We start from the raw sequence: 72089 nt of genomic DNA, 5'->3' as shown, positions 1-72089 counted from the left end.
GAAGGTGTTGCATTCCACTCTTTAGAATGCATTAGCTTTAGATAGCTATAGAATTGTACTTAAAATCGGTATTTTACTCTCTGAGTCGAACCCTCATTCCTGTTCACCTATTTTTTCAGGATACAGGAGGTCCTTTATTGAGTTTAACCTGCTCTTTTCTTCACAGGTCTACTATCGGCATTTAATTATATTTTGTTCTTTTATTCTGTTCTAAAACTCTGCATGTATTATTATTATTAGTGATGTATTCATTTGGATCTGTAATATACGTATCAACTGGAATTGTAAGCATGATATATGAGTATGCATGGATGATTATTGGGTTGAACAAGAGAGCTGAGCTCCCATTTTAAACAGTATTGTAATGAGCATGTGGAGGGTGAGCTGAGCTCCCCAAATTATGATATATATTGTGCTTACAGATTGGGTCTGTAAAAAACTCCCCGTTGGATGGTCCATATTATGGCCGGACTCTGTCCAGTTAATTTCTTGAAATTGGGCTCAATATGGGCCTTAGAATTGGGTTAAGGAATAGTTAGGATAATACAGGCCTCGGGGGCTTTAGGCTTTCACAAGTTCTAGTGCTCGTCTAGCCCATAGGTTGGGTCATAACAGGGCGCTTCTGGTAGGACCAATAAAGGAGGAATAAGGAGTAAACTGCTCAAAGTTGGAAGGCAACTTGACACAAGGGTTCTTCTGAAGATTGCTTAAATCTCTGGCAATTAAGGGGTCTTAAAAGTTAATTGAAAGGAATTCGTGGGATTTTTCCTTTTTGTATGCCTTCTGTGCATTCCCTTTACATCAAAACCATAATACAAATATTCTCATATTTTATGCATAATTCACTTCTAGTCTGTTTACTTTGGTTCATGCACTATTAATTTATCAAAGTTTTATTATAAGGTAAGAATTTAATCACAGGTAACTTTATATATTGCTTTGAGATTGCAGGGGATAAATAACTAGCAGACGATCAGCACGCTAACACAGGATACTTCCAAAGGGCTTGGACTAAAAAAAAAAAAGGGTGTAGGAGTGAAAACCCGAAAGGGAGCTCCTAGCAAAATATGAGAAAGAAGGCGCAAACCCGTAAGAGCACTCTCTACAAAATGAGGAAAGGATGAAAACCCGAAAGGGCATCCTGAAAAAAAGTGAGAAAAAAAAAATCTAGGAGCAAAGACCTGAAAAGGCACTCCTAAGAAAACAGGTTAAAAATGGAAGAAATCACTCCCCATAACCAACATGTCTAAATAACAAAATGTGGATAGCTAACAAGCCACATCTTTGGGTTTGTTCTTGCCTCTCCCGTCAATCATTTAGCTTTAGGATCGCCTTAAGTAAACTTTTGATTGGATGAACATCTTGCATCAGGTCTGCTTTGTATTCTGAGCATCAAGGTATACTTATAAAAAACTTATTCATCAACAAGAAATTAAAATTCAAAGTCAACATATTCATTTATCCTTAGTAACAGTTAATTGTTTTCTTTACACTTACTTTTCAACAATTTAATTTTTCCTGCCATCAAGTTGATTTTTAATTTTCCACAATTTAATTTTCAGTTATCAACATCGGGATTCAAGATCTAATTTAATTTTAATTTTTAGCACTTTACTTTTCTATTATCAACCCCTAGATTCAAGATCCAAGTTGATTTTATTTTCCTGTAATTTACTTTTCTATTATCAACCTCTGGATTCAAGATCCAAGTTGATTTTAATTTTTAGCAATTCTGTTATCAACCTCTGGATTCAAGATCCAAGTTGATTTTAATTTTCAGCAATTCTGTTATCAACCTCTGGATTCAAGATCCAAGTTGATTTTAATTTTCAACAATTTAATTTTCAGTTATCAACCTCTGGATTCAAGATCTAAGTTGATTTTAATTTTCAGCAATTTAATCTTTGTTATCAACCTTTGGATTCAAGATCCAAGTTGATTTAATTTTCAGCAATTTGCTTTTTTGTTATCAACCTCTGGATTCAAGATCCAAGTTGATTTTAATTTTCTGTTATCATCCTCTGGATTCAAGATCCAAGTTGATTTTTTTTTTTTAAATCTTAGTATTTAGTTTTCAACAATTTAATTTTTCTACCATCAAGATTTAAGTTGATTTCAATTTTCAGCATTTTTAATTCCTAGCATTTTTTTCAATTTTTAGCATTGCAATATTTTATTTTTCTTCAGTCCATCCAAAATATGGTTCTATATCTTTATATGTTTCCTACATAAGGGAATTTCATTCTCTCCAATAGAAAACATGTAAAGAGAGGCAGCTGTAGACATCATATTTTGGCCAACCATTAAATTTACAATTCGTATAATCAACATATGATGGTTTTCACTTTGTAGGCTGTAATGTGGTTTTAATTTCATGAAGTGTCATTCTTAAGTCCCGATCCAAACATTACCTGATCCCAATGTGCCGCTTAAATTACAGTCCAATCCCAGGTCACTTTTTCAAACTCAGCGATGTTCTAAGTTGCTTTCCAAATAAATATTCAAGTTTTGAGGTCATCTGATGCAAGGCATATTTATGTTCAATTGTTTTCCGATCTTTTCATCCTGGACCGCCTTTGAGATCTCCCTCCTTAAGAGAATGGCCTTTTTTCTGAGCATGTGTAGGTTCGCAACCGCCTCCAAACCTAAGTTCATCATTTGAGTGAGGAGATCCTTCATGCTCTCTAGGCCCATCCGAGTTCAATCTTCAGGGATGCACATTGAAGTGCCCAAGCGGTTCCTCTCTAGTGATTTAAGTAAGACTTGGGCACCTCAGGAGAGTGGTCGGCCGACCAGGACTGCCTACCCAAAGGATCCAATCTCTACGTCGAAGAGACCGGAGGTTAAGAAGGAGGCTCGGTAGGTTGAGTGGGAGGCTCCGCAGTAAGGATCTGCACTTTTGGGGTCGGTTGCTCTTGAGTTCAAAATGGGGAGCTTAGCACTTCTACCTGAGCTCGTCTCTGGGCCTTAGCAGCGGCAGCAACCTCCTTTATTTCCAACACCTTCTTGGTGAGCTCCCTCTTTCATTTTTGGGTTTCTTTCGCAGCCTCATCTCTCGCCATACCTATATAGAAAAATAGGTTAGTGAGATCGCTAGGACTAAGAGACTACAGATTCGGGTTTTACCCATCCCAGGCCTAGATTAGAGAGTTACAACTGGATGTTCTCATGGGCAATCACGTTCATCATCCACCACTTCAGTTTGGTCATGTTCACGTCCAAGCATGAATATCTATGAGAGATCGCCTAATTTTTGAGCTCATTCACCATGGCATCCTCGACATCATTTAGAACGATCTTTTTTTCGAGCCTTTCATCCAAATAATTCCAACTTCATGGGATCCCCTCGAAGCCATGGGGATCTTTACTCCAGAGGACGAAGAACCGATCTTTTTAGCCTTTTAGTAAGGAAGGGAGATTGGTGAAGAGTCCACAGTTCGACTTCGCTTGGAAGAACCAAAATTCATCATCTTTTCACCGAGCAAGTCTGTGTAGTTTAGCGAAGACCTTCACTATAGGCTCAAGTCCTTTAGCTCAGCATAATCCTCTAAAGGCCACCAGAGTTTGCCAGAAGTTTGGCTGCACTTGGGCAACGCAAACTCAATGGTACCTCAGGACATCCTTGTAAAATTGCTCCAGAGAAAACTATAGGCCGACCTTCAATTGTTCTTCATACACTATAATCAGATCTACTTCATCGAAAAAGTGATCAGCTCAAAGATCCCTGTGGCATCAAATGAGCTCAAATGAGTCAATTGGGAGATTGAACTCTTGGCTTATTAGTTCGAGATCAGACATCCCAAGGATTGAGAAGAGCTCGTCCACGAGCAGAGGCTCTCTTCTCACGACTAGAGCCTACTGCCAACTCAATTCGGCAGGCTGAATAGTGGTCGGAATGATAACTGCAATAGTTTTAGATCGCCCACTTGGTCTAGCCTCATCACCTTCTTCAGAAGTCCACAAAAAGTGAATGAAAGGTGGGCTTGCAACTCTCTGACCAACGATGCCACTCATTTTCAGGCAATGAAGGTAAAAACGATCGAAAAAAGATCAAAACTATTACCTGACCGAAAATCAGTGTCAGAAAAGCTAGGAAATTGAGAGAGAGTTGTTGAAAGGCTTGAGGGGAGAAAACGAGAGCAAAAGTGAAAATGACTTGAGCCCCCTCCCCTATTTATAGAGATCCGGGCATTAAATGCTTGCGAGACCCTAAGCAGTGCATCGATCAGTGAAAAATTTAATTGTATCCCAATTTTTTATGTGCACCAAGAGATAGGATAGTAGAAGGGTCCAGACAGAAAAGATCAGTTGAAAGAATTATGGCCAGAGATCAGATAGTAGAAGGGTCCAGACGAAAGAGATTGGCTGAAGAGTCAATTAGAGAGGAGAGGGATCAGAAGGACAATCAGAAAATGCAAATAATAAAGAACATAATAAAAAAATAAAAACAGAATAAATAAATAAATAAAATAAAATCAAGCTTAAATAAAAATCCATTTCATTTCCACAAGATCATATTACATCGCTAGACAGTCATCCCTAACCCGATCATTAATTACTGAGGTACCTACATTCTACCTATCTTGCTTCCACAATCCGAATATCTCCATAGTTTGGACTCCTCTTGATCTCAAGATGCCGTTAAGAGATATGTGGAGATCAAAAAGGTATGTAACACTCCTCTTCCGTCTGCAGTGTAGCCAAGTAAGGCGTGCTACATTCGATACCGGAACACTCTATCCTGTCTTATCATTTACAATATTAATTTAATATCCATTTAATTTTATTATCACACTTGTAGAAATTTTTTTTTATCCCATTTTATTTTTATGGAGACCCAGACAGAGTCCCCTATGTTCTATTAGTGCATGGTGGGTTTCATGTTACCTGTTAAAACAATATATATCCATTTCATCTATTCATTCATCATATCACTTCTCATGCTCATATCAATTTCAAGAAAATAAATTACATTTCATTCATATAAAGTTTACATATACAATAATTTATAATTTATATACAACCCAAAATTATTTACATCATTTAATTACATACAATACCAAAATGCAAAATCTAATATGTACATGAGCCCTATCAAAAATATCTGATGAGGTGACAACCCACACTATAGCAGATCTGGTCCAAGTCCGGTCTAAGCTCTACTGTTACTGCTGCCCTCCAGTACCTACGCGTGGTAAGAACCAACGCGCTAAGCATATTGCTTAATGGTGCATAAATTGAAATAAAAATATCTAAATAATTGAAATTATTATCCTGCGTATATCATTAGAAAGAAATATATAATTATATGAATTTACAGTCTTTTACATGTTTATAAAACTTTGGAAGCAATTAAGTTAATCAGGATCTTTCTATTCATGTAATTCATATTCGGTCTTATATACTTCATATTAATGGTTTCTCATGTACTTATTTACATTTAAATTTTTATTTCTCATAACTGTGCCCAAGTAACCTATGACAGACTATAAAGTCTGGATACACAGGAGTATACTAGTCAAATATCCGTATGTCTACCCAGTATATAACGGTCATATCAGGCACAAGGCCAGCGGGCAGGCATAAGCCAGTAATAATAAAAATTGGCACTATGGCCATTGGGCAGGCATAAAGCCAGTAAAACAATCATCTTAGACGCATATTGTCTGTCAATGATTATCCCTGTGGGCAGTACTATAATATGTAGTCCCTAATTAGTATACCAATCTATCCAAACTATATAAATGAGTCTAGGTGTACTTTGGAAAAAATAATGTTATTTCATACCTATAGTTTCGTTAATTCATGTCATTTTTATGCTTAACAAAGAATTCTATTTTATTTCATATCATATGCTAAGTTATTTTATGAATCTTTCTCAAGGTCCAGAATTTTGCAATTTCTAGAGTCTGTCTTTGTCTAATTAATTTGTAACACCCTCCCTGTAGCAATTTCGTACATTCTACTGTTCCGGTGACCGGTGTCAGTCCGGATAGCTAGAACGTCTAGAAAAATATTTAAACTAAAGTGAGGAACCATAATTAACTCAAATATTAATAAGAAAAATTTAGGAAAAATTTTAGAAATAAAATAAAACCAAGTTAAATGAACCGGTGCCCTAACGATGGGTAACGCAGTGGGAAGTTGCGGTTCTCGCAACTAGGAGCCCTAGACCCGGGAGAAAATTCATAAAATGATTTTTGAGACTCCAGAGAAGAGTCATTGAGGTTTCTATAGCATTAGAATGCCAAGAAAAGGCTTAGAAAAATTTTTCAATGGGTACAGACAATTTTAGTCTGTTAAGCCAAACGGAGGGCATTTTGGTCATTTCATCTTCAGAAATGATTTTTGGCCAACTTGTCCAGTTAAGTAAATAATTATTATGATCTAAAATATAAATAACTATTAGTAAAAATTTAATTAGAAATGAGTTAAAGAAAGAAGAAAGGAAAAGAAGAAAATTTAATAGAAATAATGACATCATAAAAAGTGAAGACCAATGGGGAATTAACAAATGCTCATTAAGAGATAAAGAAGACCATAAAAATGAGTCAAAATTAATTTAAAAACACCATCTTCTTCCTTAATTTTCATGATGGCTGAACCCTTCTTCCCACTTTTCCTCCATTTTCTTTCAATTCTCAAGCTTTAAATCCTTGATAAATCTTCATAAATTAGCTAGTTTCCAAAACAAAAACTTCATATTTGCTTATGGTAAGAAGATTGAAAGTAAAATATTGAAGAAAAATTGAAGTTGACAAGAAAGAGAAAGAGCCAAGTCAAGGTTAGTGCTACTTTCTTCCATATTCTTTTAGTAAACTTAAATTTGAGCATGAAAATGGAAAGAATTACAAGAAAAATTTGAGAAATTATTCATGTTTGATGGAAGAATGATTTTTGTCAGCATGTGTACCTATGGGAATTGATGAATTTAAATGAAGTAAAATGTGTTTATTGGAGATGCTTAGTAGGTATTTGTGATTGGATGTGTTAGATTGCATGGATAGCATGAAATGGACACTTTGGGAATTAGGGTTTGTGAAAAATTAGAGTTTTGCTTATGTAATAGTATATTAACATTGTAATGGTAAATTAGTGAACATTTGAATGTGTGTGAGGAGGAATTGAAGTGAGTAAGGATGTTAGAGTTGAACTTAGGCATGCTACCCTTGGTAACCTGCAGGACTGATTGTAAGTCCAGTAGGTTTGGACAGCCATAAATGGAGTTGTATAGGTTTAATTGGTGCAAGGCCAATTGAACATGAAACTAGACACATAATAGCACAACTTTGGTGAAGAAACCCTGCCTAGAAAACCAAACCAAGTTGACCTAAAATTACCCTAATCCGGGTGACTTGCATTCTGCCTGGGCAAAATGACCAAATGAATAGTGTTTATTCATTTGGTCATAACTTAGTGTAGAAGGGTCCAATTGATCTCAAATTTTACCAGTAAAAAGCTGAGACATATCCCTACAACTTTCATGAGGAACAAAAATCCAAATTCTAATCATAACCTAGTCAAATTGCCAACCAAACTTAGGTTACCAAATCTGGCAGAACCAAATTGCCCAAAAATTCTAGGTACAGGTCAATCCGGCCAGTTATGGTAAAATGACCATAACTTGAGCTACAAAACTCCAAATAAAGTGATTCAAAAAAAAATATATAACTAGAGACAGTAAGGAACAACTTTCATGAAGATATTTTTGTCAAATTCCTACTATACAAATGACCAATGGAACAGTAAACCTAGGGTATAAAATATGAAAATTTTGAATAACATAAGATAAGCTTTGAAATGGTATTGGAAATCAATACCAATAAAAATAAAATGCAAAATGTGGTATCTTGAAAAACTTAGGTTCAATAAATTTATTATGTATTAAAAAGTCAATAATTTGAGTAAATAGTAATGTGAATAGTAGTACAAAGGCACAAAGTGTAAGAACTATATTGTTAAAGGGAAATTAAGGCCATAAATTTAAAATCCATGAAATGTTCATGGATTGTTTGAAACATGAAAAGTAAGCCACCTAATTGATGTGAATAGTTAGTTAGGGCTTATATGCCCATCACAAATAGAATTCATAAAATGAATAAATGAGAAAGGAAAAATGTTTTGAATACAATGGTACATGTGAATCATTGTTTTGAATTATGATCAATATGAATAACATAATGAATGAATAAATGAACCATATTAATGTATGAATGAGACACTAGTTCTCATTATTGTAAAAAGGAAAAGTACTTTGAGTACAATGGTATAAAAGGATAATTGATGTGAATTGTGATCATATAAATAATCAAATAAATGTATAAATTATAATTGAAATTATCATAAAATAATAAAGTCATAAAACACAATATATTAATATTTAATGATATTATATGCCCTTGTATTGCCTAGACATGTGTGTCAGATTGGATAGTTTGGCATGCCAATAGGGTATTATTATAGCAGTACTGTGAAAGGCTTTATGCCTGTATTCATGGCTTTATGCCCGTATTCATAGCTTTTATGCCCGTATTCATGGCTTTTATGTCAATTATATGTTATCATGGCTTTTAGGCATATTGATGTTATCATGGCTTTTTAGCCATACTGATTGCATACGTGGTTGACATTCTGCGTCCCATGGTATAATGGCCTAAGGCATCGCGGTATCCAGTGCCAAAAACCTGTTATCCAGTTTAGTCAGCCTGTCATAGGTTATCTGGGCAAAAAAATTTATTGAGATAAGTTGAAAATATTAGAAACTAAATAAATCAGTGAGAAAAATCCGAAATGTATTAAACTAGTATTAAGAATTTAATTATTACGAAATGATCCATAACACATAGAAAGAAGAAGAGAGTAAATGAAAGACTAGCAAAATAAGCATAACGTAAGTAATTATTAAGAATGCATCCTCCATAATAAAATAAACATAAACTAAATATTTAGATTTATGTGCACATTATATAAATTATTATTGTAAACTTATGCAAAAGAGATTCTAGAGAGCAATATAAATGATGAAAAATAGACTGTATGGCAAATTTCATATGAACCCAGTAAAATTCTTGAGTATAGAAAATATGCTCCAATTATTTTTATTTGTATACATTATTTGTTGTTATATTATTGCACCACTAAACAGCAATGCTTAGCGCGATGGATTTGTTCCCTCGTGCAGGTACTGAAGTTAAAGCCCAGCAAATACTAAACAGAGATTTTAGAGTTTTGATCTGCAGAAGTGTCTGAAGTATTCAAGATTGTCACCTTCTCAGCAATGCATGTAGATAGGGCCCATATAGATCATATTATGTATTTTATATATTATAATTAGTTATTATGTTGAAATGTAAATTATAGAATTGTAATTAATTTGTATATTATGTAAATTATGAATTTATGTAATCAGTCTGTAAATCATGTAAATTAATGAAACTTAAGAATTTATATATATAAATTGTGTATGAATGGAAATGCATGAAAATGAATATGAAATTGAGATATATGAATGAGACGTGAATTACAAGAATTGAAAGTGAGATGAATATGATGAACATAAATGATATTTTTATTGTGAAAATATTATTGAATTTTCAAACAAGTAAATAGTAAAACACGTTAAATGATAATAAAATAGGGAAAACTTCGTTAGTTTCTCCATCGAAAAATAATCGATATTAAATATAATGAGAACAAAATTTTTAAAGAAATAAAGTAAGATAAGTTAGGGTGCTCCGGCACCGAATGTAGCACGCCTTGCTCGGCTACACTGTAGTCGGGTGAGGTGTGTTACATAATTGGTCATGTTATAGTCATTTTTAGGCCTAAGGTTCTTCATAGAAGTTGTTACCCTATGTCTTATAGTCACTCAAAAATTTTTATTACAATTTTTTAAGTTTTGTAGAATTCATTATAGCTAAATCACTGGCCTAGACTCATGCACCCTGGGGTGGGTTTAGGTTTGTAGGTAAAGCTTTAACTAAAAAAAATGGTCCAAACAATTTTAGTAAATTAATAATAATTTAAGAAACATTCTTATTTAAGTAGCTTAAGGGGTGTCCTCTTTAACTACTAAAGAAAATATTTCAATTAAATAAATTCTAATCATTAACAACAATTTAAGGGGTATCCCCCATTCAAATAGTTTATGGGTATCCCTTTAACTACTAAAAAATTTCTATATAAAAATTATTTAATTTAAATAAATTTTAATAATTAACAACTATTTAAGGGGCATCCCCTACTCAAGTAGTTTAAGGAAAAAAAGTTTATTTGGCCCAAATAATAAATTAGGGGTACCCTCTGTTTAAGTAGCTTAAAAGAAAACAAAAAATTTATTTAGCTCAGATAAATTAATAATAAATTAAAAGTATCCCCCATTTAAATAGTTTAAGGGGTACCCTTTAACTACTAAAAGATTTTATAAAAAGTTTAGTTGATTTAAATAATTTTGATAATTAATAACAAATTAAAGGGGCATTCCCCATTCAAGTAGTTTAAGGATATCCCTTTAACCACCAAAAAAAATTTATAAAAGTTTATTTGATTTAAATAATTTTAATGATTAATAACAAATTAAAGGGGTATCCCCCATTTAAGTAGTGTACAGATATCCCTTTAATATATAAAAAAAAATTATTTGATTTAAATAGATTTTAATAGTTAATAACAAATAAAATGGGTATTCCCCATTAAAGTAGTTTAAGGGTATCCCTTTAACTAACAAAAAAGAAAAAAAAAAAACCTTTTTATAGAAAGAATTATTATTTGAATCAAATAATAATTTTTTTCAAAAAGAAAAAATCCTATTAAAGCTTTTTATTTATGATTCAATGATTCTGTGAACTCCTATGCATGATAAAAGCAGAAATTAAATTTAACCATAGTAGATGATGTTAATGCAGTAAGCTAACTAAACCCACAAGTAATAACTATCAAATCTTTATCAACCAACAAAAAGAATAATAATGATAATAATAATAATAATAATTTAAAACAAAAGGAAACTTTGTGAGGAAACTTTCTCGAAATGGATCCACACCACTTGAAATCTCATCACGAAGCAGAATTGATTATAATGGATGTAACCTTTGAAAACAAAGAATAAATTACACATGAAAGAATTATAGGAAGATAATGGGTCATTCACCAACATCCGCATAAAAATATAAAAAAAATACCTCATATTGAATATTAACCATCTAATCATTGGTGTCAATGATTTATCAACACAACCCCAAACTATCAAACATTTGTAACTACATCACATTTTACATACGATCTTTATAAAAAAAAATCAAAAGCAAAAATAAAAATAAAAATAAAAATGAACAAAAGATAAATGAATGAAAGAAAAACTTCAAAAAGAAACCTAATTTACTACAATCTTTATAAGAGTAGACTTACTATATAACTCTATTTCAAATATTCTTAGTGGTCGACCTATCAAGTATGATGAAACCATTCACCACCTGTCCAAGCAGCAATATGAAAAAGAAAAAAAAATGTAGAACATAGGAAATTAGCATCCATTTCCACAACACAAGAGATTCATTTGCATAAGGTTCATCATGGATCAATCCCAAGAACTGACCAAAATCAACCAAAGTGTTGACCCCATGAGCTCTAAGGAGCATAGATTTTGATGATAATAAAACTTAACTAAAATTGAACTAACCTTGTTTTAAGTATTGTGTTTCTCTAAGGATAAAGAAAAATATTCATGGAGTTGATGATAAACTTGTATTTTAAAGAAAGGATGACATTAAAAGACAATACAAGATGAATCAAAGATAAAGAAGAAAGAAAAGGTTACCTTCCAAGGCTGCATTGAAGATCAAATTTGAAGATACATGTAGTATAGAAGTAAGTTTGAACTTTTAGAATTGCTTGTGAAAAGATTTGAGGAGTAGAAGCCAATGATACTTATTTTTAATCCCTCAAGTTCTTATCATAAGTTTTCAAAACTTGTTTTTTGAATCAATGGCCTAAAAGTATTTTATTATAGTTTGGTGTAAAGTTTTAAAGTTTTCAAAGTTATGCAAAAAAGCTTTCCTGGTATGCTAACTGATTTGCTATTGGTTCTGGTTTGCTATTAGTTCTGGTATGCTAACTGGTTTGCTAATTGACTCAACTTTGCACAACATCACAAAAAATGATAAAATAACGACTATTTTCTTGAAATTTGAAATTGTAATGTTTAAATGAGTTCTCAAATAGTCAGAAATGATCCAAAGCTATAAATACACTTACCCTTGGCCATTTTTCACTTAATGAAAGTCTCTTTACTGTTCCTAACCTTTTAATATCATTAAAGATTTCATTCAAAGTGCTCAAATTGTTTTTATTACTCATCATTAGCTTACTTACTCATCTCTTCTTTATAGATTCTATTATATTGAGTGAGATTGACTTTTAAACACCTTCTTAGTATTTATGAGAGGTCATTCAAGCACCTATTGAAGCTTGATTATGAAAAGTGTTTGGGATAACACTTGGAAGAAGTGTGAAGCTACTTGTAAAAGCTTTGGTATGAAGATTTGTAGAGGGCTTTTGTCTCTTGCCTTTAAAAGAGAAGAATAGTGAAGTGAAGACTTAAAGTGGGATCTTTGAAAGAGTGAATGTAGGCTAGTTAGGCCGAACCACTATAAAAATTCAGTATTCAATTCTCTCAAACCTTACTCTTTAAATTTATGCACTTTAATTTTCTAGTTGAATTATTTTTGCTGAGTTGAGAATTGATACAGTTTAATATTAACTCTACTGTATACTGAGATAATTTGTTTACTAATTGAATCTGCTGAGATCTGATGAAATTTACTTACTGCTATATCTACTGTCAACTGATATATTTTATTTACTGCTCTGTTTGCTGTGCTATATCTACTATCAACTGCTGAGATCTGATGAAATTTTTACTGAGTACCAATATATTCTTTTATATCAGTATACTGAATGTTTATAAGCCAACTTTATATCAATTAATTATTTGAGCAGTATTACACATATTTCACAGTAGAAAAATTAGGTTAAATTAAGCTGTAATTTTTCAAAGGTTTTGAGCAAGAACCAATAAATTGTTTTAAGTCCAATTCACCCCCCTTCTGGACATATTTTGGGACATCACAAAGTATTAATTTTAACATAACAACAAGGAACCACCGTATGTTATTTTCATCAACAGGAATAACAAAAGAATTTGAATAGATTAGGAAATCCATATATCACAATGATCACAATGCAACAATGCAACAATACAAAATACCCATAAACATACGTGAATCCTAAATAAAAAAAAAATCTGAAACGAAATTGGAAATAGATTTGATCTTCACCTAAAACCTGGAGAGAAGAAATAATCTAAGTAGGAAGAAAAAAAGTGGAAATTTAAACAATCCCCAGTGCTTCGTCTGCCTCTAGTAGTGGTTAGCGGAATGACAACTCTGATAGAGATTCAATGTTGCGTCCAGTATAGAGGGATCGATTTATTGATTTGATTCAGGTGATATGGACAGAAGCAAAGTCGTGAATGAGGAAAACAGGGCGATACAAATCCTTTATGTGGTGCAAAGATTCGAAATAGGGGTTATGAGTGAAGAGATTTGTGGGTTTTGGGGGAGCTCCACTACCGTATCTGAGAGAGGGATGATTCAAGTTTGAGAAATCATGGGTCACTAGTTTTGCGTGAAGAGGAAAGCAGGGGGCATGGATGTCATTTTGGGAGTTGAGTGTAGTGGCTTTTGTGGGGAAGGACTATGTCGTTTTGGGAACTTGGCTTTAAAAACCCTTTTTCATTTTCCCTATTTGCTGCTCTTCAAACTATTCACCCCCTCCTTTTCTGAACAATTAAGGATGGTATTTATAGGGAAATAAAACCCTAAAATTAAGGGTGAGGATTTTAGAAACCAAATGAAGGGATGAGATTTAAAGGTATCACAATTAATTTTTATTTTTATTATTATTTCTTTACTCTAAATCTAATGGTCAAAAATTAAAGAGATAAAAGATTAAAGGTTTAGATTAAATTAGAACTATTTTGTTTTATTTATTTTGATCCAAGGGTCAAGAATTCTTCCTTACAAATTGGATCAATTGTTGAAATTAAATTGTACAAAATTTGTCTTTTCTTTTACTTTAACTAATTCTTGATCTAATGGTATAAATTAAATCTCCTAAAAAATTAGGGCTAGGATTTAATGGTACTTGAATTTGTCTTTATTTCTTTAACAAACTCCTAATCTAATGGTCCAAATTTAACTCCTAAGAAGAATGAATGGCTAAGATCACTTTGTACCATTTTGTTATTTTCACTTTTAATCGTAAAGGTCCCAATTAATTCTTACAAAAATTAAGGGTCAAGATTTAAAGGTTTAAAATGCTTTAACTAATTTTTCATCTAAGGATAGAAATTAAATCCTAAGAAAATTATAGGTTATGGTTGAAAATCAAATTTGGAATCAAAGACATGGATTAAAAGCAAGAATTTTATTCCTTTTTCTTCAATCTTCTAAAAATTCTAAATCTGATGTTTGAAATTAAATCTTTATAAAATTGATGGTCAAGATTAAAATTGGCACAAAAGGAATTTTTTTTCTTTTTCTTTTCTTTTTTTTAAATTAAATTAAGATAAAAACACATAAATAAACAAGTTAATTAAAAATTAAAATCCAAATTCAAATCTGATTTGGCCTAAAAGAAAATTAAAGGTGGATTAAATTTTATAATTGGAATTAAAACTGGTTTAAAATTAACAATTGCATTGCCATATCAAGAATCAAAATTTGATATTATTATTTTTATCATTTTTATTAAAATGCCCGGACAAAATATAGTCTCTACATGCACTATTAGTGCTTTATAGCAATTTCATGTCATTTGTAATGGGAAAATAGGTTCCAATCTCACTTTCATATAATTTATGTATTTGGCAAACCATTTAGGTAACTTATGTATCATTATCAAATGATTTTCTTGAACCTTTCTTTAGGTTCAGATTCTATCCCCTATCTTTGCCTAACAATTTAGCTAAGATGTAGGGTTTGTTTGACCACACTTCCTTCATGGAAGTTGTTCCTCTATATTCAAACTTTGATTTCTCTTTTTGAATCACTCAATTTGAAGTTTTAGAATTCAAGTTATGGCCAATTTTCTAAGACTGGTCCATTGACTCATTACAGTTCTAAAACTAGGCAGATTCTGGAGTTAAACTTTGTCTAGTCCTTTAGGCATGCTATAGTCTTTTTTTGGTCTAATGTCCTCATATGAGTTGTTTCCCTATGTCTTAGGGTCACTCAGGCTCAAGAATCATAATTTTTCAGGTTATGTAGGGTAAGTTATGGCCAATTAACTGACCTAGACTCCTAAACCCTGTGCCTTCAGGATTTTAAGTTCAGGTCAGTGTATTTGATTCCTATTTTAAGGTCTTTACACTCCAAATTTAAGGAAAGTTCCTAAATCAAAGTTAGAGTCCTATTTCTTAAGTTTCCAGAACAATGTGGCTCATCCCAATTGGAGTTTTCTAGTGGGAGATATGATATAAAAATTATTTTGGGGTCAAGCGGCTATGTTGTTCAATTTCAGAATTTGGAATACTTACTTGTCCTAGCAAATTGTCCAAGTTCCATTAGGTTCTGGATTTTGGTCAAAACATCAAGATTATATTTCTAGGTCTTATAGAGATTTTGGCTTTGGAATCACTAAATTTGTAGTTTTGTGGACTGAGTTATGACATTTTTTCCAAAACTAGTTGGGTAAGTCAAAGTCTAGAATTTCATATCAGGTTCAGGTTCTAGTCAGAATTGTTGACCTAAGTTGTTCTAGCAAATTGGTTGAGTTAGAGTCAGAACTGGGCTTTATATTCCTCATGAAAAATGTGCTGCTAAATCTAACCTTTCCATTGATTTAAGAATCAAGTCATTCTGATCTTCCTAGAGTGAGTTATATCCATTTGAATATTTACTGTTCATATGGTTATTTTTCCAAGTCCAGCAGGTGGTTACCCAGATTCAAGTCAATTTTAGGTCATATTAAGTTCAGTTTCTGAGTAGAGTCTCTTCACGAAAAATGTGGCATTATGTCTTAAGTTTCATCTCCGATTGGCTTCACACCAATTGGAGCAATGTGGCTCTACTTATGGCCACATATCCACACTGGACTCAAGGTCCAAAATTCCCTGCACAAAAAATGGTACTTCCAATCTTTAATTCCTCCCAACTACCAAACTTCAATCACGTTCATTGCACTTCAATTAGTCAATAAATGGTCTCAACAATGTCAATTAGGCATTAATTCATAAAACCCTAAATTTTGGGTCAAAACCCTAACTACCAAAATTCTCAACTCATGCAACACCATGCAATTCAACTTCTACTACATGCAAATTCATCAAGAAAACTACTAGGCAAGTTAATTCAATAAAAAATCATAAATCCCCAATTTCTCTCATGGCTGCCGAAATTTTGGTCTTTCAAATACTCATCATATTCTTTCAATTTCATATAATTTTAACTCCTTTTAACATGCTTAGCATGATTAAAGAAGAGAGGTGGGGAAAGTCTTGCACTAACCTCACTTGTGACCAAACTTTGACTTGCTAGAACTTCAATTTACCCCTTTTTCTTAGCTGCCAATAGCTTCCCCAAGGTGTAGAATCAAGATTTAATAAAGAAAAGTATAGGTTTTAGGGTGAAAAGCATGGGAAAATCAAGCTTGAAAGCTTGAAAAATGGTGGAGGTGATGGCTATGGTGGTTTGGCCTAGAAGGAACAAGGGAAGAAGATGAGCAAATTTTATGTCTTTTAATTTCTTTTGTCTTCTTTATATATGTTTGTCTAATTTCTATTGGTTAAAAATTTTAATTATGTCATTCATACCTCATGCTTATGTCATAATTAAACTTAAATTCTTATTTCTTTTATTTTTCTTCTTTCCATCACTTATTTCGTTCAAATTTTTCATTAAAAATTCTTTCATAATTTATTTTATTAATTTCACTTAACTTAATTGACATTTTATTCAAAAATCACCTTTTCATGTGAAATTACCAAAATGCCCTTCATCGGGTCATAATTTGCCTTTATCGATTTAAATAAATTTTCTTGCATTTTTTTTACATTTCTATTGTCATTAATCTTCATTAATTCTTCAATTTAGTCCCAAATAATTATCTCACAGGGTTCCTCATGAGCCTGGGGTTAGTAACTGTATCCACAGTCGCTTCCCAATAGAGTTACCCATCGCGGGAACCTCAGCTCCTTTAACCTATTTGCATTTTTTTTCTTTTATTTTTCCTTAATTTTTCTTGATCTTTATTCAATTAATTTATGTCTCCTCACTCTAGTTTAAATATAGTTCCAGACGTTCTGACTGTCCGATTAGACATTAACCATCGAAACAGTAGAATGTACAGACTACCTAAAGTGAGGGCGTTACAATTACAATGAAGTTTTTGGGCCATATTAATGATATCTAGGTTCTTTTGGATGGTTACATCAGTGGGTGGGATATCAGACATATTTTGTTGAAAAGAGGAGGGAAGGAAGTTAAAAGGAGTGAAATAGTGGAAAAGAAAAAGAACAAGGGAAAACAATGAAATAGCATATTGAGAATCGAAGCCCTGGAAAGTACAGAGAAAAGAGGGTTGAACCCAGTTTTCTTCAAATACAGCTGAATCTAAATGTTTTTGAATTACCTTATAATATTTCTTTCTTTCTCTCAGTCTCTCTCCTTTTGGAAGAGACAAATTCTATAATTTAAAACTAATACTTTAAAGATGCTCATTAAAAATTATTAATTTTCTTACGAAATGACAACAATATAAATCGCATAGACATGTGAAGATTTTGTACTTCAGTTTTAAAAGCACAAAACCAAAATTAGGAATAGCAATATAACATGGGAGGGATGGATTTTGTAATTTTGATCATGCGTCACTAGGTATAATAGTAAATATGAATATCTCTATTTTAATTTTACAACTATTAAAAATTGTTATTCTGATCTTGCCCTGTACAGAGTAAGATTTGGTTCCCATGGCTGGTGGCACTGCATCTGGTTTCTCACAATTGGTACCTAGGGTTTCCAGTGCTACGGGCTAGGCTTATAATTTGGATTGATTTTCTAGTTTTACGTATTGTACTCTATTTTGGGTTGGTTTTTTCGGGCCTCTTATTTATTTTTATGAGTTTCATTGTCAGGCCCTGTTTGTATTGATCTTGCTTACATTAATTTCTTTAGGATTTATAGGTGCGAAAAATTATTAGGTGTACTCGGTGTACATGCATCATCTCTCACAATCATGTAGGATCCACTTCTCATATCATAAAGAGGGTTCACTTTTTGTGAAAAAGGAAGCACTATTTTTTAGTACTCCCAATATATCTAATAATTAGCCTATAGGTGCCCTCTTCAAACAATGCTTTCTATCAAGAGTGAAACTATGTTGGAAGGGGGAGTCCCAACTGCTCCCCCATTGATACAAATATAAAATTATTAGTTAAAATATATACTTCATCTCTCAATGCTATTAATATTTAATATGTACTCTCACTAGGACCCACTTATAATAATAACCCCTACTACAAGAAAACACACGCATAGAGTCTTACTTGACAAAGTAAATGCGTGTATCCGGCTCATAATTGCCCCACTTACATTGACAATGACATGCCACACAACTTTACTGGAAGAACAATGGTATATAATCACCACGCCGACCAGGTATGGCTTATTCCTTCTATTCTCTCTACATACTCTCTCTCTATTCTCTTATTACTAGAAATAATCTCTTTCCCTAACTTGATTTTCGTAGGATCTTCATCGAGGCCAATCTTGGTGGACCTTTTATCGAATTTTCTCTGTTTTGCAGATTCCCTAACTAAAACCATATTGAAACCCTATAACAAAAGTTACAGTTTTTGACTTTATCAATTTTTTTTTATATATATAATTTATTGTATCAGAAATGCATATGTTTTGATCCAGTAAATCTCCATTCTATATACTGTATGTGAGTACAAAAGGACTCACAGCCTGATAGTACCAAAGAGTGGGAAGCGACACTGAGCATGAGTATAAATATGCAGTATATGATGTGAGGCTCTCGGACTCGTGAATAAATATTAAAAAATATTTTAATTTATTAAAATTATTATTTTACTATAATATCTTTTTCATTTTTAACTTGTATTAATTTCAGAATTGTTCTTTTCATTATCTTTAATATTTTTTATTTAAAACATATACAATATTTATTAGTTTAGTAGATATTTTATTAATAAGATAATCACTTAATTATATTTATAAGAAAAATAATTAAAATAGACTTTCATTCATTATTTTTATATAATTTATAATATTTATACGTAGTAGAATGTTATGTTATTTTTAATTTTGATTCATTTGTTTAATATAAATGATATATTATACAATTGATGTATTTCACATAAATATGTGCGCTCCCATACATATATGGATATATTATATTTATAATTTTATATTTGGCTCCCTTATAATTTTGTAAATGTTCGCCACTATAATTTTTAAAAATTAAATCTTTTTTTTTTAAAAAGCATAATGTATCTTACTACAACACTGGTATTAATCTTGCTCATCTTCAATGAAATCATCTTTTATCTTCTATTAAAGGAAAAAGAGATGAGATAACGTGACCAAAGAAGCGAAACCCATCATAGTGTGCGCGTTGTACAAATTACAAAACGGTGCGTTGCAAAATGCCGCATAAAGGTAGACCATTGGCTACTCTCACCGGACTCTCGTCTATCTCAACCAACAACACAATTTATCATTTTTCTTCTTCAAGAATGGACCCTAAGGCCCAGCAAATTACCCTGCTACGATCCGTACTCCTCTTTTTTTTAATCAACAAAATGGATGATAGGCCAGTGGTATAATGGCATATAATAGAGGGATATTATAGTATTTTTCAATAATGGGGTTACCAACACTTGGAAAAAAAAAATAGGATTACCAATTTAATGGGATTAATCCAATTATAAAAAAAAAAACACAAATGAAATTAATCCATATCCTGAATGTGCATTTTTTTAAAATTTTATTATCTCTCAATTTAATTAATATTTCAGAGTATCCATAACTCTAATTTGTATTATAAAATTCTTCCACAACAATTTCAGTAACAATAAAACTCTTACTATTTGAAATAACCAATTTATAATTAAGTTACAATATTGGCATATTGGTATAGCAGGCATAAGAGAAAAAAATAAACAAATAATTTCTTCCATCCCTCTCTTTCATTTTACTTCTCTCTGCTTCCCTTTCTCCATTCTGCTCTCTCTCTCTCTCTCTCTCTCTCTCTCTCTCTCTCTCTCTCCATTGTCTAAAAATCTGAATCTATTAAGTCTTACATTCGCTAAGCATCAAAGAAAAATATTTTTTGTGACTTGGGCAATCTTTTGTCCACAAGGTGCCAATAAAGAATTAGTCTATTTTATTAATATAGTATCAAAGACAATTTCAGTTTTGATGTCGACTACCTATTAATGTTCAGTCCTACAAATTTATGTCAAATTTAGTTCTGGACATGGAAGTGGTGTGTGTTAAATCCAATATCAATTGGTTATTAGGGAAAAATGCTTCATGTATAACTTGGGTAATCTTTTTCCGAAAAGATGACTTATAATAGATTTGAGAGGGTAGTAAAAAAAATTTAGGCAAGGAGGAGAGAAAAGGTGAGAAAAATAGAGAGAAAACTAGAAGAGGGAGAGAAATGTCTTACATAAATGAACAGATGCTTTATTTTATTCATTTGGTGTCAAAATGAAAATATCATATCAATTTTGTAACACTATAAACTAACGAGCACTCTATTAATACTCAAATTGATATTAAGAAATTTTTGTACTATAAATTAAAGGTAAAAGATGGCCTAATACACTGTCCAAATTGAAGGAACCTGAATGAAATTTAATCGTACATTTTCTCGAGTTGATTGTCCTGCCTTGTAGACAATATCAGCTCTTTTCTTTAAGAGATTCTTTGCTTCCAATTAAGCAAAGCTCCTCTTTAACCATATCAATTACACCGATTCCTAAGTGCAAATTCAATTTTCAAATCAATCCAAGATATTTTTATTCCCATTAACCAAAACTACTATTGAAGACAATGACCAGGAAAAAACCATGAATGATTGACCTATATTGTTATTCTAGCTATCTGTAAAGAAACGAAGAGCAATGATTCAAGAAGGTACCCATGATTATGAAGGGTCATTTCATGAGCATTTAGAGTAGTGTGGGAGTAGGTGAGAAATCTTAGCATTTGGACAAAAACAAAATAGCATTATTGATCTAAAGTTTACCCCAAGAACTAATTAGATAAAAAAAAATGACAAAGTTCTCTGCATCTATCTATGTCATGCCAAGTACTAAGGTACTTTTATACAGGATCAAATGAACCGTCCATTTTTATACCTAAGAGCTAAAGGTTCACGTACACAGATTCAGGGTTTTGATTTTGTTAGGTAGCAACTTTACAGCACCAAGAATGGACCATCCACATCAAACCCAATGGTGCCCTGTTGCCAGCTTCATCGTTTGTTTTTTAGCAATTTCATATCCATTTTGATATTGTTAGGATTCTCAACTCTCACTTTAAAAAATTGGTGAATTTTGTTCTTGTCTATCTATTTTGGTTTGCTTTAATCACTCTTATTACACCAATAATTTAGCTCTAATTTAATTAAACAAGTCCTTTTCCTTGATATTTGTCTCTGATCAAATCCTCTCCTAGATCTGGTATGTGTACTTAATATTATTATTATTATTATTATTATTATTATTATTATTGGATTATACAAGTTAGGATTGTATTGATGTCATTTGAATTATATATATATATATATATATATATATATATATATATATATTCATTATTCATAGGGTGATAAGCATGGCCTTCCAAACTTCAATTTATATGATTGAAAGTTGATTGACTCTAATGAGTCTGATCAAGGCAGGCAGACATCCACAAAGGATGGGAAATCACTGGCTTTGCCATGTGTTACTTTGAAGTAAAGCCACCAAAAAAAATATAAAGTCACGTACGTTTATGGTGTCTTTAAAAAAAAAAAAGATAAGAATGTATACATCAATCATCTCTAGAATTCACAAGTATAAGATGCTTCTTGAGTATTTTTACTTGATATTAGTGATAAAATTATTCAAAATTTAATATTTATTCAATTTGGAATTTTTATAGAAATAAGAGAATTTCTTTTTTAATTTGATTTTCATTGTGTCTCATTTTTAGTGTTATAATCTATTGATGAATATTGAATTCTATATTTGATCAAAAGACAAAACAAAGAAAATTAAATAAAATTTTGTGATCTCATTAAAATTTTGTGATCGTAATGCAAAATTCAAATTAAAGTAGAAGAGGAGATTTTTTTTCTAATAATATTATCAATTATTAGAGCTAAAATTTACATCATTGGAATATTGAATAGGGAAATGTGATTTGATTCGTTGAGTTGAGGATTTTCATCTAGAATTATGTGCTGAGTCTGACAGACCCTATGATCATTGATACTAAGATCCTGTAGTGATCATTGATTTACTTGAACTAATTGACAAAGCCAGCAAATATCTTAGGCAGTGACAGGTGTCTCCCTTGGAACCTTTCCAGGGTAGCCAACTTCTGTCTTAATTTCAGACTCCCATAGCTCTGGCGCTGCTTCCCTCAGGTTATGGATGCTTTCCAACGCATAATCTGCACCTTTCACCCTCTGAGAAGTACCAACCTGCACCCAGTTTTTTATTAAAATTACATTAATACAATTGGGTTTCTGGATTGTAAAATCTGAATTCTTTGTTTGGTTCTGAGTACTCACCAGCACTGTGTCAAGACCCACACGTTTTCCAGCCTGAATGTTGCGGACACTATCCTCAAAGAACAACTGCAAGAGGCCAGATATTGAACACCAAAATATTAGTATATACGATAGCAGAAACGTGTATGAAAAGACCCGGTTTTTCCATCTTGAATAATCTTTTGAACTTACGGTTCTCTGAGGATTAAGGTTAGCTATCTCAAGAGCCCTTTCTATGGCAATTTCTGATGGTTTGCAGACAATAGGAGTCTTTGGTAAAACAGAGCTTGGGTTTGGTTCAGCAAAATGGCCAATAATGTCAAAAATATCGGGACCATTAAAAGTATTTGTAGTTGCAGCAGCAGCTGATCCCACGAATTCCATGTCATCTTCATCATCAGAAATGTTGCTCATGTGGGTAGGATTTAGAGTCTCAAAGCAAATAATCCCTTCAAAACAATCCTCCAACCCAAGCTTGGCAAGAACTTTCAGGGCATGTACTTTGTCTGCATTTGTAAAGATCTTTTTTTTTTTTCATAGAAAACACAAAAAATAGAAAGAGGTATCATTAGAAAAGGGTCGGATTTTACAAAGTCATTGTCAATTATCTGTTGATTGTTATTAATTAATTAGCTACTTACTACTTTTCGAATAGGCAGGCTCAGCAGAAGACTCCTAAGGACAGGGTCTGGTTTTAAGTTCCCATAGGGTAATCTCCCATGAACATAACTGGCACATAGGAAAGTAAAAAATATAAGGTAAATCAAACTAGCAGTAAAAGAGCTAATATAGACCCTCTTTTTTTATATTTCAATAAAACAAAATAGTGATAAAACAGAAAAGAGGATGTTCCTAGTTCCTACCTGTGATACTCATCATAGTCGAAGTCATAGCCAATTGCCTGCAGAAAGAGCACCACTATTAAAATGCATCTCATGGAACTAAGGAAGATATTATATTATGGTTAGAGGGAATGGCATACCCTGAGGCCGGCCATTGTTGTCCCATAATTCTTGTACAGCAGGTTACCCAATTCAGTGATCTTGCTCTTCTCTATCCCAAGTTGCTCGACCATATAATCTGCAGAAGGGCACCCATTTAGAAACAAAAGCTCTAAGGTATCTGTTAAAGGTTACCCACTACCCATTAACAATAACCTGGCAGACTTACCTTTGATATTCTGCCCACATGCTGCTGCAAGACCAGAACTAAGGGGATAAAGGGTATCATCAAGATCTGTAAATTCAAATAAATGTTTAATTAAATTCTGTGTGGGAGAAAATTAATCCAGCTAGTTCACCAGAATGTCCTCAGGTGAGAAAGTCTTAGAATCTTACCAAACAAAAGGCAATCATATTTAGGCCTTTGTGCCTGGAGATAGCAATCCTCATACTCCATTTTTTATCTTCAAACCTTAAGCAAACAACAGAAACGGAGTAAATTCAAAGTTCAATGATAACTTAAACCCAGCAAAGCTGAGACGAAGATTGAATTTAACTCTCAAAATGCAAGGGCTCATGAGTAGTGAAAAAGGGGAAAAATTAAGGTTCCGATCGATTAGGATTAGCACCGTATGCAGAGATACATCAAGATGAGTGGACAATCCACAACCACTAGAAGTCTAGAACAGATTGCATCAAAAAGAAGAAGATGACAAAATAGAGAAAGAAAATGCAAGAATTGAAAAAGAAGGGCATCATACCAGGTGAAGAACTATAGGAGCAAAGTAGAGACAGAAACTGAGTGAATAATAATAATAGAGAGCAAAGAAGAGGAGGAGGGGGGAAAAAGAAGAGAGGCAAAGAGGGGTATTTATAGAGAAACTGCATTGCCTTTGCGTCCCTGTTCATGAGTCTCCAATCTTTTTTTTTTAAATACGAAGTCATTGTTTTTATTTAAGTTAACCACGTTTAATTAAATTGTAATTCAAAATGACAATTTAAAAGTTAGTTGAGACTTGAGAAAGGCGCACACGAAACAGAAGGAACCTGCAACGAAAGGAAGTATGGGCGCTTTTCCAACTGCGCCAACGTAAAAAAATAAAATTTGTTAAACCGTGTTCACTCCTCGACTCGGTCTCTTTTTCTAGAAATTTCCAGTTATACCCTTCCATCACTTCACCTGTTAATATTTTTAATGAATTATAAATTAATTCTCACCAATTTATTAAAATTCGCAATATTTTTATTATCAAATAATTAAAAGTCTGTTTGCTTTTTTATTTTTTTATTTTTTAAGAAATTTTTTCATTACACATGAAAAAATAAGATATAACATTATAAGTTAATTATGAGATTATTATAAATAGTTTATATGTTAAATAATAAAAGAGAAAAAAAATTTTATATTACTAAAATATAAGAAATTTTAATGTTTATAATACGAGGAAAGATGATTTAAATAAAATAGAAATTGAAGGAAAAAAAATGGAAGGAAAGTGATATATATATTATTTTATAATGAAATTTGACATTTATATTTATGTGAAAATAAAATAATTAATTTTATTTATTTTTAATTTTTATAAATAAATTATTAATATATATATTTATTAATAAATATATATATATATATCTATTAATAAATAACTATATTTATTACACATAAATAATTATAAATATATTAATTTAAAACAAATAATCATATCTCTATTAGAATTTAAATAGAATGATGTATTTATTTAAAAAGTTATCATAATTTTTTATCATCTATAATATATGAGTTATTCAATTTATTTATACACTTTTTTTATTTTTTTTTTTAGCTTTTTAAATTTAATTTATAAAAAATTTTAAAAAAATTTTTTGAAAATTATTGTTTATAAATTTTTTATTTTATTGCATCTTAAAAATATATTTTCATAACCTTAGGGTAATCTATGGCGACAATTAATATCTTCACCTACTTTCTCAACAATGAGTAACAGAGTTGAAACTCGTGATATATATAATAATATGCATGTGTGGCTACGTGCGCTGTAAAATAAGGATTAACTCTATAAATAATCCAAAAATCAAAATTTGATCACGTGAAACAAATAGAAATAGCTGTGGAGGCCGAGGGGTACAGCTGTACAAAAGGGCACAAAGAGTGCGGGACAGCTAGATGCTTTCACCTATAAAAAAAAAAATAAATGCATTATTATTGTTATTATTATTATTACAGCATAAACAAGTTGAGGGAAGAAGCTGTGAAAATCCATAGTTTCATTTTTTTTTTCTTTTAAATTAAGATATTTTGGTGTTCTATTATATTTCTATGTTATAGTACCTTTATTGAATGCGGAACACTGCATATCCATCTGGATTCTGGACTCGTCTGTGCACATGCTCTGCCTCAAAGGTCTTTTGCTGTACGCGATGTTTGGATTGGTGGAGAAGGGAGAGAAAAAAAATTAATTAATTAATTAATTAATTTTAAAAAGATTTTTTTATTTAGATAATAAACAGAAATAAAAAAATAAATTTTATTTTTTTCTAATTATTTTTACTCTAAATTCAATAAAAAATAAAAATTTAAAGAAAAAAATACTAGGCTTTAATATTAATTTTTACTTTTCCATTTTATTTCTGCTCATCTAAATAATAAAAAAATAAAAAGTATATTTTTTTTCTTCTATTTTTTTTCTCTCTTAAAATTTATCGAAACATGGTGTTATTATTTTTATTATTTTTCCCCTTTCCTTTTCTTTCACATCTATCTAATGAAGTGGAATTCAATTGCAACTTTTCTTTAATATTGTAATGGCAATAAAAGTATAATAATATATCCTCAATTATGTTCGTTTTTATTTGATATATATTTCAAATTTTAATTCTAAAAAATTATGCTAAAATAAGTAGTGGAGAGATTATAGGGTAATTTAGCTCAGATTATTATGAAAATTAGTTTATAAATATTAGGTTTAATTTGAATATATAAGTATTTAAAATTTTAAATAATTATTTATTTAGTTAAAATACTTATAAATAGCTGATAAATAATTTACACATTTGATAAAAAGTAATTTGTAAGTATATTTATTATTAAAATTCATTAATTCAATGTTTTATTATAATATTATATTTTAATCCTGTTACAATATAATTTAATTTTAAATTAAATAAACTAATATTTTATAGGCAAATATTTTATTATAATTAATAAAAAGTAATTCTTAAATTCATTAAACTTAATGTAAATAATTTAGTTAAATTATTGCAAGAAAATAAATTTTTTTAATTAAGATGAATATGAAAATAAATATAATAAGAATATATAATGGAGATTATAAAAAAGATATATAATAAGATATACAATGAAAATATAATGAAGCATCTGACCACATCCACGTCTACACATACATAATATTTAGATAAATATTATATATAATTACTTAATTTTATTAGTATTTTTAAGAAAAATAATTTTTTTTATAAAATTTATTAAATTTTTAGTTTCTTATCATAATAATTTTTATAAAATCAAATTGAATTTTAATAAATTTTATAAAAAAAATAAACTTTAATAATTTTTATAAAAATACTCATCAAATTGAATGATCATCGTGTAATAATTTTTCAAATTATAACATATCTCTTCAAAATACTAATTTTTAACAGTAACTTTCTACCACCAAATTGCATATTGTTGATTTTTTACTGAAAATAATTATTTCCTGATTTTTTTTATAATCTTCATTAAAACACTAATAGATATAATCGAATTCAACTGAACAGTATCCTAGCTAAATTTTATGAGTTCTTTTTTTGTTTTTTTTTTCCCTATTAAGCCATGTTTGGCAGAAAATTTAATATTCAACAGTGTGTTGTATAATTGATATATAAGATAAAGATGATTTGTATGCATTCATTTATCCAATAATTTTTTTTTCTCTTTCATAAATATCTATTGTACTTTGAAGTACTCTATAAAAGGAAAAAAGTTAATGGTTTTTAGGTTGCTAGCACTAAGGGAAAAGGAAAATAAAAGGGGGAAGGAAAATAAAAGAGGGAAAGTAAGGAATGAAAATAAAAATTATTTTCCTTTCCCTTGTTTGGTTGAGCGAGAAAAATATTAGAGGGAAAGTTATTTTATGGATAATAAAATTACAACTTTACCCTTAAATTAAAAAAAAAACTATTAAGTAAAAAATTATTAAGTAGAGGGGTATTTTTATATTTTTAAACATTTTTCTCTTACTTTTCTTTTATTTTAAAGAGAAAAGAGAAAAAGATAAAATAATTTTATTTTCCCTATAATATTTTTCCTCCCCTTTTATTTTTTACTCAATCCAAATAAAAGAATGAAAAATAAATTTATTTTTCTCTCATATTTTTTTTTCCCCTCCCACTTTCCTCCCTTCCCAAACATACCCTAACTGTCTTAGATGCTGACATTTTCATTCAATGGATCTGTACAGTTTCAGTTGGTTAGCTGATATTTCTTTGTTAATGTTAATTAACTTTTGCCACGTAATAAAATGGGTGCCAAATGCAAAACAATTTTCACCATAATTAATTACTTATTTCGATGTTTAATAATTATTGTTTTTAAGGGCCAAAGGTTGTTAATTATTAAAAGAAAAGTGAGTTATTGAAATTTAAACTTATAATTATTTTTATAAGCTAAGAAAATTAAAAAAAATAAAAAGGAGAATTAATATCCAAAATGATGAGGTGTATATAAATTAAAGAAAAAGAAAAGAAAAGAAATAATAAGATAAGGGTTGAAGAGATAATAGCAAGGCAGAGAGAGATACACATAATTGAGGGGAAAGACAAAAAACTCACGTCTGTTAATATCTAATGATTATATACCAATCATAGCTGCAAATTTCTTACAAGACACGTACACTAATCAGCATTAGTCTTTGCATTTTACAATGTTATTTTATTAATTACATTAAATAATATGCAGTTTTTTTAATTAAAAAAAAAAAAAAAAAAAAAAACCTCTCTAGTGCGCTCATCATTGCCTTGTAGAGTTGGGTACGTGATTAAAGGGTTTTCATTAGTGTCTGATTTAACTATCTTATAAGAAATTTATCATCGAGAATAGTGAGTCTCAGGAAGTTGCAAATATGGGTTGCCCGTAATCGATTCATCGATCTCATTAAATGGAAATAATTTTTAATCATCAATATTGGAGTAATGAGTTAAATCAGAGTAGAATATTTTTAATATTAAAGATTTACCATTAAACTACTATACTAAGTGATTAAGCCGTAGTTGATGTAATATTTAAATTTTAAAAAATTAATAATAAATATAATATTTATATTTATATAATTTTCAAGTGAAAATAATTTTTAATCATCAATATTAAGATAAGACAAGAAGTAGAATCAAAATTGAACGTCTTCAACACCAAAGACTTATCACTCAGTTACTATACTCAGTGATTATACAGTGTTCGATGCAGTATTTAAATTTTAAATAATTAATAATAATATAATATTTACAATTAAATACTTTTAAGTATATTTGATGTTCAATTTGAATCTTTCAATTGAACCATTAAAAGTAAACTTTTAAATTTTCAAACTTATTAAATTTTTTGTTTAATTAAATTAATAAAAATGATTTTTTTTAATTTTTTATTAATAAATTATTTTAAAGAAACCAAATATGAGATAGATTACGAAAGTGTTCACATTTAACTTAATTTTTTTATTAAAAATTAAAGTTTTAATGGGGTGATGTCCTTATCAATCCTCATTCTTACCACCAAATACAATTTGATGCGTCAAAACATTCAAAATTTCTCATAATAATATTATTTATTGTTGTTTCCTAAGTTGGAGCTGTTGTGGCTTTACAATTCTCAACATGCATTAAAATAATATTTAGGGTTAGTAAAAGTAATGTATTTTCTTGTCTACTTTGTTGTTAAACAACATTAACTCTTTTTTTTTTCCTTTGTTTATAATTTGACATTATATTAATTGTAATGATTTAGTAGGTAAGGCAATAAAAATAAGAATATATAAAATAGAAGGAGGGTATAATTGGAGTTTATGGCGCCATTGATTTGGTGAAAATGACTAACTGAATCAAACTTGATGGTATTAAAGTAATGAAGTAGAGGAGGAAATAATTGGAGCCCTAAGATTGCATTAGAGGGAAAAGTACAAGAGAAGATGACAGAAAAAGCCTCAAAAGGGAAATATATATAAATATATAAATAATTATTTGTTTTATAATTCAGAAAATAAATGATAGAGAAGATGGTTACGTAGTTGGAAAAAACATATGAAGTGGTGGAAGGCAGTGGGTCTTGTGAAAGCACCATTTCTTTAACTCTTTCTTCTCAATAATTTCAAGTTTCAACAGACTGGGCTGCCACTGACTATGACCCTTTTCTTTTCTTAAATCTTTGTTATTATGACCCTTAATTATTCATTAATCAACTCTCTCTCTTTGTTTCTTTATTATATATTTTGCCTTTATTATTTGCTTAATTTCAGTGGGTTGACTCGGAAAGCTACAGCAACGGAGATAGATCCTAAACATTGTCATTAATTATGTATTATCATTGGAAACCTTAGTTAATTTTTGAGTTCTCATTTTCAACATTATTGCCTGCAACTTCTTCCAATTCATATATTGTTAAACTTGTTATCATTTACACTTTGGTCAGCGACGAATGCAAAGTGTTGAAGGACAGTGTCTTTGAATATGTTTCAATCATAATTTTAGGCTTGTTAAAATTTATTTTTTATTATTTAAAATAAATTAAAAAATATTAAATTTTAATTTATTTATTATAATTAAATTAATTTTTTTTTATTTTAAGAATATGAGCTCATATTTTTTTCTTTTTATAAGAGGAGAGAGCATTTAAAAAATCACCAGTCTGGGAAAAGCACCATCAGAAATATCTCCTCGGATCAGCCGAAGAAGACTCGGTGGAATGCTATCAAGGCAAGACAGCCCAACAGAAAAAGAATCGAGTCAATTTAGAGCTCTGGTGGTTTGGGTGCTGCTGGGAAGCTCATTAAATTTTTTTTATTTAATTGAGTTAATAAATAAATATTAATATCTTAAATTTTTACTATATATATTTTTTTAGAGTCAAGTTTAGGAGTCTATTTAAGACAATTAACATTCAACCTATTCATAATTAAAAATTAAAATTTTAGAATAAAAATGACTCAGGTTGACTTTCTTAAGTTCGTTATTATTTATAACGAACTAAGCTGTTTTTTTTTTTATTAAAATCAAATTTACAATTTTAGAGACAATTTCAGAACCACTAGAATAAAGCGCATTGATTAAAAAAAATGACTTTTAACACTATTTAATTGCAATTACTGAATTGATCAATTATTAGATCTATGCATGGCTTCATCTCACGGAACTCTTATGCTGATAATGATACTCTCTGTTTGACTATCATACAAAAAATAGGAGATAAATGAACCGTGTACAATTCTACTTGCAAGACTTTTTCTAAATTCCACAAAAAAAATATTTGCCTATAAATAAAGCAACATCTTAGAAATTACAGTAAATTTTTAAGCATTCTACATTGTTTCTCACAATTATGGAGTTCATCATAGGAGGATTAATTAACAAATAGCAAATATAAAATTCTGCCTTGAGCAACCATAAGATTTTTTTTTGTTCTTTTAGTGGTTGAGAAAAGTGGCTTATGTAATGCTAAATATTCAAACCTTGTCTTCAACATTTATTAGAAAAATTCTTTAGGAGTTTATTAAAGAATAAGTTTAAAAAATTGCCAAAATAGGCAATCCCACTAATTTAATCCACCAATAATTGCATAGAGGAGAAAAAAAAAATAGTGGGTTGGTGTTAAGGAAAAAATTGACATCAAAAACATCTTTTTTGTTGTTAAAGAGTGCATGGTGGGATAATATCAAGCAGCCGCAAACTACAAAAGTGTGCACTTCTTGGGATCTCATGCCAATCCGAATCTCCTTCACGCCATCTTTATCTTAATAAAATTTACAAAATATACAAATAAGAAATGAAAATTTGGGAGGAATTATTACTCCCAGTTGGAGGGTATATGCATATGTATATCCCAATTCCTCAATTGTGTTTGCCTTCCAACAAGGAGGCCATTAACTTGGGAACTTATGGGCAGCCTTTTAAGGACACAAAGCAGCAAAAGTTTGTCCAGTGTGATTTCCAGGTACCCCACTGAGCTTGTGACCTCCATTAGTATGCTACACCCTAATAAAAAGAAAATTATAGCCTAATAGTAGTGGCATATAACTCACCTGACTGACAGAAGTTTAACTTTTTACTTCTCCAATTCCCTAAAAAATAAAAAATGTTACTAGATAACCTAATAAAAATATGGAGTCCCATCCACCCCAATTGATTGTTTCCAAAAGAAATGGTAAGCATCTTTCTTGAACACAGCCTCAAACGCGTTCAAAAGAAAGAGGTCCACACAACACACACGGCCTCTTTTCAGTCATATTTATTGCTTCAGATGAATTTGTGGTTGATAAGATTTAGTGAACAGTGACCACTCTGCTTATATACATGACATTATATTCACAAGATATGAATTGTTATCTGCTACCTAAATTAATTAAATTAGAGATGTACGATAACACAACACCTCTTGCCATCTTTCAAAGAGGGTCACATATCAGGAACTCAATAACTTTGAACAATTAATTCCACAACTCTAAAAATCTTCTAGATTAAATTTTTGAGGTTAGGAGACTTTATGTAGGTATCCTTGTTGTTTTTGAAGAAGACACTCCATTTTAATAATAATACAAAACCCTCCCTTGTGGGGAAACTACCACACACCACTCATGCAATTGATGGGAATAGCTTTCCGACACCTTATTTTGAAATTTGTTTGGCAAGTCAATGTCACAAAGTTGTATTAAATTATTATATGATTATTATAAGAAATTGAAAAGGGCATATAGGCACCGTGCGCCCACATCTTTCCTACTAGTGAAATTTGGTCACTAAGTCCAAAACTTAGAATCGTCTTCTGTTCATTCAAAGATGCTAGAAATTAGAAAAGCATTCTTTTTTGCATCCTGTGTCCAAATGCCTACTGTAGTAGAAAAAGAGATGGGAAAAATAATGTCTTTAAGGCCATATTCTATCCTCTTATAAAACAAACCGACCAAACTCACTTGACACCAATCGGGCAATCTTGCAGTGTCAGTAATGTTTTTGAGCCACAAAAATAGTCTCTATATAGTCTATAAAACAGGGATATAACTGCATGGATCATCCATTTTGCATATCTCATATCAATACGGCAACAAGGTCAAGAAAAGCTAAGCCTTCGAAGATGATCTTCCAATTTGTTGAATTTTACAATTTCCTTTAATTAATGAAAAAGGGAAACTTACAAATTAACTTGACAAAGAAATTCCATTTACATATCCATAAACTTTTTCTGCCTGCTAAGCGGGAACAACCTGCGGTTCAATGTTCGGTGATCCTCTATCATCCTCCAAGGTCCCACCCTTGGTTGTATCTTTAGACTCCCTGTCATCTTGAAATCCTTCCTTAAACCTATCATAATTAGTAGGCTCACTTGACTTGAACGGACGCTCGCCCAGGACTCTAACCAAGTCATCTTGATGAAGGACCTCCCTCTCGAGCAACAGCTCAGCAATCTGAGCAACTTTCTCCTTGTGTTCCTCTATCAATTGAACAGTACGTTCATATGCTTTGGCTACCCATTCTCTTACTTCACTGTCTATAATTGCACCTGTCTTGCTACTATAGGGTTTAGTCATCTCAAATGTATCATCCCTCTGGGGAAAGGATAAAAGACCCACCTTGTCGCTAAAACCATAAACTGCTACCTGAGCATAAGTCATTTTTGTTACTTTCTCCAAGTCATTCTGGGCTCCAGTTGAAATCTTCCCCAGCAAAACCTATCCAGAAGAAAACACAAAATTCGAGTTTCAGGTTCATGCCCTTACAGATGTATGCCATTGAATATCACATATGAATTTTCATATGATTGATTGGGGTATAAAGTATAAACTAAACTCCAGTAAATGCATACAAGTGAGGTACACCAACGTAAGGGGGGAGAGAGAGAGAGAGAGAGAGAGAGAGAGAGATAGAGGTGGATGCAAAAATAAGTTTCTTACTACATCACAAGCTCTTGACAAAAATGAATAACAGTAGCATAAAGAATATGACCCTTCAAACACCATATGTTTTATCGGAACAAAAATAATTAACCTCAAAGTGAGAGACCGGCTGCTCAATACTAATGTTGCATTGCAATCACAAGGCCATAATCTTAGACCCTGCTACCATAGTATCATAGTGATAAAAATATCTGCTAAAAAAGTTCTTGTTAAAAGATGCCCACAAATAACTTTAAACTAGAAAAGTTTTGCACACCTAATTTCTCACTGAGGTATCACCAAAAAGGTTACAAAAAGAAAATATATCTTACATCAGCAATTTCTACATTCCAAGGCCAAACACCAACAAATATGGAATCATATAAAATTGCTTTCAAGCAACTAGAGTCCATGTCATTCATGATTATTCATCACCATGAGCAGTAAGAGAAACTATCATTTTGATTTAGATAAATAATTGTGCATGAACATTATCAATTTGTAATACTATTCAAAATGACGCAATCTATTGTATAAATACTAGAAATTAATACAAAGATTCATTGAGATTTTCCTTATTCCACAAACATTGCTTTGGGCCAAGTACCAGAGCCTGAAAATGGCTAACACCAACACTTGTTCCTCATCTTAAACTCGTCTCTTGCACTGCTTTGACACGGTCTCACCATTCATTCTCCAGTGAACTTACTAACAAATTATTGAGCATGGACAACCAGTTTATTCATCTTTCAAATTATCAAAACCTATCAGAATTTATTGATGGTACCAAAAAAAAAAATCTGCCAAAGATAATTCAACAACGCAAACCTGATAAATTGGAGGCTACTGTACAAGGAGTCAGTTTGGTTGTGTGATGGGTCTTGGTTGCACAGACTCCAAGGCCCCAAAACATAGTTTATTTCATAAGCATGTTTCTAGAGCTTAGGGAGAAACTACCATTTCAATACCTGGGAGTTCAGGCACCCACGGCCTCCCACATCATCCAACTCCCTTAATATCGCATTTTGTTCCAGGACCAAAGGATTATTTCTTGGCTTTTCTCTTTCTTATCCAAGGAAGCTTTTTCCCCATGTTGTTGGCCTAAAAAATTGTCACCAGGCTAGGGAGCAAACATATATGGCTAAATCTTTGAGGCACAACAATTACAGTTCAGAAGAAGTAATATCGCAATAAAATGTTTACAAAAAAAAAAAGAAAAGAAAAGATGTTGAATAAGCAAGGCAACAACCTTTAGATGACATATACATTACCAGGACTAGGGGCAAGTTTAGAGCATGAAATAAATGCATTCAAAAAGCCTAAGCCAGGGATTATTTTCTTCAATCCAGAAAGCTAAACCCCAGTATGCATATGAGAATCAGATTCATGAAATTACAAACATGATTTCAAGATTTTCAATTTGCTAATTCACACACTAACCCAAAAGGCGTCAGCCTCTTACTTTAATCCTCAAACCTAAGCCTAGCATGCATTTTATACCCACAAGTCACATTCCAGACAATTATATAAGGGCTCACATTGATAAATCAAGATTTACAACTTCCAAACTAGTCCTATTAACCCATCCTTGAAGACATAAAAAGATAAAGAGGGCCGAGGAAGGGAGAATCACCTGCTCAGCAGCTCGACCACCAAGTGTCATGCAAGTCACATCAAAGAGCTGCTCCTTGGTCATCAAAAGATTTTCATTGGGAACATACTGAGCAAATCCCAGTGCTGCAGTACCACGTGGAACAATTGTTACCTTAAGCAAGGGTTCTGCATGTTCCAAGAACCAACCAGCAACAGCATGACCAGATTCATGGTAAGCAACTGTCTTCCTTTCAAGCTTGCTAATAACCTACACACAAAAAGATAAAGGTTTTTATTTCATTTTTCACAACCCCTGGAATAAATTAATAGTATAACAAAACTAGTGACGAAATAGGAAGAAGAAGAAAAAGAAAAACCTTTAAGCCCTCCATCAAAGTTAAACAATGTAGTTAATAGATATTACAAAATAACAATGTGACGGCAAATTTTTTCTTCAGTATACTTCGACTTGCATGTTCTAGGACTCACAAACGAAAAGTTCAAAACCTTGATGAATTTAACTGGCATAATGTAACCAGCTTATTGCAACATACCCAGGTAATAATTAGAAGGATATAACCCAAAATGATATTATTATCAAACTCAATGAAGTAAACCTCAGTCACAGATTATCAATTAAACTTTATGATTTTAAGAAGAAACTCCTGCACATGCTATCACCATTTATTAAAAATAAAATTATATTCAGTTAATAAAATTTAACTCACTTGATTTAGAGGTTGATTCCTTTTATGTCTTAAGTTTTTAACATAATAAATTAGCCAAGCCCATGGGAAGCAAATAGAATAGAGAGTTAGAAACATCATAAAGTGCACTGACGTCTGATACCAAATAAAATAAATGCAGTACCAACCAAGGAGGCAAAATACCTTATTCTTCTTTTCCAAGCCACCAATTACCCTGTCTATAGCTGCCTCAAAGTGTTCCATTGTCACTTGTGCACTCTCATTCCTTGCAGCAATTAGAGCAGCTTCATTGCAAACATTTGCAATATCAGCTCCAGAAAATCCTGGAGTAAGAGCAGCAAGTCTCTGAGAGTAATACGATGGATCATTATCAAGTTCTAGCTTTTTCAAATATATCTGGAAAATCTGGTTACGGCCTTTGATGTCAGGTTTATCAATTGTAATTTGACGATCAAACCGACCAGGTCTCAGTAGAGCTTTGTCTAAGATATCAGGCCTATTTGTGCCCGCAAGTACAACTACTCCTGAGGTTGTTCCAAATCCATCCATTTCTACTAGCAACTGATTAAGAGTACTTTCACGCTCATCATTGCCACCCGAAAAGCCTCCACGCCCCCTCGCCCGACCAATTGCATCTATTTCATCAATGAATACAATACTAGGTGCGCATTGCCTTGCCTCCTGAAATAAACTTCTAACCCTGGATGGCCCAACTCCAACAAACATTTCAATAAAATCTGACCCAGATATAGATAGAAAGGGCACCGCAGATTCACCAGCTGTTGCCTTAGCAAGAAGTGTCTTCCCTGTACCAGGAGGGCCTACAAGGAGCGCACCTTTTGGAATTTTAGCTCCCAGTTCCTCATATTTCTTCGGATTCTTGAGGAAGTGCACAAACTCCATAATTTCTTGCTTTGCCTCATCACACCCAGCTACATCTTTAAAGAATACCTATACCACCAAATGAAAAACCTTAAAGGATTAATATATTGATCATCTTACAATTTTTATTACATTATTTTATATAAAAGACAAAAGGTCAGAGCATGTAATAATCCAAGTAATGACACAATTAAACAATAGAGAGAAAAGAAGTTGTATACAGTTCCCTGTGTGCTGTACAAATTGTTCTTTAACAGCAGAATAACATGCTTATAAAAGCTCATTCATTTTATTCTCATGTCATCCGCCCAAGAACGAATAATGTGCAACTAACCTTATCTTTGGCATTCTTATCCATTTTCGTGAAATGTGCCCTTCCCATGTTAAATATTCCACGACCCCCTCGTCCACCGGAACCACCAACACCAAGACCACTCTGCATTCTTCGTCCCATGAACCAGAGTGTTCCTAAAAGCAAGGCAGTTGGAGCAAACCTCATTAACTCTTGATGCCAGTTCACTTCATTCACATAAGTTACAGGAACATAATCATGAGGATCTATTCCTAGTGCTTCCTGTGCCTCCTCCAGCTTCTCCTCAAAAGACTCAATACTTCCAATGTTAAAGTAATATTTGTAGTGTTTGGTATTCCCTCTAGCAGGGGTACCATTGGCAGGAAGCTGAACAATATCATCACTGGTTTGATTTCCATTCTTTGGGGAGCTCCTTACATACACCTTTGCAACTGATTTATTTGAAACAACAATGTGATCCACCAGGCCAGGTTCAAGTAACTTGGTTTTAAACTCTTGGAAGCTAATCTGAAACAAATTACACACAGAAAAAGGGTTAAAAAAAAAAGATAATTTTAGCAGAATAAAAACCAAAAAGTCACGTGTAGACCCTTATTTTGTGATGAGTACGTGCATTGAGGCCGTAGGAAACCTGATGATGAAAAATATATAACTATAAGATATAATTAGAGACATGAAACTGAATTATTAATTCCGTGGCATGATCTTGAAAAAAAAAATAATATGTTTTTTAGGAAATTAATTTAATTTAAATAAAATTTTATTTTATTTAAATTTGATATGGGTAATTCTTAAATGGACTTAATTAAGTTTAATTGGGTCCCATGAGTCTAAGAAAGCCTAGTTAGGAATTTTAAATATGACTCATTTAATTTATTTTTTAAAAATTAAAATAAGAAAATATCTTTTTCTCTATCCCTCTCCCATACAAACTCTCTCTCCCCCTTTAGCCCCACTTTCTTCCTCACTCCCTATTGGTGCCACCCCCTTTCCCTCCCTTCTTATTGGTTAAAACACCTCATCCATATCTCAGTCTCACCCAAATTCTGCAATTCTAGTTGTTTAAGTTATTTGAACTTTATCACCCTAGGACTCCAAACCCTATCACACCTCTCTCCCAAAACCCTATAGATACCCTACTAAAAAAAAAGAAAGAAAGAAAGGGAGAAAGAGAAGACAAAAAAAAAATAATAAAAAAAAAAGGAAAAAAAATTAAAGAGAGGAATAGCCAAAATTCTTGTAGTTTCTTCTTTCTTTCTAGCGCTATTTCTTAAAGGTTAGTTCTTTTATTTTATTTTCAAGATCTATGCTATGTAATGTTTAATTCTATGTTCCTTGTTTTTAATTTATTTTATATGTTCATATAGATCATGTAATCATGTTTAATTTAAGGGGATACACAACTCTACACATATTTTGTTTTCTGTCTCTCATATTTTTATTATTTTTTGTTATTTTCTGAATTTGTAAAAAATTTGAAAAAATTACATTTATATTCTACACAAAATTCTATTAATTTTAGACTCAAGAATCACTAAAAAAGCTTCAATATTTTATAAGTTATGGCTGTTTAAATTTAGGGTTCCTGTAAAATCTAATTTGCAAGATATTCGATTTGTAGAGTCCATATCTCCCTTGTTTCTTAATATTTTTGTATAAATTTGATGTCTAAAATTAAGTTTGGAATCTTGTGAATCTTTTCCAATTAGTTTCGCATGCATATCTATTATGATTAGTGAGTTATGAATTTTACAAAAAATTAGTACGATTCTGTCATTAAAAAAATTTACGATTTTTGTAGATTATTTGGCTAGGATTTTATTTAATCTATGAATTTTATGATATTGTATGATATTTTTGCTATCTTCTGTAATTTTTTAATGATTTTTAGGCTTGTATAACTATTTTTCAAAAATCAAATTTCTTACTACTGTCAATCTGTAAGAATTTGGAAATTATATGTTTATGCATGTTCTTGTATTTTCTTGGGTTCCAATTAATATTTGACCTGTTTCTCTGTGCTTTTTTTAATTCAAGAAATGTTATGACTTGTTTGGAATATGTTAGAAGATGTGGACCCTTAGGTAGTTGTAACTAATTAGGAATCTTAACCCTTTAGAAGAATAGAATTAGATTCCAATGTAAATTGTTATTAATATTTTCTTATTTTTTTATTTCTTTTATTTTCGTTAGTTTCTTTATTTTTTATTACAAACAAAATTGGTAAGTAGCCCTAAGGTGAGTACCAAAGAGGGCATTTGCGTGGAGCTTATGTGAAGCTAAATGGGAGTAAGCCAGGGATATCATTATCATACTAGAAGAGAAGACCATTTTTTAAGGGTAACTTGCTCCAATGACAACTGCATTTACCAACAGATAAATAGCCCTAAACTCCTCGAATAACCATTGATATGAAATTGTAGTAATAATAGAATTTTTATTTGGTAAATAAAAATTAACTTTATTTTTAATTTAACTAACTTTTGCATGTAATTAATTTAAATAAATACTTTGTAAATTAAAATTAATCTTGTTTGTAAATTAAACTAACATTGACATATAAAATAAATTTAATTTAATACTTGGTAATTGTAAAATAATTTTGCATGTTAGAAATCTTCATTAAGTTGTGATTGTTTAGGCCTTACGTGATATTAGAATAAATTACACAGGTACATAATTAACTTAGTTCAATTATTCTTAGGGCAACTTGGTGAAAATTAATTAATTAAGTTAAATAAAAATGCAGAGTTATTTGAAATTGAATTTGTTTGTAAATTAAATTCTCAATAATAAATTAATTTTAGTCATCTGGTAAATATCATTTAAATAATTAACAACCCCATAGATAGGAATTACTTGTGCACGAAATTTGTTTGTAAACAACAACCCTTTTGTGAATTACTTGCATATATAGGATTAGAATTGCATTTTTTATGATGAAGTTTGATAAAGGAATAATAAATAAGACTTTTAGAAATATTAGTAGAGGACTGACACTCGAATTAACGAGGTTAGACCAGGCGTAAGGGGTGCCTAACACCTTTCCCTTATGTACTCACTATCCCGAACCTAAACATTGAGCTATGGTTATGACAATTGTGAAAACTCTGCAAGGAGTAAGTTGCCATCCATGACCCTCGGAAGAAACATTGAATATGTCCCGGTTATTACCCGGGTAGCGACTCCTGTCTATCTATACCTTCGTGGCATAAATCCTTAGTACCGTAATAGTATTATGGGAAGACGGTACTTACCAGTGATTTGATTCTATTAGGATTGTATGAAGTGCATGTATAGGAAATGTTATCTAAGGAGGTGGTATTTGAGTGAGACCATTATAATTCCAATATCTTTCCTGAGCATTAACTGGTGCATTTTATATAATTCTAATGGATGATATTTCGTCTCACGCCCCCCCCCCCCCCCACGCTCCTACATCATGCAGTCATAATTTCTTTTTTATTTTATGACAGATTCTTCAGATAAAAAATCAAAGACACAAAGCACCACAGTTCAGAGAATAAAATCTGGAATATGAATGGACCCACTTAAGATTCATGGCATTAAATAAACTAGTCCCAAATGAATAATCCATTCTTCGAAAAAAGCTCTAAATATATATTTGACAAAATACCAAAAGAATAATCGAAAAAGAAAAAGAAATAATTTAAATAAATTAAAATAAAAAGCAATAGATAACCATGATACACACAAACTACTCTAATCTAATTAGTATCATCAATTAGCCGGTTTCAGGATATCCTAGCAATGCTTCTTCAAGAATGTGCTCATGTGCCTCATGACTCTTTATCTACTTACACTTTGTTTTTGTACAAGGTAACTCATTTTTGTACAAGGTAACTCATCATCCTCAGAATGAGATAAATACTTTAATGATAAAGGGGATAAATATAAATAAACATATTACATTGATGCACAATAAGAACTACAGCATGAAACTTGAAACTCTGGAATTTGGTCAAATAATTGCAACAAGAACTACGCACAAGACCAAAGTGCAGAGAAGCAGGCCTGCTTATAAACTCAACCTCATAATTCATCAGCATCCTAACAATATCAGATACCAAGGCCTATAAGCAGTACAAGCATAGCAAAAGAAGTCCATGTGTACTACTAAAATGTCAATATATAGACCAATTCACATCAAATTTAGTAAGTCAAAAATTAAAGTCTATATCAAGTTATATATCTATTCAAAACAAAAAACCAATTTCTGTAAGATAGTTGCAGAATCTCTAACCTGCTTCTGCTCGTGAGGGCCGAAAAAAATTGATGAATACAAAAAGGCAATGAACAATAGAGGAGCAATGAAATTTTGAAACTGTTTCATAAAGTTCTGGGCGTTTCCACCTCCACCACCACCACCCGCACTACCCGAGTTCCCTGCAGAAGCACAAAAATTTCTCAATCATCGGGTCTACAAATGCTTCATTGTTTCATTGCAAGGAACTACTAAAGGTTAGAAGGGCAAAAGCACATACAAAATCTATTATACCTGTGGAGATTACCAATAAGATAAAGAAACAGGCAGTTCTGCTTCAAAAACTTAAAGAATAAATAAATTAATAATCCATGTAGCATATTCGATGTAGAAAAGAAACAAACTTAACTTATAGTTCTAGATCACCCATAACTTGGATCATGTAAGAAAACACTGGATCTCATTTTTAAGCCAAAAAAATAAAGAATTGGACAATCAAACTAATCTTACAAACTGCACTACTAAAGCTCAAGTAAAAATATTGCAATTTCACTTCTCCTCTCTCATATATAAATTCAATGGATCATACAAACACAAGCACGCTCAGGGACAGAATGAAAAATAGAACGGTTTTCATAACCACTTTAGGATATGAAGTCCCCTGTAAAAAAGTAAGGACACTAAGGACATGTTGTTGCATTGTAAACAAATTTGAAACTCATAATCGCATTATGAATCTTCTTATAATTTTTTAACCTTTTCAACCTGCAATGGAATGTAATAAATGAATGTCCATGTAATTTCCAATACATTAGTAGTTCTAGAGGTGATTACATGGTAAAGTAGTTTAATTGATTATTCCATTAAAAATGCATAAAAGTTATTATTGCACCATTGTCACGACAATAGTGCAATAACAATCACAACATTCTCCATATAATCACATTCTATTAAATGTTTCACAACAATCTCCATTTTATTCTATTGTATTTTAGCATTTAAAAAAAAAAAAAGCCAAATCAACCGGGCAACCAGAAGAAAAAAACACAGATTTTCTTGAAAACAGTGTATTATGTATATGCTCCCACCAAGCAGAACTTAAACAAGCGCAATAGCACTCGAACTTCATTGCTTCAATAAGTACTCACACTTCAATGCTTCAAAATCAAAAGCCATTAGCATAAAGCACAGGCCACTCTCAAGATTAACTTTTAAGCTTTCTTAAATAAAGTATTGCAATGCCTCAAAACAAAGAAGTCAAACAAGAACAACGTCATCTGGAACTCAAAATAATAATAAAATTGAAGAAAGCATGGTGTGAAGTAGCAAAAGATACACACCTTTATATTCAGATTTGCTCTCATTTTCTTTTGGAATTTCCTTCTTATCCTTCGGGTAGTAGTTCTCATATTCTATGTTAAACAATTAAAAACAAAACATCACTGGACAAATAAAACCCAAACATTAAACCAAAACAGCATCTTTAAAAAAAAAAAAAAAAAATCCACTTACTTCTCTGCTTTGGAGCTTCAGTGGAGAAGAATAGACGAACCCTGGGGTTTACAAGGAGAGTACTCGAATTGGGAGAGTTTGCTTTCGACAGGAGTAGCCTCCCACCTCCAGCAGAAGTTAAATATCCTCTTACAATCCCTAATCCGCCATCCACGAGTGAAATGCACGCATTCTCTAGTAACGCCGTTGGGAAAATTGATTCCTTTACCGGGACAGTCCGAACATTACAATTATCGGCAATTACATTCTACAGGAAAAAAATAAAATAAAATCAGGTAATAATGAGGAGAAAATCAAAATCAACAAAACTAAGAAAAACATGGAAAGCGAAAAGGAACAAGCTTTTGCGCTTACTCTTTGGAAGGCGGAACGAGAAGAGAGAGAAAGAGAGCGACCGATTCTTGAGAAAATCATTATATCGAAGATTGTGACATGAATAGAATAAGTTCAGTTGATAAACAGTAAGAGTGAACCCCAAATACAGCTCGCAGCGATTTGGTAACCAAGTCTGTTTGGATGACCAGAAATAGAATTATTCGAAATTTATAGGATTTCGAGTGCAATCACAAGTTTTACATGGCCTGGGTTGGCGAAATCGAGCCAAGGTAAGGAAAACAACGAGTTGGACTCATGGCCTCATGCAGTGACTAGCAATGGCAATTTTTCCGCACCCGATCGATCCGTCCGCACCATTTAATTTTTTCGGACCTGCCCCGATTTTGATACTGTGCGGGTATTATTATTTTTTTATTAAAAAACAATTTATTTTTATATATTTATATATCATAACTTTTAAAAAATTATATATAATTAAAATTATGTTCAAAATATATATTTTTATCTTTTAATTTTTTTAATAAATAAATTTATATTATATAATTATAAATTAAAATTAAAAAAATAAAAAAAAAACTTTGCAAGAAACACATTAAGTTGAGAGGGTCAATTAACCCATTTAACTTTATAAAAAATTTTAAAATATATAAAATATATAAAATATTTTAATAAATTAATTTAATTGAAATTGATAAAAAATATAAATTGGTTCAATTTTGTGTTTATATATATATATATATATATGTATATATATATCTCTGTGTGTGTGTGAATAAAGGAGAGGGAATATTAAGATTTTTCAAAATAACCTTTATAATTTTTATTATTTATAATTATATTATTTTTTATTATTTAATTAATTTTATAATTTATATAAATTTAAAATTCTTAATATACTTAATTAAGTTTTTTAATAATTTAAAATATTTATTTATAATTATAAAATTAAATATTCTATATAATATATAAAAATAAAAAGATCAAGATTTTCAAAATATCTTTCATTATTTATAAAATTTAAAATATATATATTTATAGCTAAAGAGAAATAATTTATTACTAATACATATCACTTCATCACTAATATATTTAACAACAAATTTCATCGCTAATACTTTATTGTTGAGGCTTATCCATATAGCATTATCTTTTAGCGACATAAAGTTCATCTCTAATACTTTTCTAGATAAGGCCATACAATATCGTCACTAATAATATTTAACGACGTTAATCCTTAAAATTTTCAATTTCTAATACTACGATGGTTAACATAAATTCAATTTTTAATATTATTTTAATAATTATTATACTTAGTAATAATAAACTAGAATTATCTAATAAGAACTAAAATACACGTATTATAAAGATAAATGATTATAAATATTTGTTTACATTTTTATTAATTTCTTTTTTATATAAATACTCTTATTTCATTATAAATACTATTATTATTATCATCAAAATATGTATCGTTGGAAACTATATATATTGTTAACATTATTTTAAAATATTATAGAATAATGTCTATAAAACTTTTCATAATATTCATTAGAGTTAGTATTGGATTAAATATTTAAATAAAAAAATTTTAAATATTATAATATAATTTAAATAAATTTTATTATATTAAAAAATAAATTTTTATAAATTTTTTATTATTTATATTCTTGAATAAAAAATTCAAAACGTAACATATTAAAAATTAATATATCGTATAGTAATATTATATTATATATAAAAATTAACAAAAAAATATGTATAAAAAAGTGAAATTACAAATATATATATATAATAAGCATAAATAACGTACAGCCCACAGTACAAAAAACATGTGTGAAGGAGAAGGATATTAGTTTTGTCCAAAATGCTCTTATTATATATAGTATTTATAATTATATTTTTTATTATTTAATTTAATTTTAGAGTTTATATAAATTTAAAAATTCTTAGGTTTTAAAATTGAGTTGTCTATATATTTTTTTAATAAATTTTAATAAATTTTATATCTTATAATTATTTATGTAAAAATATATTTATACAATATATTTGAATTGTTGTAAAAGAACAAGAAAAAAAATAATATTTGTCTGTCAAACATATAAATTCTTTTATTGAAGTTCTCTTTTTAGTTTAATTTTTTATAAATTTATTAAAAATATAAAATATAAAATAAATTTATATTTTTAATTATAAATATATTTTTAAAATTCTTAATTTTACATTAATATATAAGTTAGTTCCAATTGAAATTGAATTAATAAGTCCTTTGTAAATACTATTACATTTATTGATATATAAGCTTTATATATATGTGTGTGCAACAACGAAAAAAATATTATAAAAGAATTCATATCAGTTTATTTATAAAAAAATATTTAATTAGTTTGTAAATATAATAAATTTATATAAATTTAAAAATTTTAAATAATATTATAATTACATACAAAAAATATAAAATAAATTATATATATGAGAAAAAAATTTGAATTGGTAATTATATATTATTTTAAAATTAATAATTAACATAATAGGTTAGGCTTGAGTTTAATTATAAATTAATATCATTAATAGAATAATTAGATTTTATAATATTAATTTTTTTAAATAGTATATTATTAAAAGTTTAAAAATATTAATTTATGTATATTATTGAAAGTTTAAAAATATTAATTAATGTAGATATAAAAAAAATATAATAATTTTTTAATTTTTTAATACTATAATTTTATCGTAACTTGGCAAATAATAAATACATATAAAAAGAGTTAAGAATCATATTTTGAATATAAAATTATTATTTCAATTTAATAAATTTATATTTAAATACAAACACAAATTAATATTTTGATTTAAAAAGAGTTTAATTTTTATATGAATAAAGTATTATATTATTTAATAGAATTTTTATTTATCTTAATGCAACAACTTCTTTTATTAAAATTTGACATTTAATTCTAAAAAAATAATTATAAAAATTTAATTAAAAAATACATTATAAGTCAGTTTGACAATGTCAACTAAATAATTATACATGTTTTTAAATTTAATCATTTCAATTAAAAATAATAATATACTAACGTCAATGTTTTTTATTCTATCAACATTGATTTTTTATATTTTATATTAAAAAAATTTTAATTATTAATTTATTATTTATAAATAATTTATTAATGTTAATTTTATTTTTCAATCTTATTTTTAAAGTTTTTCTTGACATCACAGGAAAATTTGAAATTGTGTAAAATATTATATATCAAATAAAAATTAATAATATTGGTACTTATTTATATGGGTGTACATAATTAATTTTATTAAAAAAAATTAAAAAATTGAAAATAACTAGAAATGAAAAAAAAAATCAACATTATATAAAATTATATTACATTAAATTTATTTTATTATTTTATGTATAAACTTGTAAATAGTATTAGAAAAAGTTTAGATTTTTCACTCTAATTATATATGTCTTATAAAAATTATAAAATGCTAAAAGCTAATTAGTTTTAATAAATTTAATAATTTATTATTGAAAAAATTTAGCATAAAAATATATGAAATAATAAAATAATAAATAGTTAAATTTATATATTTATAAAATATGTATAATTATAAAATTATATTATACTTTCATTGATATACTTTTATTTTCATTAAATACACATTTAACATATATGTCATAAAAAATGAAAAATTATATATTATCAAATAATAATTAATATATTATAATAATATTATATCATATAAAAATAATATATATAAATATTAAATTATTAGTACATACAACAAGTACCAAAAAAACGTACAACGGACGTTTAAAAAAAATAGCATATATAAAAAAGTTAAAATGTAGATACTTTATAACTATATAATTCATTTGCAAAATTTAATTTTCAATCTTTTAAATGATATATAAAAAATTTTAGACATACATAAAAATATTTTATATTTAAATTTTATTAGTTAGTATAAATAAGGAGAAAAATATTTTATTGTGCAATCATCATTTTTAATATCTTGATATACTAAAATAATCGTAATGTCTTGATTAAATCTCAAGTTATATACAAAGTTATCTAACTATTAACCTTTGGCTCAGTGACAGGACACACTCCTTGATAAAACCATAGCAATTTCACGAATTTATGCCAACCCATATAAATCACATACACATGCGCTATCCACAGCCGATGTGGCAATACCCTCATGTAATGTTGCTCATTAATAACAATCATATCATGATCTCTCACACATAATATATATATATATATATTATGTGTGAGAGAATAATAATAGGAAATGTGTGATGAGAAAAGTATGAGAGAGAGGAGAGAGTAGGGAGAGATGGGAGAAGATAAAGAGAGAATTACAGTACGTACAATGACCGTTAAAAAAAAAAAAAAGCATACGTCTCAATGTGTTTTAAGGTTGCAAGGCAATTCACGCCGAAGTGAAAAGGTGAGAGTTGCCACTCTAATTTTTGAGGGAAAAATAGAAAAAAAAAAAAAACCTTTTATTTTATTTTTGAAACTTTTGTTTAAAGAAAATAATCCACTTCTATTCTAGAGATTCAAGATTCAGGGTCCTTATACGTGTGGGGAAGCGTTAGGCATCCCACATCGTCCCAAAAGAGTATATGGATTAAAGAATATGCTCAAATGAATTAATGTCAATGATTTGAAATGGAGATTAATTTATAATGTCTGTTCCTTATTTTAATCGAAAAGGTAAGAATGCTTGAATGTCTCATTCTTAGAGTAAGTCAAATACACGAGTAAGTGAAACACCCTAAAAGTGAATTTTGACTACATTTGATTTTTATTTAATTTTTTTGAATCTTTTATTTTAAAAGAGGCTTCTAAATTTGACAATTAATTTGATTTTAATAACAAAATTTATTTGAAAATTAAATTCTGCTTGAAAATAAAATTGGGCTTTGAAAATTAAATTTGTTGAAATATAAGCTTGTTTGAGTTGAAATTAACCTTGAAAATTGACTTGTAAAAAAATTTTGGAAATTAAATTAACTTGAAAATTAAAAAAAAAAATGTTTGATTTTGGAAAGGAATTTTAAAATAGCTTTTTTTGGTTTTGAGGGTTCTTATTATTTTTTTTAAACCATATTAAAATAGAAGCCAAATATATTTTTTTTAAATGAATTTTAATTTTATTTTAAAAAGGTACTAGTTATTTTATTAAACACAAATCTTGTTAAAGGATCAAGCATATACATGATGCAAATGATACCTATTTATTAATTTCCTCCATTTCCTTGATTAAAACTTTAATACCCGGAAATGTATCATTCAGTTCCTAGGGATTTTGATAGATCGTGAAAACCTTCAACTCTCCATCATTAATCCCATTATCAGTGTCCAAATGACTAAGGGTGTTATGTGTGTGGTGTACCTAATTAATTATAAAATGCAACTTACGAATTGAGCATGTATATTATTTACAAGTTGATCGAGAGATTTAGCGAGGTGCCTCCAAAAGCTAGATTTTACAAAATTCATAGCTCTTGACCCATTAAATAATTCCCATACGAGAATAATATTATGTTTGAATTTATTATTATCTTTAGAATAGTTTAAGAGAAATTAATTTAATTACTTTGTTTTATTAGATATAAGATGAAATTATCATTATGCCCAACAAACCATTAATTATTATTTCTTTAGGTTTGAGATGCAATTATCATCAAACCCATGATCTTTATTTTATTTTATTTCGTGAGATTTAAGATGAAATTATAATTAAACCTTCAATTATTTTAGTTTTATTTGATTTATAGAATTTAAGATGGAATTATCATTAAACTCTAAAATCTTGATTATTATCTGACTTATAAGAATTAAGATAAAATCATTATTAAACCCTGAAAGATTTTATATGCTTTATTTCAAGTTTGTAGGATTCAAGATAAAATTATTATTAAATCCTAACAATACTTTATATTTTTAAATCCTAAGGTCTAAGATGCAATTATCATTAGACCTAAAATAATTAATTCTAAATTTTGTAATTAAAAAAGTCTAAGATGAGATTATCATTAGACCTAAAATTATTTTAATTTTGTATTTTAGTGCATTTTATGGGGTTTTAAGTTATACCTTATATTTAGGTAATGAAACCATCAACCAACCCAACAAATTTTAATTAACAATTGATTTTTTAATATGTTTAAGGCCAAATTACCATCAAATACTAATTAGAGTCCATGACAAAATTATCAATAAACCCAAAAATTTAATTAATTCATTTCTATTGGACTTTAATAGGACTTAAGAAGAATTTTCCATTAAAACCCAAAATTTAGATTCATTATTTTATTTTAATAGGTTTAAGGTAACATTACCATTAAACCTAAAGCATTAATTATAAAATTTTATTTTAAATAGGATTTAAAGTGAAATTACCATTAAACCCCAAAACTTTAATTTATATTTTTATCTTTAGAATTTGAGATAGAATAATCAATAAGCCCAATAAATTAATATAATTTTGTGAGGTCTAAGATACAATTATCATTAGACCGAAGATCTTGTTCCTTTAATCCAATTTGCTCATTTCCAATTTATTTTTTATTTTTAGGATTTATGATCAAATTATCAATAAATCTCAACCAATCTTTTAATTAATATTTTTAGTCACAAGGTCTAAGATGCAATTATCAATAGACCTAAAATAATTAATATCAAATTCATGATAAACAGGGTCTAAGATGAAATTATCATTAGACATAAAATATTTTAATTGTTACTTGATTAGTAGAGTTTAAAGTCTTAAAAAAAAATCTTATAATTTGATTTAATAATTATATATTTTATTTAGAGGACTTGAGATTAAATTTTCATTAGACCCAAGCAAGCCTTTTGATTAATCTAAGATACAATTATCATTAGATTTCAATATCTTGATTTATTAATTTAAATCTTATGGGGCTTAGACTGTAATCATTACTAAGCCATGACATCATTATCACAAATTAGGATGGGAAAGACTGGATCCAGCTAGTGCACTACCAATAAGAGTTCGAAAAGCCCATAAACCCATGGGACAAATGCTCTCTTTCCAGGTTCAATTCAAGACCAGCCTCACCCAAAGAATTACATGACAATTCTTCACTGTCGTAATCACACCCAAATAGATATTAACAAAATGGGACTCCATTAACTATAATTGCATGAATCCAACAATTAGTTTAATAGAATTAGTCATTTAAGTCCACAAATGCCAAATAATCATTATTGTAATCGACAAAATATTTTTTGTAAAGTGAAAGATTGCATTCCATATGAGCAAAGTGGTAAGTCATCCGAATGACCATTGATGCACTCTATTTATTCACTCATTTGCAACTACAAAACTTTAACCAACCAGGAGATACTTAAAATATTAGAGCTTTTCAATCACTTCAAGAATAAAATGTTGTCCAAAGATCCGTTATTATGAATCCAATTTCCCAATAATCATGTAGTAATAAAGGGGACAAGAAATTTCACTCCACATAAACTGCAGAATCATTTTATGCAAATGAAAAATAAAAAATAAGAAAATGATAGGTGTTCAAACAAATCAAGAGACCCAACAAGATCTCAAAATAACATTTCAATCTTCATATTAACATAAAATATGATAATAAAGATACTTTTCCCCAAGCTATAGAAATTGTCAAAGAACAAGAAAATCATCAAATGATAAACACATAACTCAAATACATCATTCGACTATTTTTCCATTATCAAATAGCAATAATAAAACATTTTGGGATATTTAGAAAAAAAAAAAAAAAAAAAAAAACAAACCCCTCTAACATCAATCAAGACCAAAATGAGAAAGGGGAAGCCACGATGGTGCAAGATCACCGAATATGAAGCTTGTCTGAAATGGATTTTGGGTCTAGTTCCTCCAAAATCTACTAGAGTTGACGTGAAGAGAAGGTGGAATGGGTCTTGGGTTTGCTTGCAATGGGATGAAGGAGTGAGATTTTGGGGTAAATCTATTCGATCCTCCCCTTTTCTCTCATGACTATGGGTTTTTATTAAAGAATATTGTATGGATAACAGAAACGTGAAGAATATAGTCAACAATGAAGAGAAGGGGTTTTTTACAGATAACTATGAAGCTTTGGGAGTTTAACAAAAAATTAATTCATCCTTAATTAATTTCTATTTTAATTAATTTCTATCATTTTCCTTCTCCTAAAAATTAAAATGGAAGGATATCTCACGCTTAAAGACTAAAATTAAGATTTAATAGAATATTTTGCTCTTTCTAAAAAAATAAGGAAAATAATTCAGGATAAATTAAACATGTGAGATCAAAAATCAAAATTAAATCCAAACAATTAATCTCATTCACTTTTAAATTTCTCTTTTTTTAATTAAATGACAAAAATAAAATTACTATTTGAAATTTAAAATTGAAATTAAAATTAAAAAAAAATAAAGATAAAAACGTAGTAAAGATTAAGATCAAATTGCCAACTAAATTTGAAACCATAATTCAAAGCAAATTGATTTTTTCTCTTTTTTACTTTTATTTTATTTTCCTATTCTATTTAATTTTATTTTTTAAATTTCAATTAAACAAATAAAATAAAATTACTATTTGAGAACTAAAATAAAAAAGGAAAAATGAAAAGAAAGATTAAAATTGAAAATGTCAAATAAAATTGAAAATAAATTGATTATTCTTTTTTCTTTTATTTTATTTTTATTATTTAAAAAAAAATTATTTCAGGTCCAGACAAAATATAGTGTCTACAGCATATATAAAAAAGTTCAAATCTAAATACTTTGTAGCTATATAATTCTTTTACAAAATTTAATTTCAGTCTTTTAAATAATATATAAAAAATATTAGATATACATAAAAATATTTTATATTTAAATTTTATTAGTTAGTATAAATAAGGAGAAAACTTTTTTTATTGTGCAATCATCATTTTTAATATCTTGATGTACTAAAATTGCCTTGATTAAATCTCAAGTTATATACAAGGTTACCTAACCACTGACCCTCATTATCCCTAAAAATACTAGTAGAAGACGCATTGAAATTGCTTTGAAAGACACTTCCATCAGACTTTAACCTAACCCACCATATCGAAGATGAGGCCACTCCATAAGAATATCATGACGAATAGATCGTACTGAAAGATCAGGAGTTGGACAGACTACACGAGAAATCACAGTGGCTTTATTTCCCCACACTACTGAGAATTTGTCAAAATAAAAACCAAATTTAGAAATGAATTAGTATTGGTTTATAATTTAAAATAGCTTTTGAAACATAAATTAAATAAAAGGAGTCTAATGTATTAGAAATAAATTAGAAATCAATTTGCAATCAAAATTAGAAATCAAAAGTCAATTATATATATATATATATAATTTTAATATAAAGTTTTAAAAAGTTTATTTTAATATTTAATTTTAAAATTTATTTTAAATATTATGTGTGAGAAAATAATAATAAGAAATATGTGAGAGAAAAGTAAGAGAGAGAGAGGAGAGAGTAGAGAGAGGGATGGGAGAAAAGAAAGAGAGAAAATTATAGTAAGTTCAGATATATCTAGTCATGTATGTGATGTGGTGTACCAAACTAATAAAATAAAACCATGCTAGCCACTATCCCATTGATTTTGTTATTCAAAATTCAATAATCAATTTTATTTTCTTATTATACTTTTGTTTTTTAAAAAGAAAATATTTTATTAATTTAGTGTCTATTTCGAATTGAGTTTAAGAGGTTAAAATTATTTTTCTCAATATAATACCCTAATTTTTTTTTTAAATAAAATTCTTCTTATAAATATTGATAGTATTTAATATTATATAATTGATTTAAAAAGATTTATTACAAAATAAGATGATTTATTAATAAGTTTATTTAGTTTATAGTTAATAAATTATATTATATGATGTTAAGTTATGTTTAATCTTATTTTTTTTAGTTAAGAAATAAATAATTTATGTATTTAATTATTTTAATATTATTTTATTATTTTAATATAATTTATAAGATTATTATGAAGTTTTGAATTTAGTTTATTTTAGTATTGAATTTAGATTATAATTTTGAATTTTATTTTTTTTTAAATTAATATAATTATTACTATTATTATTAATAATAATATTATGTTTAATTGATTTATTATGTAGGGATTTATTTTAAATATTAATATAATTTTAATTGGAGTTTAATAAAAATATTTTAATAAAATATTATATATTTAAAAGATAAAAGTATTATATATATGTGTGTGTGTGTGATTGAAGTGACGTTTTGGTGCTCTTTGGGCAGTCTGTGTGCAAGAATTAAAAAAAAAAAAAAATTCAAACTCCCAGGTGCATCGTTCCTTTTCCCCCTCGCCTTTATTTTTGTCCTTTTGGTCCCTAAACTAAACCTTCCCCTTCTTTCACCTTTTCGGCGAGATGTCCGCCAGTCGATGGCACACCTGTTGGCACCAGCTCCTTCTAGTGACGCACCAGGGGTTGAATGGTGGCAAGGGGTTGCGGCAGTAGCTAGATTTTTCAGAGAGAGAAAGAGAGAGAGAGAAAAGAAAATGGATAGACTTTGAAGTAATATTTCAGCATCGTCCAACAACCAAATTCGACGAGATTGGTGGTGATCAACTCCTTATCTTCCTAGCTTTCATTTATGACCAACCAGAATGGTGGTCATTTCTGGATTCGATGAGGAGAGAAAAAATGAGTATTTTTCAAGCTTTCCGATCACTCAGATGGAAAATCTAATATCACTGTTGGACTCAGGGTGATGAAACCTTCAAGATGAGACCGACCTTGCTCCGATCAGACACCGTTTGAAAAGTCGATCATCAGACAATTCAGATCGCTTGGTGAGATTTTTGGGCTTTTTCAATTCCTAAAAATTAAAAATAATTTTATGATAATTATTGACAATTTTTGAACTTTATTTAAGTACGATCAGATGAATGATAGCCCACTGGATTTCGAGACCTAGTTTTAGGTCAGATTCAGCTGCCCGGCGGTCTGTCCGGAACATATTCAATATTACAATCAATCCTAGCATTTTCATACGTTCCGGACGCATTCCAGGTATCATATTGATTAAGTAAACCCGAACTCCAAGTTGTTCATTTTTTCCTAATACCGAGTTCAGAATAAAATTCACAAAATATTTGTGGATAGTTAGAAAATTGTGAATCCTTTTATAATAGCATTATAATATTATTAAGGATCGCAGGGCAAGTTTATAGGATTTTTAAAATTAGTTTGGTTGGTTTTTGAAAAATGTTAGTTTTAATGCTTACAGCTGAATTTTCTAATTGCTCGAGTTTTGCCTTGTTTGGCAAGCCCAGCAGCGGCCATGTGATGTTGATAATATATGGGTTTGAGGCTTGTGATATTATAAGTATTATTTGAATTATTTTGTAGGTTGGGTAGGTCCTAGGTGCAAGAAAAATTCTGCCAGATTTTCAATAAAAATTAGAATGTCTTTTGACTCTCTAAGTTCTTATTTTGTATTACAGCTGACAAATTCATTAATATAATTGTTTAGGTGAGCAATATCAACAATCTTCCTCCACCTAGCAGCCACAGTAGTCTTCAGTGTGTAGTGAGTAGATATTGATTTTATTTATGAGTTCGATATTATTGTATATTCAAGACATGTTCATGCATTCACATATAAATATATGTATATAACTATTTTTAGGCACGCCTTGTGTTGCATTCTTACTTGTCAAATTTGATGTGAGTGTCACCTTAGGGTAATTTGAAATTGTGTATATGTGTCAGCGTACGTGTGGTGTGGTACTGGATATGGGTAGGACTGACAAATTGACTTGAGCTAGTCACGCTTGGGGCCCGGTCCTTTTTTTGATAAGTTAGGATGAGTACGGCTTTGAGTTTATCTTGCTGACCCCCCGCATTTGGATTATTAAGAAAAAGTCCAGCTCTAGTTGATCTCGCTAACAGATATTAGATTAAAAGAGTTGTGTATGGGATCAACTCCCATATATATATTTGATTGATGTGACACACAAGTGTGTGAGTGTCCCAAATTATTCTTTATACGAATATTATTTGAACTTGGTTGAATGTAATGGTATATGCTACATTTCATCCTTATGAATGCATTAGCCTAGATAATTATAAAAATTGTATTTAAAATTAATATCTTACTCTATGAGTCGAACGCTTACTCCTGTTCACTCTATTTTTTCAGACTACAGGAGGATTTCTTTTTCAAAATAATCTGCTTCATTTCTCACATGTTTATTAGCGACTACTCATTTGCACTATTATTCCTTAATTTGTAATTTATAACTCCGCATGTGCTAGCAGTAGCATTGATCTTGTCAAGAACTGATTTAATTTAAGTTTTTGGTATTAATAAATGAAAATTTTATGATATTTAAAATAGTTTATAAATGATTGTATCAGGGTTGAGCTGGACTCCCATAACTTTAATTTTTTATGTTTATCGGATTGGGTTGGTTTGAATAAAAATATAATATTTATTTTATCTTATTTGTATTATGGCCCTCAGTTTTTTACTCTGATTATGGATTTAGGAATAGTAAAGCTTACTAAGGATATATCGGCTCAGGTTCTAGTATCAGTCTGGCCTAAAATTTGGATCGTGACACTCAATAAAAGTATCATTTTAGATAGTGTTGAAAAAAGTAGTTTGAAAAAGTTATTTTATTGTTTTAGTGTTCTTATGACTAAAACTTATAAAATTTAATTTTAAATTATTTTTTAATACTCTCCAACTAGTATATTTAAAAAAGTAATTTTCTCAACAGCAGTTTCAACAGCAATGCCAAATATACTCTTAAAATACTGTGTCATATATATAATATATTATATTGGGTGTGCAAATTTCTCGAGAGAGTGCAAAAGAAATAGATAAACATTATAATAATTTTAAAAATATTAATAGTTTTATCTCATGAAATTCATATAAAATTTCATCTTTTAGTGAAATTTATTCTTAATTATAATAAATTTCATACATTTAAAATTTTAAAATTTAAATTTATTTCAATATATAAAATATCAATTTTAAAAGTCATTTCAATGTAACATAACCCAAGCAGCATGATGAACAAGACTAGTTTCCTTTCTAAATATTAGATAATCTTGGATAATTTTTATAGACTATCTTTATTATTTCATTTTTATCCTTAATTTTTAATTTATTATTAAAACAATATTAAATTTTAATTTTATTTTAAAAAATTCTTTTGATTTATAATGATAAATTATTAAGTTAAAAATAATAAAATTATCTTTTTATTTAAAAAAATTAAAATAAAATTATCACTTTGTCTTCTTTCCCTTGCCTTTCTCAATAACACCGTATTTTCTTAAGCACAATTTTATTTTTAATTTTAAATATGTCATTATTTATTTTTTTTTTATATCTTTATGGATATCTTAAGTATATAATATTTTATTAAAGAGCTTTGTTTTAAATAAATATATTATTATTTTAATATTATTATTATTAAAAAAATAATCTGGACGCAAACCCATCCAGGTACACTTACCATTTTTTCCACTCACCCACCAATTAGAGGCAGCACTAGCGGCGAAGCAAGTAGGAAAGGCTCCAACCCACTGCCACTTTCTCATCTTGTTTTCGGAGAAACTCGCAATCAATTCGCCCAATAAGCACCGGAATCATCATCACCATCTATCATGAGTACTTTGAAACAAAAAAGTTTTTATGACCCTTTTGGCGGGAAAAAAGAGAGAAGATCGTATTTTGCAATAAAATATTTATAAAATAATTCATAATAAATCGTAATAATTATAAATATAATATAAATTATAAATATGATATCCAACTATCACTTTAATAATAAATACTAAATAAATAAATTTTTACAAATTTAGAAAATATTTCTGATGTGAAATTTAATTGAGTCATAGTAATAATAATTAAGAGAGGCTATTTAATTCAATAAACTAACTTCTTCCTCTTGATCTTCTTGATTCACACACAAAACTTTAGTAATGAAAGACTTTATTGGGATGACCTTAATATTTCTGACTTTATGAAAAAAAAATATGTGTGTCCCTTATAGATAGAGAGAGGATTAGCTTATATATATATATATATATATATATATATATATATATATATATATATATTCAAGATTTAATCTGGTATGTCAATCAAGTATCCTTATATAATTAGAATTAAGATTTATTTTAATTAAAGTAATCATTATATAATTAAGATTTGTATTAATTAAAGTAAATATTAATTAATATCGAGCTATATTAAAGGAATTGATTTTAGTCAATATGGTAATATTAATTATTGGATAAAATCTTATATTCGCCTACTTCGCAAGATAATTAAGTGATATAAACTTTAATAACATAAATATTAGGCGTGCATAAAATAGACAAATCCTTTTTATAATGAACTTCATAATTACCTTTCTATAATACGTTACTAAGTGTGGATTATAGCGATTGTACATTATTCAATCACATACTTCCTTCTATATACCACAATACTAGCAATTTACCATAGTAGGTTCATAATAGATATATGTATATTACATCATGGTCCACAACTGTAACACCCCAAAAATATTAAATTTATGAGCATTTTTGGTATTTTAATTTTATTTAAATTTTAGGAATTTTTTTTTGAGATTTTTCGGATTTTAAAAATCGGGTTCGATTTTCCGAAAATATAAACTTTGATGATTTTTAAAAATTAATTTAAAGACCACGTGGCAAAACTAAAAATATATTTGGAGTCTACGTATTTTTTTGAGTTTTCTGAAATTTTTTTCGGAATTTTTGGACCTTGTTTTCGGTCCCGAGGCAGAGTAAAAATTCAAAAATTTTGTATTTCGAATCGAACCGGCCGAATCGAACCGGACCGAATCGGACCGGTCGAATCGGACCGGTCTTCTTCTCTTTTTCTTCCTCCCGCGCGCGTTCCTTCCTCCTTCTCTCTTCCTCGCGTTTTCTCTCTCCTCCCCACCCCCAGCCGCCGACCATACGCTTGACCCCGATCGGCGCGCCTAGCTCTCCGGCCCGGTCGCGCCCAAGCCCAAACGCGAAAAAGCAACGCCCCCTGCGCGTCGATTCAGCTTCCCCGGTCAAATCCGGCCGATCCGGCCACCAATTGGACCGGGTCTTGTGTCTAAAATCATCTACTCGGCGAGAGCTTTCCATAGACACCAAGAACGCTGAAATCCATCGAGCGGTTTGTCCGATTTTTGCTCGGGAAGATTTTAGCCCATTTCGACTTTTGGGCTAGATTTCTCGAAAACCGTGAATCCCACGAGAAAACCGAGGCTACCAGCACGCTCCACTCATCGAGAGCTTCGCAACGACATAAATTTCGAATTTTTTTGACACCGTTTTTCGGTGGGTCTCACGGAACTTCGCAGTGTTTTTCCGAGCATTTAATGAGCTTAGAAAATTATGAAAAATTTATGTACTAACCCCCGTGTTATGGGCTTCGTGTAGGTATCCTCGATTCGCGGAAATTCGACGATTGGCCAAGATGCGCAAATTTCGGGCGCATGGACCCGTTCTGGAAAAGTCTCCGAATTGGACCGAGGTTTTGGCTAGCCCCCCATTGTCAGACGTCCCGAGCGCGTTCCCGAATTCAGAATCGGCAAAGGTAAACCCGAACCTTGTTTTTACGTAATTTTCTAGTGCTTAAATAGGATTAAAAATCCGTAAGATATTCGTGGTAGCTTAGAAAATTACGATTCTTTTTGCAATAGCTTAGTAATATTGCTAAGGACCGCGGGGCAAAGTTTTAGAATTTTTAGAGCTGATTTGGGCAGTTTTTGCAGAAATGGTCAATTATAGGGACTAAATTGAAATTTTACATATTGTGATGGATGATTGATTTGATGGGCCCAGGAGGGGCTGTGTGATGTGATTGAGTTGTGGATATATGGATTGTGAGTATAGAAGTGTGTTTTGAACCCTTTTGCAGGTTGGGTAGGTCCTAGGTATAGGAGACTCTGTGGATTTTACGCGACTTAGGACGTAATTGGTCTTTTTCTTTGTTTGTATTGAGTCAGATTGTATTAAATAATTGTAATATAATTGTCAGGTGAGCCGGGACAGCCTTCTTCCTCCGCCCAGCCGCCACAGTGATTGTCGTCAAGTCTGTGAGTAAAATATTAATTTTTAATTGTAATTTCGATATTATTATATGTTCAGCCTGCCCATGCATCACTTATATTCATATATTTATGTAGTTAAACTCTAGGCACGATTTATGATGCATTGATAAATGTTAAAGTGCTATGATGTTGTTGTGGTAATTTGGAGCAGTGTGCGTGCGTTGGCGTGCGTGTGATGTGGTGTGGACTATGGATAGGACGGGTAGTCACGGCTTGAGTTCTTCGCTGGGACACGATCCTTCGAGGGGTAGTCACGGCTTGAGTTCTTCGCTGGGACCCTCGATTTGGCTTATTAAGCGAAAGTCCGGCTTGAGTTCTTCGCTGGCACCAGGTTGGATTTAAGAGAGCTGTATAGGGGATCAGCTCCCATATGTTATGATTGATGCTACAGGGTGCGTGAGTGCTCCAAATTACCTTTTTGATGTTATGATGTGAAAATGATGTAGATGTTGCATTTCACTCTACAGGGTGCATTAGTTTTAGATAGTTATAGAGATTATGGTTAAAATTGATATTTTACTCTCTGAGTCGAACGCTCACTCCTGTTCAATATTTTTTTTCAGGCTACAGGAGGATTTTATTTTGGTTAACCTGCTTTTCTCCTTCGCAGGTTGTTTATCAATATTTGTGTAATTTTATTTTCTCCTAGAATTTCCGCATGTGTTAGAAGTATATATTTGATTATGGTCTGTAATATTATTATCATGTTGGACCTGTAAACGTATAATGATACGCATGTTTGATGGATTGGATGAGGGAGCAGAGCTCCCATTTATTTTTATGAGGATATGAGTATGTGGAGGGTGAGCTGCTCCCCAATTGAGTATTTATTATGTTTACAGGTCGGGTGAGTCGAAAACTCCCCGTTGGAAAGTCCATTTTATGGCCGGACTCTGTCCGTTTGTTTTCTTGATATTGGGCCCAAATGGGCCTTAGAGTTGGGTTAATGAACAGTTAGGCTTACTACTGGCCTCGGGGGCTTTAGGCTGGCCCAGGTCCTAGTGCCGGTCCGGCCCATAGGTTGGGTCGTGACAACAACAATATCTCAAAAGATTTTTTCTGCTATCATTTACTCAAAGTATTATGTATACACAATCATGAAAAATAGGAAATACTTTAATTTATGTCAGAAATACATAAATGAGCTTAGAGTGTCAAAGCCAATATGTTATACGTTAATGTAATTAAGACCCATTGTAAGAAAATATTCTTTAAATATCTTAGGTTAATGGATCTGCTATCATGAGATCACTACTATTATGCTCAATAGACACTTTTCATTTTTGAACTTCCTCCTTTAATGACAAAAACTTTAATTTCATATGCTTAGTACCTTTGGCATATTTGTCCTTTATGGAGAAAATATTGCTATGAAATTATCACAATGAATTTTCAGCAGCTTGCTAATAGTATCGACTACCTCAAATCCTGAAATAAAATTCTGCATCCGTAGTGCATGAATTATAACTTCAAAAACATGCTACAAATTATGCTTTCATAATGGATGAAACAATGACAGACTATTTTTGGCATTTTTCCATAATACTGTTCCTTCAGCTCATAAGAACAGGTAGCCAAAATAGACTTTTGCCGTCAACATATTTAGCAAAATCTGAATCTAAGTATCTAACTACTTCTAAATTATTAGACCTTCTATAAGTAAGCATGAAATCTTTAGTTCATTACAGATATCATAAAACTTTCTTTGCAACTTTCTACTAATCAATTCCAGGACAAGGAATTGTACAAGTTTAAGCATACATCAAATTGCCCACAACTGAAGCATAAGGAATTGATTCCATTTCTTAACGTTCCATATCATTCTTTGGACATTAATTGAGATTAAATTTGTTCCCTTTCTGTACAGGAACAATTCCTGCTGAACATTTATGCATATTAAATCTCTCTAGAATTTTATCAATATAGGCTTTATGAGACAATCTAACGGTCCTTGTGATATATCATGGAAAATTTCTATTTCAATCACAAAGGATGCCTCTTTTATATCTTTCATTTCAAAATTCTTTGAGAGAAATCTTTAGTCTCGCATAATATCCTGAAATCATTTGCAGCAAGTAAGATATCATCAACATATAGAATTAAAAAAATAAATATAATCCCACTGATCTTAAGATATATACATTAATCAATGACTTTTTCTTTAAATCAAAAGACTCTATGGTATCATTGAACTTAATATACTACAAGTGGAAAGATTACTTAAGTTTGTATATTGATTTCTTAAGTTTACACAACATATGGCCTTTTTAAACCTTTAGGTTGGTCCATATAAACTTCCTTTTTAAGTTCTCTATTTAGAAAGACTGTTTTTACATCAATTTGGTGTAACTCTAAATCATAATGAGTCACCAATGCCATAATAATTCTTCATGAGTCTAATTCTTTAAAAACTGGTGAGAAAGTCTCCTTATAGTCAACACTATATTTCGAGTACCTTTGGTAACAAGTCTTACTTTATATCATTTGACTTTGCCATTCGAGTCGTGCTTGGTTTTAAAGACCCATTTACATCCAACTTGTTTAAATCCTTTAAGCAGTTCGACAAAATCCCATACTTTATTCTATTCCATAGATTTTAACTCATCTTTTATGACGTCTAACCACTTGTCAAACTCAGTACTTTCCTAAGGCTTATGAAAATGAAACTGAGTCTTTATTGATTCCTTATATCAAAATCTAACTTTTCCGGGTAAACCACATAATGATCAGCAATTGCCAATCTCTTTTCTCTTTGAGATCTTCATAATGGCTTTTTTTGTGTGGTTTACATTTATTAGTTCTTCATAGGTTAGCTTTTTAAGGGTGTGTTTTATTGTAACACCTCTAATTTTTAAATAATTATTTTTTATATAAATATTAATATTTTATTGCATTAAAATAATGAAAATTATTTGAAATTTTTCTAAATTTTAAAAATCGGATTCCATTTTCTTAAACTAATAAATTTCATTGATTTATAAAAATTAATTTAAAAACCAAGTGGCAAAAATAAAAGTATATTTGGACTCCTAAAATTTTTCTCAATTTTCTGAAATTTTTTTGAAATTTTTGGGCCTCATTTTTTTATCTTAGAGCAGAGTAAAAAGTCAATTTTGGGTATTCTGAATCAGACCAATTGAATCCAACTTGATCGAATCGGACCGGTTCTCTTCTTTTTCTTCCTCCCTCTTCTCTCTTCTGACACCCTCTCTTCTCCCCTTCGATTCTCTCTCCTCCCTCCTCCCCCTTTTGGGCGACCACCTCCCCTCCCTTCCCCAGTCGCCGGTGCACCACCCACATGCTTCCCCTCGCCAGTCGCCGCCCCAGGATGCAGGAAAACGCTCCCAAACTACCTCCTTCGTGTGGCGTGTCTGTTCACTTTCCCAACCAAAATCCGAATGATCCGACGATCAATCGGACCGGGTCTTATCCCAAACCCTTTCTACTCAAGAGCTTTCCATAGACACCAAGAATACCTAATTCTATTGAGCGGTTTGTCTAATTTTTGCCTGTAAAATTTTAGCCCATTTCGACTTTTGGGATAAATTTCTCTCAAATCGGAAGCTCCACAAAAATTCCAAGAGTACCGGTATGCTCTACTCAACGAGAGCTTCGCAACCATATAAATTTCAAAATTTTTCGACACCAAAATTTTGATGAATCCCTTGAACTTTGCAGTATTTTTCTAAGCTCCAAATGAGCTTATTTAATTTTTTAACAATTTTATTCTAACTCTTAGTGCTATGGGCTTCGCGTAGGTACTTTCGTTTCACGGAAATTTAACTGTTACTCAGGTCTGCATTTTTAGACCGAACACATAGGTTGCCGAAATGATTTTCAATTCGAGTCAAAGTTATAGCCTACCCCACCATTTTCAGACTCTCCGAATGTGTTTCAAGTATCAGAATTGGTATAGGTAAACCCGAACCCTAAGATTCTTCAATTACCTAGTGCCAAATTTAGAATAAAAATCTATAAAATATTCGTTGATAGCTAAAAAATTATAAATTCTTTTGTATTAGCTTTATAATATTGTTAAAGACTGTGGTGCAGAACTTTAGAAATTTTAGAGCTTATTTAAATGATTTATAATAAAATGATAATTATAGGGACTAAAAATGTAATTTTTCAAAATTGTGGGTATTGACTATTTTGGAGGGTCCAAGAGGGGCCATATGATGATGATAAGATGTGGATGTGGGATTTGTGTACTGGAAGTGTTATTTGGATCATTTTGCAAGTTGGGTAGATCCTAAGTGTAAGGGAAACTTTGCTGAATTTTCGGCAAAACTCAGGATTTGGCCTTTGACTCTTTGAAGTTTTGTTTGAATATATATTGATAAAATTTTTGATATAATGTTTAGGTGAGTTCGGCTAGCCTTCCTCCTCCGCGCAACCGCCTCAGTGATCAATGATTAATTTATGAGTAGATGTTGATTTTATTTACAATTTTAATATTATTATATTTTTAAGGCATGCTCATGCATTACATATAAATATGTGTATGTAGTTAAATACTAAGCATGCTCTATGTTGCATTTTCTTATTTGAAAAATAGTTACGGATGTTGCCTTAGAGTAATTTAGAGCTGTGTGCGTATTTTGGCGTGCGTGTGGTGTGGTGTGATAGATATGGATAGGATGCGCAAATCGGCTTAAGCTAGTTTCACTTGGAGCCCGGTCCTTGTTGAGAAAGTCAGGACAAGTATGGCTTTGAGTTGATCTCGTTGACCCCCGCATTTGGATTATTAAGCGAAAGTCCGGCTCTAGTTGATCTTGCTAGAAGGCCTTAGATTGAAAAAGCTATATAAGGGATTAGCTCCCATATGTTTATATCTGTTGTGATGTATTTGGTGTATATGAGTGCTCCAAATTATTCTTTGTGCATATATTGCTTGAAATTGGTAAAATTGCTGATCGGTGTTGCATTTCATCCTTAGGGATGCATTAGAACTAGATAGTTATAGAAATTATTTTTAAAATCTATATCTTACTCCATGAGTCGAATACTCACTCATGTTCATCCATTTTTTCAGGTTACAAAAAAGCTTATTTTGTGTCTAACCTATTTCCTACCTCGTAGGTCTACTAGCTGTTTGTAATGTTAAATTTGAATTCTAGATCTCCTCATATATAGAACTATTTTATTTAGCTTGGGACTGTAAAAGTAATTATTTTGGGATTGTAAACTTATTAATCTATGAATGTGTAAACGTGTGGATGGATGGTTTGTTGAATGAGGGAGTTAACTCCCATTTGATTTTATATTGATCTATGAATGATTGTAAGGGTGAGTTGAGCTCCCCAAATAGTTTTATTTTGAGATTACAGGTCGGGTGAGTTGAGAACTCCTCGTTGGATGGTCCATGTTATGGTCGAACTATGTCCGATTGATTTCTTGGAATTGAGCTCAAAATATGGGCTGCATAGATGGGTTAGAGATTAGTTGGGCTTACTACAGGCTTTGGGGGTCTTATGCTGACCCAAATCCTAGTGCCGGTCCGGCCGTTGGGATTGAGTCGTGACATTTATCATCACATTGTGTAGCATTGTTAGAACATTCAACAACTGCTAGAGTAATACGTGGAATAGGGGTGGATATAAAAACATTAATAGGCATAAGAAAATCAACTTTAATTTCCTATATATCCACATCATGTCTTTCAACACTCCCACTAACTTCATCATTCTTCAAGGAATCTAGCATTATCAGTTTTCACAATTTCTGGACTATGGTTTGGAATATAAAACCTATACCTTTTAGATTTCTCTGAATGACTAGTAAAGTGTTCACTTATCATTTGAGAATCTAATATCTTTTTATGTGGATTATAAATTCTTGCTTTCGCGTAACAACCTAAACGCACAAGTGCCTTAAACTAGGTTTCCTTCCAGTCCTAATTCATAAGGTGTTTTGAGACTGCCTTAATAGGAACTCTATTTAATAAGTATACAGCGGTTTTAAGTGAATACATCCACAAAGATAAAGGTAAAGAAGATTTACTCATTATACTCCTAACCATATAGATTAAAGTTTGATTTTGCCTTTTAGACACCTCATTTATTGAGGAGTACTTAGTATAGTATATTATACACATATACCATGACTTTCTAAGAACTTTACAAATAGATCTAGACATTTTCCCATTTCAGTGTGTTTTCCATAGTATTCACCACCTCTATCTAACCTTATTATTTTCACTTTTCTATCTAATTACCTTTCAACCTCAACTTCTAGTACATCTATTGATTCAAATTTTTTATTAAATATATCCATAACGTGAAAAATCATCAATAAAGGTGATAAAGTTTTTTTTTTTTTTTTTTGCTAAAAGATGGAGCATCAAAAGACCCTTATATATTAGTTTGTATTATTTCAAGAAGCTGACTACTTCTTGTGACTTCTTTCTTATTATGTCTGATTTGCTTTCTCTAAATGCAATCCACACACATCAAGACCAATAATATCTAAACTTAGTAGAATCCCATTATTTATTGATCTTTCTAATATTTCTTTGAATATGTGACCTAAACACTTATATCACAAGAAAGCAGAATTTTCATTCAGTTTACTATGCTTAATTCCAATATTGCTATAAGTGACAGACAAGGATTCAATAAAATTATTATCAAGTTTCAGTCTATATAGACCATCAGTAAGAATTTCAGAAACAATAATGGAATTATCATTATTATTAAATAAACTGAAACATTCATGCCCAAACTTAACATTGAACTCAAATTCATCCAGTTTTGAAACAAAAATGACATTCCTAAAAATTGAAGGCACATAAAAGGTTTGTAATAGGTCTAGTTGATAGCTATTATCTTAGGCCAAACGACAAGTCTCTATACCCATAATATTGGAGCCTTTAGATGGTTCCTCATAAATAGGAAGTCTTAGTTGGATTTTCGATTTGGACCTTGAGGAATCCTTTAATCACATTGAAGACATAAATAGTAACACCAAAATCAAGCCACCAAGTATTATTAAGAACTTCAAATAAGTTTGATTTAAAACACACATAAGCAAAAAGATTACCTTTCTTTTCAAATCAAGCTTTATTTTTCAGGCAATCTTTCTGATAGTGTCCTACTCTAGTATAGAAGTGACATTTATCTATCATTTGTTCATTTTACTCAGTTTAAGTAACATTTAATGATCCTTTCTTTTTCTTCTTAAACTCGTAGGCTTTAACTTTAAGTCCTTTATTAGCTTCTTGACCCATGATATTGACAGAATGAGTCCCTTAATTTTTCAATTTTATTTTCTCCTAAACTAGCTTACTGGCTAATTCATTACTATTCCACTTATCCTTAATTGTGTTTATAATTATTTTGAAATGGTCCATATTCAGAAGGTAATGAGTTCATAATGAACTATACCAAGAAGAAATCATTAACCGTCATCCTTAAGGTTTTTAGTTTTACTACAATATCACTCATCTCTATAATGTGCTCATGCATACTCTTCGACCCATTATACTTTATGGTCGTGAGTTGTGCCATTAGAGTACTAGTGAATGACTTGTCTACAGAACAAAATTGTTCTTCCATAAAATTAAGGTATTCTTTTGCATTTTTAATTTGTGGAATTATTATCTTAATATCATTGGCAGTAGTCATTCGTAGAAACATAAGGCTTAATTTGTTTGACCGTTCCCATTACTTACAGTACAACTTCTCTTCTTCACTGCTTGTATCTATAATAGCAGTGGGTTTGTCTTCCAATAATGCTAAGTCAAGTTCCAAGACACCTAAATGGAACTTAACTTGCTCACACCATTCAAAGAAGTCGAGCCCATTTAAACAATAGCAGATTAAGCTTGCGAATGAAGAGAAAATGCTTCAATATTATATTTATATGCTCAAAATAGATTCAGATAACTTTAACAATTAGAGTATACTATAGTTCTACTTTGGGTAGATACTATAATATACTATCCTAAATTAAATGCCTTTAAACTTGATTAGACAATAATTAACTTATATCAAATATACATGTTGTCTTTAGATATCCAATGTATATTTGATAAAATATTTGTCCTCTTAATTCTCACTATGATAGAATAATTGATTTACCTTTGGGTAAAATCCTTAAGTTCTGATAACTAGTGGGTATCAATTAATCCATTTTTCATCATAGACGTCTATTAGTATGGATAAGTAATAATTTTTATATGCATATAAACATCATTCACAGTTTGGCCACTTTGGTGACTAAAAAATTATTAATTTTATTTTATTTTAGTTTGACCACTTTGGTGACTAAAAAATTATTAATTTTATTTTATTTTAGTTTGGCCACTTTGGTGACTAATAAACTAAAATAAATATCATAAGGCATACATATAAATTATGTATCTTAATAACCTAATATTTGTTCATTCATTAGATTTAATTATAAATCTTAATTAGATTAGGTAGAAAACATAATTTTTTTTTCACTTTTATTGCTTTCAGGAGAACATATTCCCAAAAGAATTATTCTTTCTAATATGTTTTCTTCTTCTAATATGTTTTCTTCATCATGTTGAACTTTCATAGCCTAATTAAATTTGGGCCGAAATTTTAATTTAGTAATTAATTAATTAATTAATTTTAAGCATCTTCCATTACAAACATATTTTCATGTAGTTTGAAATTCATGGTAAAACAATTAAGCCACTTTGATAATAATAATAATAATAATAATAATAATAATAATAATAATTATTATTATTATTTTGTTTCTTTTAATTTCTTTATTTTGAGAGAACTTGATCTCAAACTTAAATATCTTTATAACACGATTTTTCATCGTGTTAATAATCCTCATGCCTAAAACTTAATTGGGTCAAATTTTAATAATAATAATAATATTATTATTATTTTAATCATCAACATTAATCATAAAAACTTTCACGATCTACGCTTTAATTTTACCTATATCTAATAACAAGTAAGAACTTCAATATTATGTTCATCATCATAAATTTAATGGATAAATTTAATTATTCAAAACCTAGGGCTCTAATATCACATGTAAAATAATTCATAATAGATCATAACAATAATAAACATAATATGAATCATAAACATGAGATTCAACTATCACCATAATAATGGATATTGAACAAATAAATTCTCACAGATCTAGAAAAACATAACTGATATGGAGTTTAATTGAGCCATATTAATAATTAAGAGAGACCATTTGATTCAATAAACTGACTTTTTCTTCTTGACTCTTCTTGATTCACACACAAAGATTTAGTGATTAAAGACTTTCTTAAGATGACCTTAATATCTTTAACTTTATGAAAGAGAATGTGTGTGTCCCTTATGGGTAGAGAAAGGACTAGCTTATATATATATATATATATATATATTAAAGACAAAGGACCAACTTATATATATACATCTAAGACTTAATCTGGTACGTCTATTAAGTTTCCTTATACAATTAGAATTATGATTATTTTAATTAAAGTAATCTTTGTATAATTAGAATTTGTATTAATTAAAATAAATATCAATTAATATCGTACCATATTAAAGAAATTGATTTTGACTCATATGTTAATATTAATTATCAGACAAAATCTTACAATCTTTACCAAATTGGGGTCATTTTGGACAATTGAATATAGGATCGGGACTCTTGTCCCTCAAGTTTCATTTTGATACCAATCACATCTTAATTGAACATGAAACGACAAAAATCCATTACAAATGCTTACGATCAAGTTAATAAAATATATAATTAATAATTTTATTAATAAATTTAATAAAAATAAAATAATTTTATTGAGAAATAATTATTAATTAATTTAAAAATGAAAAAAAAGAGTAAAATGGTGATTTTATTCTTTTTGAGAGATTGGAGAAAAAGGGTAAATTTTTTTTACTCAAAAATATGTTATTGCACATAAGAGAAATTTTTATAAAATAAAATAAAGTTTAGAAATTTTTTTAGTAATAATATAGAGATGAGAGACTATTTTCTTTGGAAAAATAATTTTGACTGTCTTACAATTTATCATTCGTAGGTATACCAGATATATAATATGTCACATAAATGCACTCTAATTTTTGAAATCAAACGATTGTAGAAATTAATTATACTATACATAATTTCATCAATATCACAAGTAATTGGATAAAAAAAAAAAAAACTTGTTTGACTGCTTGAATAGTGAATATAAGGTTTAGAAAAGTAAGTGTAAGGTTTTGAAAATTCAATGCAATAGTTGGAAAGTTAATTAAAGACATAAAATAAAAAATAAATAGACTGCTAAAATTTGATTTATATTATTGAAATGAGTTATTGGGGGTCTCACGTTGCCTTATATCTAATATTCTATTGTTGTTGACAGTTGCTCATCCACTACTTTGTAACTCCCTCAAACTACTAATTGCATACTTTATGATTTCCTTCATATTTTCTCTTTACTTATTTATTTATTAACCACCTCAAATTTTTAATTAGGTAAAATAATGAAATAAGATTAATCAAATTATTTTTATAAAAATTTAATTTTATTAATTTTAAATTTAAAAATAATTAATAAATAAATTTAATTATTTATTAATTATTTTTAAATTTAAAATTAATAAAATTAAATTTTTATAAAAATAATTTGATTAATCTTATTTCATTATTTTACCTAATTAAAAATTTGAGGTTTATTAATTTTAAATTTAAAAATAATTAATAAATAAATTTAATTATTTTAATGTAAACAGAGACAAAATAAAACAATGCAATGCTAATTCATCAACCAAACGAGTGGCGTGGGCTTCTTTAGGTCCTGACTCAACCACATATGAAAAGCCCAGCGATTTCCCATTTTTTAAAAATATTATTTTTCAACAAAACACAAAATTAAAGTGTCGACACAATATTTTTTAATAATTGATATATAATATTTAACAATTTATATATATTCGTGTTATAAAATTTAATTAATGTTAAATGTAAGATTATGTTGATTTTGTAATGTATTAAATCATAAAAATTTAAGAATTTAATTTTTTAATACTTGATTATTTTAAAATTGATAATTTTATATTTCAAAAAAATTTATATCATTGTACATATTATTAATATGCAAATATATTATTTAAATAAATTAAACATTATAAATTTAATCAAAATTAAAAATAATTATTCTAGTATAATATGCTTACTCATTTTTTAATGATTCCCACAATATATAAATAATTTATTTTATATATCAATTTCTATTCTAGTATGGATGATAAATGTCACATAAAATATTCATTTTATTTCTTATCAATTAATTCTTAGAGGTTAAAAGCTAGCTCAATTTATTGACAAACTAGTTTGTGGAAGGCAATAGTAGAACAGCTTTGTATGCATGAGACTGATATTGCCCATTTATGTGGCAACATATGCTTCTATTTAATTGTAAACTTATAAACACTTAAATTCTAAATCATAAAACATTAGATTCTTAAATCCAGTAAATTAAATCCTAAATTTATATTCCTAAAAGCTAAATCTAAACTTCTAAAAACTAAATTCTAAATTTTTCTTGAGAAATTACTTGTTTTCATAATAAGATGAAGACAACAATTTATTTTCTCTTATAATTTTTTTTTGTCCAATGGCCTCTCGTCTTCTCTCTTTCTTAGGGTTTTGATGACAAACCTCTCTCTCTCTCACTCTCTCAAGCCACAACACTAAAAATCACAAGATGGATTCTAAAATTCTCCCTTAAATGGGTTAAACTACTCAAATAAAACGAGAAAGTTAATGTAGTTTTACCTGTTAAATTTTAAAAAAGAGGTAAGTTCATTTCTCCATTCTTTTTATTTACTAGCTTTTAACATGTTTTGAAATTATATTTTTAATTTGAAAATGGTGGTAAACCTTTTGTTATTTAAGTAGTAATTAATAGCTGATCCACATTAATAAAAGAGTGGTCAATTGACCCGTTGACCCCTTTTTTTATTAAAACTAGCATAACATTCATGCTATGCATGGATAGTTTATAATTTTTATTTTTTAATTTAATTTTTAATTACATTCTAAATAAGATAAATTATTACTATTAAATTAATTTTTAATTAAAATTTCTGTTTAATTTAATTTAATTTAATTTGAATAGATTTTCACATGTTATAATAATAAAATTTTAATTAATTTATGGTGTAATTGTGACACCCCTTACCCGTCTACAGTGTAGCCGAGCAAGATATGCCACGCAGTGTATCGGAACACTCTATTTTAATTCAATCATTTTTTTTCCTAATTTATTATTATTTTTTTTTTGTTTTTTTTTCATAGTTATGAGTAAAATTTATGAAATATAATTCATTTAAATCATTTATTGAAATTATAATTTATTTGAGGTTCCAAAAATTTTATAGAAAATCTAGCAGAGTACCGGCTAAAAATGGAAAAAACAGTTCTTCGGA

At 29.7% G+C, this 72089-nt stretch overlaps 2 protein-coding genes and 1 long non-coding RNA gene across 3 annotated transcripts; all 3 read right to left on the bottom strand.

Annotated features, from left to right (window-relative positions):
• Positions 1 to 22406: 22406 nt before the first annotated feature.
• Positions 22407 to 24711, bottom strand: LOC110635943 (uncharacterized). Its single transcript, XM_021785448.2, has 9 exons — positions 24554 to 24711; positions 24189 to 24264; positions 24022 to 24087; positions 23834 to 23931; positions 23715 to 23752; positions 23493 to 23580; positions 23044 to 23373; positions 22873 to 22938; positions 22407 to 22782 (listed from the first exon to the last, which is right to left on the bottom strand). Exons 2-9 carry the CDS (start codon positions 24247 to 24249, stop codon positions 22630 to 22632), a joined length of 900 nt encoding a protein of 299 aa, XP_021641140.2. The 5' UTR covers positions 24250 to 24264; positions 24554 to 24711; the 3' UTR covers positions 22407 to 22629.
• An 8339-nt stretch (positions 24712 to 33050) lies between these two features.
• On the bottom strand, positions 33051 to 43840 carry LOC110635954 (ATP-dependent zinc metalloprotease FTSH 10, mitochondrial). Its single transcript, XM_058147100.1, has 8 exons — positions 43512 to 43840; positions 43158 to 43404; positions 42986 to 43057; positions 41685 to 41827; positions 37442 to 37927; positions 36409 to 37176; positions 35559 to 35786; positions 33051 to 33721 (listed from the first exon to the last, which is right to left on the bottom strand). The coding sequence occupies exons 1-8, from the start codon at positions 43569 to 43571 to the stop codon at positions 33242 to 33244; spliced, it is 2484 nt and encodes an 827-aa protein (XP_058003083.1). The 5' UTR covers positions 43572 to 43840; the 3' UTR covers positions 33051 to 33241.
• Positions 33821 to 35552, bottom strand: LOC131179920 (uncharacterized). Its single transcript, XR_009148884.1, has 2 exons — positions 34754 to 35552; positions 33821 to 34633 (listed from the first exon to the last, which is right to left on the bottom strand). It is a non-coding gene; the product is annotated as an uncharacterized LOC131179920 (long non-coding RNA).
• Positions 43841 to 72089: the final 28249 nt, after the last annotated feature.

The sequence above is a fragment of the Hevea brasiliensis genome, chromosome 5 (assembly GCF_030052815.1).
Source record: "Hevea brasiliensis isolate MT/VB/25A 57/8 chromosome 5, ASM3005281v1, whole genome shotgun sequence".
In the NCBI taxonomy this organism is placed as follows: domain Eukaryota; kingdom Viridiplantae; phylum Streptophyta; class Magnoliopsida; order Malpighiales; family Euphorbiaceae; genus Hevea; species Hevea brasiliensis.
This window is presented reverse-complemented; position numbering and strand designations above follow the sequence as displayed.

Excerpts from the sequence above, each read along its gene's own strand:
- LOC110635943 (XM_021785448.2), bottom strand. The coding sequence starts at position 24,249 with ATGGAGTATGAGGATTGCTATCTCCAGGCACAAAGGCCTAAATATGAT. Across the intron at positions 22,939-23,043 it reads ACCTTAATCCTCAGAGAACC|TTGTTCTTTGAGGATAGTGT; the intron begins GTAAGTTCAAAA and ends GGCCTCTTGCAG. Across the intron at positions 22,783-22,872 it reads TGGGTCTTGACACAGTGCTG|GTTGGTACTTCTCAGAGGGT; the intron begins GTGAGTACTCAG and ends AACTGGGTGCAG.
- LOC110635954 (XM_058147100.1), bottom strand. The coding sequence starts at position 43,571 with ATGATTTTCTCAAGAATCGGTCGCTCTCTTTCTCTCTCTTCTCGTTCC. Across the intron at positions 37,177-37,441 it reads ATAAGAATGCCAAAGATAAG|GTATTCTTTAAAGATGTAGC; the intron begins GTTAGTTGCACA and ends TTGGTGGTATAG. Across the intron at positions 35,787-36,408 it reads GCTTGGAAAAGAAGAATAAG|GTTATTAGCAAGCTTGAAAG; the intron begins GTATTTTGCCTC and ends TTTTGTGTGTAG.